General features: G+C 40.3%; 2 long non-coding RNA genes across 2 annotated transcripts; one reads left to right on the top strand and one right to left on the bottom strand.

Moving 5' to 3' along the window:
* Positions 1–20,081: 20,081 nt before the first annotated feature.
* LOC140603430 (uncharacterized) lies at positions 20,082–44,787 on the bottom strand. Its single transcript, XR_012006414.1, has 3 exons — positions 44,471–44,787; positions 23,786–24,021; positions 20,082–20,306 (listed from the first exon to the last, which is right to left on the bottom strand). It is a non-coding gene; the product is annotated as an uncharacterized lncRNA (long non-coding RNA).
* A 46-nt stretch (positions 44,788–44,833) lies between these two features.
* LOC140603429 (uncharacterized) lies at positions 44,834–58,405 on the top strand. The gene is made up of 2 exons (XR_012006413.1): positions 44,834–44,947; positions 58,059–58,405. It is a non-coding gene; the product is annotated as an uncharacterized lncRNA (long non-coding RNA).
* Positions 58,406–72,089: the final 13,684 nt, after the last annotated feature.

The raw sequence follows: 72,089 nt of genomic DNA, 5'->3' as shown, positions 1-72,089 counted from the left end.
AAAGATAAATCATCCTCCGGGTCCCCAGGAAAGAGTAAGCAATGAGAGACGAGGCAGATGGATGCAAGCTTATGACCCAGGGGGACAGTCTGAACAGGGGGCTGTGGCAGTGACAGAGGGAATCACGTGTTCCTGTGGAGGACCTGTCGGTGGGGGCCAGCCCTGCTTAGGACCCCAGAGACAAGAGGCCTGGGCAACTGAGGCTGAGGGTAAAGACACAGCAGCAGAGCTGTAACAGGTGTGAGGGGAAGAGTCCTGTGGAGCTGGGCTGGGAGAGGGAGAAATGTATCTAAGAACAGGAGAGACTCCAGAACGAGGCAGGAGAAGAGGCTTATGAGGGGTCAAAATTATTTGTGTTTGTTCCTTGTTGTTTGTGTTTTGGCTTATTTGTAAGCTGGAGATTGTTGAAGCATGTTAAAGCAAGAGGGGAGAGGAGGAAGTCGGAGGGAAGAGCTAAATATAATAGAGACAGAGGAGAAGGTCACAGTGTTTTGGGGACACTGCATAGAAAGGAAGGGGCTTCAAAGAGGAGTTAAGATGCTCTGTCTTCCTAGCCAAAGGGGCGGCCCCTCCACCATGATGGACTAAGACCTAAGAGTGCAAGAAGCAGGAGACAGAGAGGCGAGAGTTGCAAGTATTGCCCAGAAATAGAAAGGCTGGTTTCCTCCCTGTGAAATTAAACATCAGTCTAGGCAAGGACACAGCTTCTGAAATCTTTTCCGAGTTCAGCCCCAGCCTGGAGGAGGTGGCCCTGTCTACATCGTTGGCTGGGACACCTCAGTGTCCAGAAGCTCTGGCAGGGACCGTACTGGCATCACCCATTTTCCCAGGAAAATCCACAGCCCTCGTGTCCACCAGAATATTCCAATGAGTAGTATGAAAATACCCAGTGGATATTTAGGGGAAGAAAAAACGGTTCCAGTGAATGCGAGTTAAGTGGCTTGTAAATGAAATTATAATTGTGCCAAACGTTTATTTGATGGAGGCGTGCATCATTATCCTCCAGCTAAATTATTTAGTCATCTGTTGGCCAGATTGGGGCGTTTGGTTTATTACTTATGCAATAGTTTTGAGAAGAGTTGTCCCTGTTATGGGATGCAGAGGGTCCTCTCTGCATTAGCTTCCGGAGGCTACATCATGTTATAGGGACAGTTTGGCTTCAGATAGATCCAGCTTCATACCCAATGATACATATCACTCACTGTCTATGTGATCATGGGCAAATATTTGAACTTCTTTGAAATTTAGATTTCTTTTTTTTAAAAATAATGAATATAACTCATAGAGCGGGAGTGGAGACTAAATGAGACATCAGAGGTCAAGACTTACAACTTAGACTATGACACAGAGTAGGTGCTCATTACAGACAAGGCGGTCCCTGAAAGCATCTGTGCCAGAGACTGCTAAATTGCCTGAATGGCTTCTATTTGAACTTCTTCTTCAGGATCCATAATTTTATCCAAGGTTACAACACACCCAGCGAAGAAACACATATTCCTGCTTTGCAGTGTGGTGTGTCCAATGAGAGCTGGGTGCTCTATGATTTAGGGGAAGATGCAGAAGCCTTCTTAAAAGAAGCTGACCCTTGGGCAGCTGGGGTGGCTCAGTGGTTTAGCACGGCCTTCAGCCCAGGGCGTGATCCTGGGGTCCAGGGATCAAGTCCCACATTAGGTTCCCTGCATGGAGCCTGTTTCTCCCTCTGCCTGTGTCTCTGCCTCTTTCTCTGTGACTCTCATGAATAAATAAATAAAATATTAAAAAAAAAAGAAGCTGACCCAATAAGAGGTCAGCTCACACCCTTCTGCTGTCATTCCTCCTTCTTGAAATATGGATGTGATGATTGGATTTGCTGCAGTCATTTAGAAATACAAAGTCATATTTGAAATGAAGAAAGAAACTTAAAGTCCTCCTTAAGGACTGTAAAGCTGTCATATCAGCCTCAGGCTTCCTAGCTCCTACCTAATGTTTATATGGGACTTATGTCCCTGTAATGTTGGGTTTTCTGAGACAGAACTAAGAGTTTTGTTCCTTTTCCATCACTGCACAAACCATGCATGCTTAATCTCACTGAATTTCCTAGCATAAACCTAAAAAAAATATTTTTTTCTGCCTCTCTGGCATTGAATGTACTATTCTTGATGTAAGAATACACTTTCTTACTGTTCACACTCTCCATGAAGAGGAGAATTCTTATTTAACTTTGGAAATAAAGATCATTGATACCAACCTTTGTGAAGACTGACCTCACCACCCCCCACACTACTATTCACTCCCTTCTCAATGTCTCTCTACTTATAGTAGACATTTTTATAGCTCTATTTCATAGAAATCAATTAATCTGACTTTGAAATTTTCCAAAGCTCTAGGGGAAAAAACTCATGTGTATATGTGTATTGAGTGTTTGCTCCGTGGAGGGCCCCATGTGAAATCACTCACACACACATATGCATATGTGCATAAATACAAATAATTTTGTATGTATTTATGAGTATAGATGTATATGTATGCATAAATAAAATATGGATATGTATTTGAGTGTATGTGCATACACACACACACACACAATCCAATCAGTGCTTTGAACAGAGCAGGTGCTTGATTACAATTTGTTGAGTAAATAAATACACAACCCTCTCAAGGAAATAAAATTACGGATGAGGGTTACTATTTTTTTCTCTCCTCGGTTGAAATATCTAGTTCTGAGGTTGAGCTTTAGGTCTGATGGTGTAACATATAAACAGAAATGGTGAAGTGATTTACTTTGGTTGTTGCCCACGAAATATGAGCTAAAGAAGTTTATCATCCTGAGACGAAACTAGAAAGAGCTGTTGTTGTATGGAAATATCTTACTCATCTAACAGCAGAACATATTTTTGCAACTAATGAATAATTCAATTGTTGTAATCACCTGTGATTATGTTCCATGTTCCATGTTCAGTGATTGGAACACTTTGCAGACCCAGAATCAACATTAAGACTTATAAACCAAGTTCAGTTGACCTTCCTTGACCTCATGATACAAACCATGGTCGGGCAAGTGTTGGTTTAAAGAACATCAGGCAAAGAGTCATACCCACCACTCAGGAAGAAATGCCTAGATTCCATGAACCAGAAAAATCTGACATGCTCAACCTCATTAAATCCAACGACTGTGTTTCCTAGTTCTACAATCTCCTAATATCCCTCCAAGCATAAGACACGCCAAAACACGGTAACTGCAGAGTGAGTCTTGTGAAAGCCATTTGTAGCAGTGACCAAGTGGGAGGTAGCCAGAATCACACAGCAGGACAGCCCAGCGTTGTAACAGCCTGCTGGTGCTCAGAAAATAACAGGCTTCACATACCACCTGGGAGTGAGCAACACAAAGTATTTTAATACACATGAGCATCTAATCCACCTGCTGAGAAGTTTTCAGGTCTCATCTCCTGAATACTGTAGCGGCAGTAACCCCAGGGGTGGAGAACTGTTGGGAGGCTATGCTCTCTTGATTTGGTGGGTGTGCACATGAGGGGGCAGGGTGCACACTTAGCTCTAGGGGAGTTTTGAACAAATAGCCCAAGTTCATGCCATCCCCTGTTCCCATGGTGCAATTCTTCAGCATCCTTCCACTGACTTCCTCTCCCACCTCTGGATTTGCCGCCACTCCTTAAGCAGTTTACCTGGGATTTCACTCTGGTGCCCACCTGCAACTGTTCCTCTGCACCATTTAAAACCCGCCACAGTACATTTGGCTAATTTAGTCAGGAAAGTCTTTAACAATGCACACCCTTTGAGGCTTGATTTTCCTTTCTTCTGTATTTCTAATACACTGCTTTTATTGCTATTAGATAAGAGATCAGAGCATGGGGTTGAAGCATGAGTTCTGAAATTACTCTGATGGGTTTTTACAATATTTAGAGAGGCGTCAGTGAAATGAGTAGTCTGCACGTGTGCTGATTCCCACAGAGGATAAACAGTCTCTCGGGAGACCAGCTTGGATTCAGTTGTTGAATAAAGGTTAGGTGAGATGATGCTTAGGTCATAATCAAACCTGATTTTTTAAAACAATTTTCCCTGCATAAATCTCCAGGTACTATTTTACTTTGTACAATACGATATTAATGATACAAATAGATATTAAGTTTAACAATATTTGAAAATGCTTTTCCGTTTTTGTGCCATTCAACCAGGGAATTCAATGGCTTGGAAATTGTAGAGATTATGATTTTACAATCCCTTGCACATCCATCTGGTTTAGGTATTATCATTATTATCATTATTCTTCTTATTGTTATATCCATTTAAATATTGCTACCAGGTGTGGGGGGAGAATACTTTTTCTTTTTTTGTCTCCTAGCAACAAATGTGATCTAGGACATTTGCCTCAGTCCAGAAGGATGATTGGTGGAATCTCGTGCTTAACAGCATGAGGCTGCTCTCCCAGCTCTTGTGCTAACAGCTGTAAACTTGACCTACATCTGCCAATGAAGCTGTCATGTGATGCCTTCTCATAGGTCCATGGTGTCCTAAGAAAGATCCAGGAAGTATATCCTGTGCAGATACCTTTATCGCTATCACCAGTTACCAGGGGATGTGTGTGTATAGTTAGTCTAAAAAAAAAAAAATAGATGCAGGGCCCTAAGGCAGAGTTGGATGAACCAACTGATTGACTGGACAAGATCAATCTTTACTAAAACCTGAAAATCATGCTCTTATTTGACTCAGGACTACCTGGTTACCAATTTCCAAATAAGCAAAAGTGTTTGGTAACTGTATCTGGTGAAGGGATAACTAAAGCAGGTAACTTCCCATGGGGGAAAATTATTTAGTATTTACCAAATATTTTTAGTGTCTATCCTTCAGACCTAGGCTATTTAGTGGATATAGAGATGAATACAATAGAAACAAATCTCTTTTCTCGTGGACTTATTGTCTGGCAAAGAGGCAGATTGCATTCAAATAAATGGAAGAAACATATAATTATAAATAGGGATACCTACAATGCTGTTCTTTCTCTTTTACCATATTATACAGTACACATGGCCAGTGCTTGGATCTGATTTTACTGCAAACTGATTCTTTAAACAGTGCAGTGGGTGGAACAGAAGGTGCTGATTATATACATTTTTGAGTGAATGAATGCATGAATGAAAGGCTATTTCTGGATATTACCCTGGGAACAGACCTCTCTGGGCAGCCTAATAGCTACCTCTTTTCATGTGAGACAGAATCAGGCATACTTTTGTTTGCTTGCTTTTACTTGAATGAACCAGATATTTAGCAAGGCAATAATAGATGTTTTGCAAAATAACTACAACTCTAGTCATTCTAGATAAAGACAGGAGAACGCAAACAGTAGGTGGGGGGTGGGAAGGGCACTGTCTAGAGGGAGCTCACATGTTCATTCTGAGAGAGAGTTCCCTTGTCCCCCCTGCATGTACAGATTGGCTTCTTTGTTTTGGCAATATTTCTTAGGACTTCCATGACCCTTCATTCTTACATGTCCTTTGGATGTAAGACAATTCCAGAATTATGGTATTTCTCCATAAACATATTTGTTTGTTCTTTGGATTATCCATGTTCTTCATGGAGAAGTCATAGAAGTTTAATTTTTATTCAATTAAAAATGAAAATATAAACAAATACATATTGATATGTAAGATGTCCATAGCTTAATAAACATTGTTGTGGAATAAAGATATAAAATGGATAAAAAGGATAGATTATCAGCCCAGGATAGGATGATATGGAATATATGAATCAGAAATTCCACTCAGTATAGTCCCAGAGCTCTTCTAGCTCTATCACAGGCCAAATCACATTTAAAGCAGTTAAAAATAACAATAACAAATAGTGAATTAAAATTTTTTTCCTATCATTTGTTACAAATGACCAAGTGAATTATACTTGACTTTTTTTTTTTTTTAATCTTGAACCCATGCAAATCCCCAGGAAAGAGAGAATTTGGAAACAAATGTTAACCCTGAAGTATGTATAATATATAGTATCATTAGTAATTGAATTTATTTATAATATTCAAGAGCTTTTAATCTTAAAAGAATAGATAAGATATAGACAAATACAAGAAAATGAAAAGAGGGGATACTTAGAAAGCAGGGCAGCACCTCTGTGGATGAAAGGAGAGAAACGATGAGAAAGTCGCTGAAGGGACCATCGGAGGACTGTTTGACCTTTGTGGAGCTGAATGAACAGTATAGGTGAAGGTGTCTAGAGCTTCTTGTGTTTTTAAAAAATATTTTATTTATTTATTTTAGAGAGAGAGTGAGAGCACCAGTGTGTGTGTGGTGAGGGGGCATAAGGAAAGGGTGAGGGAGAAGCAGAGATGTGGGGCTTGATCCCAGGACCTTGAAATCATGACCTGAACTGAAGTTGGATGCTTAACCAACTGAGCCACCCAGGTGCCCCTATAACTTTTTTTCTACATAGTAGATTTATCAGGGATCCTTCTCAGGGGTAACAGCTAATTTTGTAGGTCACAGGGAGTTTGAAGTGCCTATAGGACACCCATTTGTTAATTAATTATTAATTAGAATGGATTTGCTAGAAATTAGTAAATTGGAATAAGAATTACAGATTTGAAGTCCTGGGCAACTGGGTGGAATTTAAGAGGCAATAAAATGTCTTGAACAAATCAGTGTAAACAGGATTAAAAGAGAAGCCATAAGAGTGAACATCTTCTTCTAAGACTCTGTGGTTAAAAATCTTTAAAAAAAAAAAAAAAAAAAAAGGGATCCCTGGGTGGCGCAGCGGTTTGGCGCCTGCCTTTGGCCCAGGGCGCGATCCTGGAGACCCGGGATCGAATCCCACGTCGGGCTCCCTGCATGGAGCCTGCTTCTCCCTCTGCCTGTGTCTCTGCATCTCTGTCTCTCTCTGTGTAACTATCATGAATAAATAAATAAAAATCTTTAAAAAAAAAAATAAGACTCTGTGGTTGTCAGTAAGAATCAATACAAGATATCAACTGAAATGCAATGCAAAGATCTCAAACTACTCAGAGATTAAGAGAAAGAACCAGGTTGAAGTCACGGAAAGGATGAAAACAATGAGTGTACTACACACCCCCAGAGGATCCATGGGCATATGTGTTCAAAAACTTAAATATTATAAATGTCAGTATGATATATGTAGATTTGCATAAGTTCCTGTCTTTATATTGTAAATATGCTTAGTTATGCAAGGTGGGAACTTGTTCACAGATGAACCTCTGTACTGGGCAGTCATCTCTGCTAACGTAGTCCTCAGTGCCACTGCCTTCCCCACTGTTACTGAGCATTGTGTTTACATCAAGTGGCTTCATATATTAATGCATCTAAGTGTCTCTATACTATCCCCCCCCATCATTATCCCCAGTTGAGAGATGACATAGCACACTAAAATTCATTCAGCATGTGTAGGGAAGTGCCACGATGAGTACCCACGTCTCTTTTATGTCCAAGTTCACATTCTTGACTACTTAACACTGATTTTCACAAGGCACAGATGGGAAGAATGGGTGAAGACATTGTAGAAAAGAGAGGGGAGGAATGGAGGGAAATTGTCACTTGCACCTTTGCTTTCTTTTCTCTTCATGAAGCAGAAGTCTAAATGATGTCTGTTGGCCATCCGTCTAAAATGAAACTATGGAAAGGCATAAGCCATGTCATTAAAAATGCATCATCATTATCAGATTGCCCCTCTGCATAGATATACAGTTTATTAAGAGCCCACAGTCCCAGTGATTATAGAAATGACACTGCTTTGTTAATGATTTCTACAGGTATTCTCTGAAGCAGGATGTGTGATGTAGACGCCGACATCTGGGCCTGTCAACACTAATTTTCAAACAGTGTGACATAGGGCTTTGAACTTTCTGCTTTTGTGAAATATCATTCCCCTAGAAGTCAATATTAGTTAATAGTAAGTTATTATCTTCGCATTTTTATTCTGACAGCATTACAGGCTACAAGGACTCAGGCTGAAGTCCATGCACAAACCTGTTTTGTTTTGTTTCCTGAAAGCAATTGCATGTGTAATCACTGTCTGATATTGCTCTCTGTCTGAGCATCGTATGGTTACTATGCTACTTTATCTGATGGCTTTATTTAACCATGTATCATATTAGCTGTAAAGGTAGTCAATAGGGCCAATCAATATTTATGATAGAATTTATGAGATAGATAGACACGGAAAACAGAAAATCTTTAAGCTCAGGATTGGGTACTAGGTGCCTAAGAAGGATAGATTTCTACCAACATCTTCCTTTGAGATTTGATCATGCTCTCCAGAAACAGTACTAAACATGTTTGAAACATTTCACCTGGACAGCTATGCAAGTCTACACTAATTTTCATCTAAACACATCCTAGAAGACTTGGTATAATGAGAGATTTGTGATATCAAAAGGTACAACTTTCTCTGTAAATCATGCCAGAATTTAATCTTAAATTTGTTTAACTCCAAAGCCTACGCTATTTTCTCTTCATGGTACCACAAGCAGTATGAGACTAGCCATTACTTACTATCCTGTTGAATTAAAAAGTTGGCTCATTTATAGAATGTTTTCTAGGGATAGCTTTTGGCAAAAGTTAATGAACAGCATGCCCAACATCTATGGGCACAGTTCTCTAAAGGTAATTACACAGGGGAAGAAAGAAAGGAAAAATAAAGCCGGGCTAAATAAAGGTCACATTAATTTTCACATTTGTGGTTTGTGGGCGGTGGTCACAGCCACAATATTTGGAGACCATGAATAGATTTTCTTTCTTTCTTTTTTTTTCTTTTTTGAATAGATTTTCTAGAACAAAATTGCCACAAGTAAAATGCTTCCCACATCTGATAAGAGGAGGTTTTCTCCATTGGCCAGCCAGCCTGAAAATGGAGCTGTCTTCTATGGACAAATTTAACAGGGCAAGACTAATTCAGAGATAAGGAAATGTCTATTTATCAACAACAACAAAATGTATTTTGGAGGGCAAAGGTGCTTCATAAAGTCTCAATGAGCCACATAGAAAATGTAAAATTGATAAGTGCTCAATGACCTTTCTGTTATCACCAGGTACTCACAATAAAGGGGTTAGAAGAGGCAGCAAAGTCCACTCTTTCTCTGCTACTATCTCTTTCCAATCAAAACAGCCACTCTTGCGCATTAGATGAAGACCATGCACCCCAAACTTTCCAATGTATTTAGAGATGTCTTATTACTTGACTTCATGTTCTTCTGAATAGCTCCAAACCTTCATGGCATTTTATAATTATGGCAAAAATCCCCCAACCTTTATTATTTCTGAAGGCCATACAGATGCCCTGAATTGGCCACTTACTCCTAAACCCATGGCTGATTAAGAAACCCAATACCTCCATTTCCACATCTTGTCTGAAATATCTGCCCAGAGCTCCTCCCTACATGGGGGTCTGCTATTGGAGGCTGAGGTTGGGGGGGAGAGGCAAAAATGAGGGTTTGTCAAGTGCCTGAGGTGTGTCAGTAATTGAGCATACTGAAACTCCGTACTTTGTTTCATAGAATGATGTAGCCAAATGCACATTAGTGTTGGAGATGTCCAGATCCATTTTCCAGTTCCAATTGTGTGAGTTTATGCAATCCCATTAATATCTTTTTCATTCAGTTGTCCATCTCTGAGGAAATTGTACATGATACCTGGGTCCTAAGGGAGGTGTGGCCATTGAGCAAGATGTTATACATAAGGGGCTTAGCTTGGTGCAAGACAGCAAGCACTTATTGGATGATGGTGATATCACACACTTAGCTCTCTAAAGCAGTCTCTTTATCTATAAAAGGACAATTAAAAAAGAAAAAAAAAACTCAAGGGTCCTTGTAAGAATTAAGAGAGTTATGAAATGCAAAGCCCTTCATACAGAGTCTGGCATAGAGTAAGGACTGTTTAAGTGTTAACCACCATTCGTATTATAAACCTTATGTCATGTAAGTATATGATATTTAGCTTCCAGAGAAGAGAAGCAAGGATCTCTGGAACAATAACCAGTGAATAAGTAGCCAGGCTCTAATCAGCCCTGACCTCTAAACTCCTGAGGAAGAAGAGATTCAGAGAATCGCAAAACCATGGACCTGAAGGGAAGCTGGGGAGGTCCCAAGTGGAGACCTGTCCTTGCAGATATTGAAAGTAGGTACAGAGAAAGGGGCCACTGGACCTAGTCACTCAGTACAGGCTTCCTGGCATCTTATCTACCCCATCCTATCTTCTCATGGGGCATCACTTGTTCCTTTGCCCCAGGTATCACTGCGCACAGACTTTTCCCCCTTGGAGCCCTTGGAGCTTTCTCCCCATTGCTGTCCCTGCCGCCATGTTCCTTCTCCTCTCCAGAATCTACTGGTGGCTGTCCAGCCTGGTATCTTTAGAACAGTTTCTTCCAAGAGCACTAATCCTGTGAATCTCCAGAGCCCCTTGAAATGCAGATATCAAGGCTCTTCCCCTAAAGAGTTTGCCTAGGTGTTGACCATAGCATTCTTAGAATTGTGAAATGAGCATTTTTACTGGGCATATTGGGAAATGCTACTGTAAAATAAACAGAACATCACTGTGGAGAGAGGCAATATCTCACCCCTCAGAATCAGCAAATATGTGACCATATCTAACTTATCTCTCTCTGTGTCCTCTCTACTGCCATTACATCTTCTCTTCATGCTATTTTTTTCATTTTTTATGTCTTTTGGAAACATCTTGATCTATCTTAGGATCAGAGGGCTTCCAGCTGGGCCAAGAGCAATCTTAAGTGTTTCAATCAATCCCTTGAAAACATATATACCATTTTACTCTTTCCAGGTTTTTAGAGGCAGTGTTTTCTTAGTTTTCAGAAGATTAGCAGAGACTATGATCTGAAGAACTCAAAGGAGCAATGAAGGATGCAGAGGTTTTTTTTTGTTTGTTTGTTTGTTTATTTACTAACTTGACCAAATAGGGGCAGTATCAGAAACTTACCCTTGGTATTTCCAATATAACAACTATTTATACCAGATGCCAAAATACTGATGTATGTCTGGTTTCTGCCAACCACCAAGCATGTCTGTTCCAGTTAGTTATATATTTCGGGTCACGGGGATGATCACTGGGTGAGTTCATGGATGTAGTGTGTTCCCTATGAGCCACAATATATCTAGCACTCTATTAATTTTGTGGCCCTTATATACCCCTAACCTCTAACAAGGGCTGTGATGACACTTTGGATTTCCAGATCTCAGTGTCAACTAGGATCCTGTATCCATCAGTCCTCAAATGACTGGAGATTAATTTCTCCTAAGTGCACAATTACATGAATGGCTAGAGATCCCTTTGGGATATAATTGAAGAATGTACCACCACATTTATTAGGATGGTGTTTTGAGTCTCTCCTCATAGGGACCTGGTTTACTTGTCAGTCTGTGGGTTCTGGCACATGTCTGGAAGCTGGGTGAAAGATTATTACATTTTATTAGAGTGCCTATCCTCAGGTTGCTAATGATGCATGCTTGACTTATTTTATTGATGTGGATTAAGCAATACTCTTTATGGACATACATCTCTTGCCTGTGGAAACCCCCTGTTCTTTAATTATCTCAAGGACTTTCAGGAGGTCAGGTCTTCCTCACTGCCGTGCCAATCTTGTAACTCATTACTATAATTGTGTCCACCTGGCTTCTGAATAGTTAAAAGTTGACACTTGGCCTCTATTATTTAGTGCCTTGTTTCCTTTGTTACCAAACAGCCAAGTCTATTACAGTGGCCGAGAGAATGGCCACCACTCTTGAGCCTCTCATTGATACTGGTGGCCTCCTCAGTGATGCATTTCTGTTCCATTGTTAAACAATTTCCTCTGAGCCTTTCTGCAGAACATGGTTTGCTGGTGGTTTTTCAGCATTATCTAGAATGCCCACTCTAGTGCATCTATGCTACTGGGTTTTTTATCCCTCCTTTTGTGGTCTGCCTTAGCTGCTCTGAAGTTTCTATAGCACTTAGTGTGGATCATCATTCTATATAATTTTCTATGACATCCTAGCCACATGTTAGCATCACCTTCAGGGATTTTGCCAGATTGCCAGTTCCTGTGTGTCCTGACACTGCTCTGTCCTGATGAACTCATTCCTATTGAACTTGATGTTCCAACATCATTAGATTTTGCACATTCAGAATCCCATGTTGTATCCATCGTCCATCTTGCCACAGATACATGTTCCCCAGTTTCTGAACCTCCTTCAGCATTGGGTCTCCTCTCTCCCTTGACAGGCACAATACTTTGTCATTATATTATAGAGTGTGTTGGGCCCTACTTATGGACCAAATGTTTGTGTTTCCCCACAAATTCATATGTTAGAGCCCTGATCCCCAGTGTGATGGCACTCAGAGATGGAGCCTTTAGGAGGTATTAGGATTAGATGAGACAGGGCCCTATGATGGGATTAGTGACCCTGCAAGAAGAGATGCCAGAAAGCTTGTTTCCTCTCTATTTCTCTATGAGTGCACAAAGGGGTCATATGAGCACATAGCTAGAAGGTGGCTGTCTGCAAGCCAGTAAGACCCTCACCTGACCATTCTGGCACTGTGATCTCAGAATTCCAGCCTCCAGAACTGTGGGAAAATAAATTTCTGTTGTTTAAGCCACGGAGTCTGTGATATGTTGTTATAGCAGCCTGAGGTAATATACCATCCTCCTTTAATAATTTTAATAATTGCACTATTGCAGGGGTGCCTGGGTGGCATCTGCCTTTTTGTCAGGTTCTGATCTTGGTTCCTGGGATCAGGCCCTGCCTCAGACTCTCTGCTTAGCAGGGAGTCTGCTTCTCCCTCTACCTTTGCCCCTCCCCCTGCTCATGCTCTCTCTCTAATAAACAAAATAAAAAATTTTTTTTTTTCTTTTTTTTTTTTTTTTTTTCTTTTTTTTTTTTATTGGTGTTCAATTTACTAACATACAGAATACCCAGTGCCCGTCACCCATTCACTTCCACCCCCCGCCCTCCTCCCCTTCTACCACCCCTAGTTCGTTTCCCAGAGTTAGCAGTCTTTACGTTCTGTCTCCCTTTCTGATATTTCCCACACATTTCTTCTCCCTTCCCTTATTTTCCCTTTCACTATTATTTATATTCCCCAAAAGAATGAGAACATATAATGTTTGTCCTTCTCTGACTGACTTACTTCACTCAGCATAATACCCTCCAGTTCCATCCACGTTGAAGCAAATGGTGGGTATTTGTCATTTCTAATAGCTGAGTAATATTCCATTGTATACATAAACCACATCTTCTTTATCCATTCATCTTTCGTTGGACACCGAGGCTCCTTCCACAGTTTGGCTATAGTGGCCATTGCTGCTAGAAACATCGGGGTGCAGGTGTCCCGGCGTTTCATTGCATTTGTATCTTTGGGGTAAATCCCCAACAGTGCAATTGCTGGGTCGTAGGGCAGGTATATTTTTAACTGTTTGAGGAACCTCCACACAGTTTTCCAGAGTGGCTGCACCAGTTCACATTCCCACCAACAGTGTAAGAGGGTTCCCTTTTCTCCGCATCCTCTCCAACATTTGTTGTTTCCTGCCTTGTTAATTTTCCCCATTCTCACTGGTGTGAGGTGGTATCTCATTGTAGTTTTGATTTGTATTTCCCTGATGGCAAGTGATGCAGAGCATTTTCTCATATGCATGTTGGCCATGTCTATGTCTTCCTCTGTGAGATTTCTGTTCATGTCTTTTGCCCATTTCATGATTGGATTGTTTGTTTCTTTGGTGTTGAGTTTAATAAGTTCTTTATAGATCTTGGAAACTAGCCCTTTATCTGATATGTCATTTGCAAATATCTTCTCCCATTCTGTAGGTTGTCTTTGAGTTTTGTTGACTGTATCCTTTGCTGTGCAAAAGCTTCTTATCTTGATGAAGTCCCAATAGTTCATTTTTGCTTTTGTTTCTTTTGCCTTCGTGGATGTACCTTGCAAGAAGTTACTATGGCCGAGTTCAAAAAGGGTGTTGCCTGTGTTCTTCTCTAGGATTTTGATGGAATCTTGTCTCACATTTAGATCTTTCATCCATTTTGAGTTTATCTTTGTGTATGGTGAAAGAGAGTGGTCTAGTTTCATTCTTCTGCATGTGGATGTCCAATTTTCCCAGCACCATTTATTGAAGAGACTGTCTTTCTTCCAATGGATAGTCTTTCCTCCTTTATCGAATATTAGTTGCCCATAAAGTTGAGGGTCCACTTCTGGATTCTCTATTCTGTTCCATTGATCTATGTGTCTGTTTTTGTGCCAGTACCACACTGTCTTGATGACCACAGCTTTGTAGTACAACCTGAAATCTGGCATTGTGATGCCCCCAGATATGGTTTTCTTTTTTAAAATTCCCCTGGCTATTCGGGGTCTTTTCTGATTCCACACAAATCTTAAAATAATTTGTTCTAACTCTCTGAAGAAAGTCCATGGTATTTTGATAGGGATTGCATTAAACGTGTATATTGCCCTGGGTAACATTGACATTTTCACAATATTAATTCTGCCAATCCATGAGCATGGAATATTTTTCCATCTCTTGGTGTCTTCCTCAATTTCTTTCAGAAGTGTTCTATAGTTTTGAGGGTATAGATCCTTTACATCTTTGGTGAGGTTTATTCCTAGGTATCTTATGCTTTTGGGTGCAATTGTAAATGGGATTGACTCCTTAATTTCTCTTTCTTCAGTCTCATTGTTAGTGTATAGAAATGCCACTGACTTCTGGGCATTGATTTTGTATCCTGCCACGCTACCGAATTGCTGTATGAGTTCTAGCAATCTTGGGGTGGAGACTTTTGGGTTTTCTATGTAGAGTATCATGTCATCAGCGAAGAGAGAGAGTTTGACTTCTTCTTTGCCAATTTGAATGCCTTTAATGTCTTTTTGTTGTCTGATTGCTGAGGCTAGGACTTCCAGTACTATGTTGAATAGCAGTGGTGAGAGTGGACATCCCTGTCTTGTTCCTGATCTTAGGGGAAAGGCTCCCAGTGCTTCCCCATTGAGAATGATATTTGCTGTGGGCTTTTCATAGATGGCTTTTAAGATGTCGAGGAATGTTCCCTCTATCCCTACACTCTGAAGAGTTTTGATCAGGAATGGATGCTGTATTTTGTCAAATGCTTTCTCTGCATCCAATGAGAGGATCATATGGTTCTTGGTTTTTCTCTTGCTGATATGATGAATCACATTGATTGTTTTACGGGTGTTGAACCAGCCTTGTGTCCCAGGGATAAATCCTACTTGGTCATGGTGAATAATTTTCTTAATGTACTGTTGGATCCTATTGGCCAGTATCTTGTTGAGAATTTTTGCATCCATGTTCATCAGGGATATTGGTCTGTAATTCTCCTTTTTGGCGGGGTCTTTGTCTGGCTTTGGAATTAAGGTGATGCTGGCTTCATAGAACGAATTTGGAAGTACTCCATCTCTTTCTATCTTTCCAAACAGCTTTAGGAGAATAGGTATGATTTCTTCTTTAAACGTTTGATAAAATTCTCCTGGGAAGCCATCTGGCCCTGGACTCTTGTGTCTTGGGAGGTTTTTGATGACTGCTTCAATTTCCTCCCTGGTTATTGGCCTGTTCAGGTTTTCTATTTCTTCCTGTTCCAGTTTTGGTAGTTTGTGGCTTTCCAGGAATGCGTCCATTTCTTCTAGATTGCCTAATTTATTGGCGTATAGCTGTTCATAATATGTTTTTAAAATCGTTTGTATTTCCTTGGTGTTGGTAGTGATCTCTCCTTTCTCATTCATGATTTTATTAATTTGAGTCTTCTCTCTCTTCTTTTTAATAAGGCTGGCTAATGGTTTATCTATCTTATTAATTCTTTCAAAGAACCAACTCCTGGTTCTGTTGATCTGTTCCACAGTTCTTCTGGTCTCGATTTCGTTGAGTTCTGCTCGAATCTTTATTAACTCCCTTCTTCTCTTGGGTGTAGGATCTATTTGCTGTTTTTTCTCTAGCTCCTTTATGTGTAAGGTTAGCTTTTGTATTTGAGTTCTTTCCAGTTTTTGAATGGATGCTTGTATTGCGATGTATTTCCCCCTTAGGACTGCTTTTGCTGCATCCCAAAGATTTTGAACGGTTGTATCTTCATTCTCATTAGTTTCCATGAATCTTTTTAATTCTTCCTTAATTTCCTGGTTGACCCTTTTATCTTTTAGCAGGATGGTCCTTAACCTCCATGTGTTTGAGGTCCTTCCAAACTTCTTGTTGTGATTTAGTTCTAATTTCAAGGCATTGTGGTCCGAGAATATGCAGGGGACAATCCCAATCTTTTGGTATCGGTTCAGACCCGATTTGTGACCCAATATGTGGTCTATTCTGGAGAAAGTTCCATGTGCGCTTGAGAAGAATGTGTATTCAGTTGAGTTTGGATGTAAAGTTCTGTAGATATCTGTGAAATCCATCTGGTCCAGTGTATCATTTAAAGCTCTCGTTTCTTTGGAGATGTTTTGCTTAGAAGACCTATCGAGTATAGAAAGAGCTAGATTGAAGTCACCAAGTATAAGTGTATTATTATCTAAGTATTTCTTCACTTTGGTTAATAATTGATTTATATATTTGGCAGCTCCCACATTCGGAGCATATATATTGAGGATTGTTAAGTCCTCTTGTTGAATAGATCCTTTAAGTATGATATAGTGTCCCTCTTCATCTCTCAGTACAGTCTTTGGGGTAAATTTTAGTTTATCTGATATAAGGATGGCTACCCCTGCTTTCTTTTGAGGACCATTCGAATGGTAAATGGTTCTCCAACCTTTTATTTTCAGGCTGTAGGTGTCCTTCTGTCTAAAATGAGTCTCTTGTAGACAGCAAATAGATGGGTCCTGCTTTTTTATCCAGTCTGAAACCCTGTGCCTTTTGATGGGGTCATTAAGCCCGTTCACATTCAGAGTTACTATTGACAGATATGAGTTTAGTGTCATCATGATATCTATTCAGTCTTTGTTTTTGTGGACTGTTCCACTGAACTTCTTCTTAAAGGGGAATTTTAAGAGGCCCCCTTAAAATTTCTTGCAGAGCTGGTTTGGAGGTCACATATTCTTTTAGTTGCTGCCTGTCTTGGAAGCTCTTTATCTCTCCTTCCATTTTGAATGAGAGCCTTGCTGGATAAAGTATTCTTGGTTGCATGTTCTTCTCATTTAGAACCCTGAATATATCCTGCCAGCCCTTTCTGGCCTGCCAGGTCTCTGTGGAGAGGTCTGCTGTTACCCTAATACTCCTCCCCATAAAAGTCAGGGATTTCTTGTCTCTTGCTGCTTTAAGGATCTTCTCCTTATCTTTGGAATTTGCAAGCTTCACAATTAAATGTCGAGGTGTTGAACGGTTTTTATTGATTTTAGGGGGGGATCTCTCTATTTCCTGGATCTGAATGCCTGTTTCCCTTCCCAGATTAGGAAAGTTTTCAGCTAGAATTTGTTCAAATACATATTCTGGCCCTCTGTCCCTTTCGGCGCCCTCGGGAACCCCAATTAAACGTAGGTTTTTCTTCCTCAGGCTGTCGTTTATTTCCCTTAATCTATCTTCATGGTCTTTTAATTGTTTGTCTCTTTTTTCCTCAGTTTCCCTCTTTGCTATCAACTTGTCTTCTAGGTCACTCACTCGTTCTTCCGCCTCGTTAACCCTCGTCGTTAGGACTTCTAGTTTGGATTGCATCTCATTCAATTGATTTTTAATTTCTGCCTGATTAGCTCTAAATTCTGCAGTCATGAAGTCTCTTGAGTCCTTTATACTTTTTTCTAGAGCCACCAGTAGCTGTATAATAGTGCTTCTGAATTGGCTTTCTGACATTGAATTGTAATCCAGATTTTGTAACTCTGTGGGAGAGAGGACTGTTTCTGATTCTTTCTTTTGAGGTGAGGTTTTCCTTCTAGTCATTTTGCTCAGTGCAGAGTGGCCAAAAGCAAGTTGTATTGGGAAAAAGAGAAAAAGAGAGGAGAGAAAGAAGGAAAGAAAAGAGAAAGAGAAAAAAAAAGGGGAAGAAAAAGAAAAAAAAAACGAAAAAAAAAAAAAAAGAAGAAAAAGAGAAAGAAAAAGAAAGGAGAAAAAAAAGGGGGTGGGGGAAGGAAACAAATCAAAAAGCAAAACAAAACAGAAACAAAAACAAAAACAAAAACAAACAAACAAAAAAAGAACCACCGGGGAGTATCTTCTGATTCTGTGTACTTTGAGTCCCTTGGCTTCTCCTGGAAGTTGTCCGTCTAGCTGGTGTTCTGGGGGAGGGGCCTGTTGTGCTGATTTTCAGGTGTTATCAGTTGGGGGAGCTGTTGTGCCCCTGCCTGGTGCAGGGCTCAGTGGGGGTTGTTTACCCCGTGAGGCCGCAGGAGGAACAGCCCCAGTGGTGGGGCAGCTCTGGAAACCGGATTCAGCTCCGGCAGGAACTCCGTCTGCAGGGCCTGGAGGCTCCGGGGCGGGGCCGCTGATGTGCTCAGCTGGGGCAGGAGCGTCCTTGCTGTCCTGGGCCCTCCCGGCCTCTGCCTGTCCCGGGGGAGGCGGGATCCTGGGCTGTGTCCCGGCGCCCTGTGCTCCGGAGCCTGCGCTGGTGGATTCGCGCTCCCGGGCCGCGCAACCCCCTCCGCGGAGCCGCCGCCCGAGCCCCTCCGAGCTGCTCCCGGGGCCGCGCAGCCCCCTCCGCGGAGCCGCCGCCCGAGCCCCTTCAGCTGCTCCGGGTCCCGCCGGGTCCCGCCGTGCGCGCTGCAGCCCTTAGGGAGCTCGGCGCACTCTCCTGGGCGCGCAGTTGCTGTTACTGTCCCCGGGAGCCCGAGGGCATCCCCGCCCTCCTGGGTCCTGCTCCAACTCCCCGCGAGCCCCTTTCCCCCGGGAAGGTCGGTGCAGCTCCTGCGTCTCCGGGACGGGGCTCTCCTGTCCTGGGGACACTCGCCCCGGCCTCAGCCCGGCTCCTCGTGGGCCCCTCCCCCTTGGAGGCCTTTGTTTCTTTACTTCTTTTTCCCCGTCTTCCTACCTTGATAGAAGCGCGAACTCTTCTCACTGCAGCATTCCAGCTGGTCTCTCTTTAAATCTCAGGCCGAATTCATAGATTTTCAGGATAATTTGAAGGTTTTCTAGGTAGTTTGGTGGAGACAGGTGATTTGGGGACCCTACTCTTCCGCCATCTTGCTCCTCCCCCCCCCAAAATAAAATATTTTAAAGAAAAATTGTACCATCACAGCCCTCAAGGGACTAATAGTGCTCCATCCACCAGTGGTGAGGGCCTTTCTGCCAGCCAGTCAGCAAGTAACCACCTTCAAAGTCCCGGTTCAGACTCCATCCCTTTGGACCATTCCTGATTTCAACTTTCCTGAATTAATTCTCCCAGGAACAGACTCTGTATTGGAGATTTATGTGCAAGAAATTTACTATAGAGTTCTTGTGGGAATAACACTTAGAAGGAGCGCAAGAAGCAGGGTTGGATTAAAAGAATCCATGTTAAAACGTGACATAGCTGCAAAAAAAAAAAAAAAAAAAAAAAGGCTCAGCTGATCCCACATGAGCTCTGGAGTGCTGAGAGGCCTTCAAGATGACCTACATGATGCATGGAGCCTGGGACACTGTGCCCTTATGTCAACTGACAAGTGGCTACAGTTGAGTCCTATGTAAGGAACATAAGTTTGGGTGAAGTAGCCAGAAGGCCAATGCCTGGGAAGAGACTCAGCTCTGAGACATCAGAGGCAATAGTCCTTGCAGCTGAGGGAATCAAGGCCTTTGTGTAGACAAGAGTTGGGGTTTCAAGGTTCATCATAACATCTACTGTACTACTTAGGCCACAGATCCTGGAAGACATGCAGGGAGTCACTGCTGTGGAAGTCTGTCCATCCAGGCGCCCTGCTCACATTCTGATAGGCAATTGACAACACAGTTTGTTTAGAGGAGTCACATCACAAGAACTGGCGACTGACTCAGATCATGACCTTTAGAATCGGAGGTAGGATCTCAATGCTGAGCCTACCACTAATGTTGAAATGGAGTCTGCTTTACTTGTAAATTGACAATCATCACACTTACCTCATCAAACAGATTTGAGGATTACAAATATGTTATATGACAAGCACAGCATTCAGCAAATGACAAGTACATGGCAAATGATGGATTATTATTATAATCTGTATTTTTACCTCTTGTAAAACTGATCCCTTGATGAATTCAATGCCAGCAGAGTCAGGTGTAGAGATGAACATATGGGCCAAGGCTCAGACTTAGAACACAGGCATCTAGTCCAGATTCTGGCAACTTGTCTTTTCACTTCCCTGGGATTATTTGCTTCTCCAATATTATTTTTCTAATATTAAAAATGAGCTATTTATTTCCAAAATCCCTTAAGGTTCTGGGTTTTGATTTTCCATCATCTGTAAAATGAGCATAATAAAGTGAATCTCTCTGGATTATGGGGAATCAAATAAGGTCACATATGGGAACATATTTTATAAACTGTAAAGGTTGTGAGACTTCATCATGAATAATAACCACAAACAGGACCGTGGTACAATCCTTTAAAGTTAAGCCCCAGGCTTAGTTCAGCAGTAAAGACAAGTTACACTTGCACTTAAAGACTCTCATTCTCCCCTGGTTTTTCATGCCAGGGTCTCACCACACTAACTATCTCTCTTATTATGAATACCCTAGTCTGATTTCTCCCATGTAGAATAGTTGACAAAGTATTAGAGGTGGAGATTACAATTATACCTCTTACATTAACTTGATAGATGATCACAAACAAGCACATTATCTTTGTAAGCCTCTGTTTCCTATTTGTAAAATAAGTGATTTTAAAGGCTCTCTCCAGCTTTTATTTTATGATAGTCTAGATTTGAGTTGTTCGGGGGGAAGGGTATAAATATATGCTTCTGTGATAAAAAAAGAACTATGTCATCAATTCTACATATCTTTAAAAAAAAATCTTGGACAACTCTGTTCAAACATTGGGTTGTTGGTGAAACCATCTGCTGAATGCTATTAATGTGCTTGACAATATGCTAAGGGATTTATATGATACAATTCTCTTAATGTCCATTGCAATCCTCTAGGGTAGGTATTATTTTTTTCTAGTTAATGGATAAATAATTCATCTTCAGAGGGATTAACCAGCTTGGATAATTTTATACAAGCTTTAAATTGCAGGGCTAGGATCTAAACCAAATATTCTAACCTAACATGTCACTGATTTTAAAAGTCACCACACTAAATATATATTCACATTAATTGACAAATTAAATTATACGAAGTGTTGTATTGGTCTACACACATCACAGGCTGAAATGTCTACCGAGTTCAGACACCTGAGCCATACAAGTCAAGACGTTCGGTTAGGGCCACACCTGGAGGTATCAATGGCACCCACCATCCTTCTGCAGGAAACGCCAAGTGGGAATTAGGGTCCATGTTTTGCAGATCTTCCAATTGTATAGTGAAGTCAGCATACTAGATCTCTTTTAAATGAAATTTCCAATTTTAAAATGTTGGCAGGAAACTTCAAAAAATAAACAAATATTGTATGTCCCCAGACAAAACGCAGCCAGTGACTGCACACTGTCAGTTTGCAAACTCAAGCAGAGAAAAATGTCTTTATTAATTCAAACAGGGTCTTGTTTTACTTTGTCTGTATGGAGCCTACATGGAACCCATATGACACTGTCAAATAACACAAACACAGACAATACAGCTATAGGTATAGGTACAGCTATAGGACAACTTTTTGTGTTCTGTTGTTTCTTAATTCTTCTGCTGGCCCTAGATTAAATTTTGACCAGCTCTATAGTTTCTCTAGTTACCTTAAAAAAAAAAAAAAGTCCTAGGTAACCTTAAGGTACAATAATCCCCAGTACCCAAATACAGTTTACAGTGGAGAGTCCTCCTACCTGACTCACCCTAACTCACAGTTCTGCCTTTGGGTAGAGGGGAAGACAATGGGTATGATTGTCATTGTCTCATTCCCCTAAACCAGAACTTTAACTTCTTGTCCCTCATTTTGGTAACTGCAGTGTTTGACTCTGTGATTGGTGGAATGATGGGCCCCAAAGAAGTCTATGTCCTAATCCCTAAAACCTATGAATAAATATGTCAGGTCACAGGGCACACAAGAATCAAAGCTGCTAATCATATGACCTTAAAGTAGGAAGATTATCCTGGATTATCCAAGGGAGCCCAATACTGTCACATGAGTCCTTAAAAGTAGAAGAGGCAGGTGGCAGAGGAAGAACCAGAGACACAGCAATCTCAAAAGATTGGATATGGTTGGGTTTTATGATGAAGACTCAGGGGAGGGCCAGGGGATGTAAGTGGCTTCTATTAGGACAAAAGACAAGGACATGGATTCTCCTCTGGAGTCTCCAAATCCCCCAACACCTGATTTCAGTGCAATGAAGCCCATTTCAGACTTGTGACCTTAGGGACTGTGAGATATAAATTTGTATGGCTTTAAGCCAGTATGTTTGTGGTAAATGCTATAGCAGGAGTAGGAGATTAGTACAGATCCCTCCAGAGTGAAAGCAGGGAAAGAGAGATGAGATCAGAGGACCTGATTATTGCACCCGGCACTGCAGGGTGTTTAGAGCTTGTTGACACTGAACGTGTAGAGTTTGACTGAAGCCCTGGTGTGCAGAGTACGTGGCTGTGCCACCCCATCCGTTTGCTGACATGAGCATGCATGCCTACTGGGGCTGGCTGTCTACACTCTCCCACAGCCCTAGGCATCAGGGCTATACTCAGCCTCCCTGCTTGTCTCACCTCCTTTCAGGGGGTCTCTTGAGAAGAGCTTCTCTGAATCAGGCTGTCTGCCCTAGAGAGTACTTGTGATGCCTTCTGGCTTCAGAATTTTGAGAATATACCTTCTTCCTAAACCCGGCCCTTTCCAGTGCCACTCCACTCAGCTACTCAGCTGCTGGTTTTCTCCAGTGTCCCTCAGATACCAGTGCTCCCAGGCCATGAGCATGGAGAATGTGCACAGTGGGCTCTTTAACATGGCTTGGGAGGAAGGTGGTACCTCTCTCCATGGTGAGTGGGCCACAGTCACACAGCAAAGCTTTCTGCCTAGAATGATTCTTCAAAACCCATGTCTAATACCTAATTCCCAGCACAATTCTCTCACTGTGAGGGGATCATTTAAGGACATCTAATGAGTGCTCAGGAACATCATTTGGAAAAGAAGGTGGCTCTTGTCTACTGCCTCATGTGGGGACCAGCCCCAGACAAAATTTTCATTTTCATCATCATGGGACAAACCAAAGTTGGAATTTCTGCCAATAAATCAGTTAATGGAGAAAAGAAAAAAAAGAAGAAAGAATGAAAGAATGAAAGAAAGAAGGAAAGAAAGAAAAAAAGAAAGAAGAAAAAAGGAAGAAGAAAGAAAGAAAGAAAGAAAGAAAGAAAGAAAGAAAGAAAGAAAGAGAAAGAAAGAAAGAAAGAAAGAAAGAAAGAAAGAAAGAAAGAAAGAAAGAAAGAGAAAGAAAGAAAGAAAGAAAGAAAGAAAGAAAGAAAGAAACCTTTCCCCTGAACAATCTAGATAATTAGCATGTTTTCCATTAGTTTTTCTGTAAAATTGCTTCATTGCTGTGGGTTTCCTTGATAACATGTTTGTGATAACTGAGGACATAAAATCTTTGGCAGCATTTCCCGGCTGGGTTGGGTTGCATTTTCCTCAGCCTTCCTATAGCATAACATTTAATGTTCATTTAAGGAAAGTCTAAACAAAAGGTTTTGAAATGACTAAATTATGAATATGCAGTTAACAAATCACTCCAAGTTAAAAAATTAGAATAACATAAAGTCTGGATTGTTATAGCAAGCTATACATCTTAAAATTCTGAATACATAAGGAACACCTGCAGACCTTGTTAAAATGTAGATTCTTGGGCTTTGCCATCCACAGAGCCTGGTTTTGTAAGTGAAGTATCAGGCATGGAATCTTCATGAACCTTGAAATGCTGCAAGATGCTCCTGAGCACGCTGTTTGGGAGATCCCGATCGCATTTGGGTGGCTGTTACTGTTAGAGTTGCTTTTTTGTATTGAATGTTTGATCATGTCCTTAGTGTCATATGTGTTGATAATTATTTTTCATATGTCATCTTTAAAAAATTCACAAAAGAAGCCTATGATTAATACTCTCACTACTTAGCAACTAAAAAAATCAAAGCCCAGAGAAGTTAAGGGAATGTGATCAGGTGAGCTAGGTTTAAGGGACTGACTTGGAATGAGACCCATGTTTGTAGACCAGTCACATGTGTTCTTTTGAGGAAAGAAATTTGCAAGAGATAAAGAAGGCTAGTATCACAATTTTTTCTCAAGATGCAGAGAGTTTAAAAATCATTGAACTATTATTATAAAGGATTTTGTTGGGGGGGAAGGTAAGACAAATGTATAGATAGATAATTAAAATTGTGTAGCATATTCTTCCTTTTCCCAAAATATCTGATTTTTTTTAAAAAATCAGAATACAATAAAAGATAATACAAAAAAGAGAATACAGAAAAAAGAATACAATAAAGAAGAGTCATAACTTATCATTTTATTGCATGTTTTAATTAATTTTACCTTCAATTTCTAGCTAGTCTTTAAGTAATTGTGGCACTCTGGCTATAGAAAATTGGTCTTCATCCTGAAGCCACATGCAACAGGCAACATAGGCCTTGCTGCTTATCAAGTCTTGACAAAGTTAAATATATTTGACCAGATACATGCACGTCTAAAGAAAACACTTTTCAATAATGATGCATTACACACTATTCTCCCAAGCAAATCCCCACCCTTAAAATATATTAACCACTCAACCAAAAACATGAAAAATTAAAGGAAATATTTCCAGGAAATATAAGAAAAGTCACCCATCCCTAGAGCTTATGCCTTATCCTCTCTTCTTGATGAGCATATGCCAATCTCTATCTCTCTGCCAACACAGTCAGAGCCTGAGTTTACCAGACATCTTAGTGCTTGGGTCCTTGCCAACTGATATCCATCAATTATCAGTGAAAAAATCATAGATTATGTACACCATCTAGAAAATAGATGAAGCATTCCAAAACAGAGAGGAAACACAACTGGCTGGATGGTTTTGTTTAATAAATGAGAAATATAGACAGAAGAGTCATACAAGACCAAGGGTGACTTTGGACCTGGAAAGAATACACTAGTGGGATTAGAGTTGTGGGGATGTTGTGGATTGGGATGCTATTAGATGTGAAAAATGCCAGGAAATCCAGAGTTTCTTAAATCCTGCTTCCTAACCTCATGACATGAACAGCTTATGCCAACGTATTCTCTCCATCACTACCTCCACCAACCAGTCCTTGAAGAGGCTGTAACTTCTGTGAGCCTTCCCTTCACTATAGAGATTTCAGTAGAAAAAAAAAAAAAGGGAAGGAAAATGGGAGGAATGAAAATAAATAAATAAATAAATATTATTTATTATTAACAATAAATAACATTATTTATTATCAGCCTGACACTTTTTTCAGAAGATTATTTTTTTGTTTGTTGTATGCATCAACTTTCTTTGTGACCTTAGTCAAGGCATTTCCTGTGCGATTGCTTGTTTCCTTCTATATTAATTAGAAGTAGAAGAAGGAGGAAATTGATAATGAAATCTCCTAATGTCCACAGGATAAAATTTCTCCTTTGTATTTTATTTCACTTACCATTTTACCTTTTAACAACAGTTAACAGTGCGTTCTTCTGAGTCTCATGGAGAAAATGCTGGTTGGAAATCCTCTGAACTTATAGGCATTTCCATTCTCATAACAACAAACGTGGTGCTGAGATCACACTGTTACATCCTGAGGCTGCCATGGGGTTTTCTAATTTGAGCGGCTCTGGTTTTGGAAAAAAACTAACCATCTTTGGATGTTTTTCTTAATGACTTCACCTGGGTGTGAGCAACAGGGATCATGGAGGTGGACCCGAACATTTTCCCTTTATCATTTCTCTGGAATCTTGATCTTCTGCGAATCTGTGTTAGAAGACTCCTGATCTTGCAGCCTGAGCCATTTGCAAATATATTCAAATATACCTACACATTTTTTTTTTGAGCACATAACACACACCAGGCATTATGCTCTGTGCTGAGGATTCATAGTGACACAGACAGGCTCAGACTCCATCCCCATGAAGCTCATTGTGCTATGAATAAGGCACTCTAATGTGAGGAAAGGAGGAACTGAAAGACTAGAAGATGGGAACTGCAGGCTTTCACCTGCCTCAGGTCCATAACCTAGGTGAGTCAAGTGTTCTTCTCTGGAGCCACTCCAGGGCTGGATACAGTGAAAGACTCCTTGTACACTGAGTGGCTCCAGAGATGAGCATCGACATACCTTTCAAAGTTCTCCTTGCTGACTTCATAGAGTTGACCCTGGGCAACAGGGATTTGAAGTGTGTGGGTCCATATTTATATGTGGATTTTTTTTTTTTGATAAATGCTGTGCAGGGGCACCTGAGTGGCTCAGTAGTTGAGTGTCTGCCTTTGGCTCAGGGTGTGATCCAGTGATCCTGGGATGGAGTTCTGCATCAGGCTCCCCACAGGGAGCCAGCCGCTCCCTCTGCCTGCGTCTCTGCCTCTCTCACTGTGTCTGTCATGAATAAATATATAAAAATCTTTTAAAAAATGCTGTGTAGTATTGCAAAGTTCTTATGACTTTCTTAATAACATTTTCTCCTCTCTAGTTTACTTTATTGTAAGAATTCAGTATAATACATATAACTGACAAAATATATCTTCATTGTGTTATTTGTAAGGCTTCCACTCAACAGTAGACTATGAGTGGTTAAGTTTTTGGGGAGTCAGTTATTCAGGTGACAACAAATGACAACAAAGACAAGTGCTGTAAGAGCAGCCAAGTTCTAGAGAAAACATTAAGGTGGAAATTTTTTAATTTGGAATTTTCTTGATAAATCTGCCATATGTGACAGCTCTGATTTGATTGGGATAAAAATACAAATTCTGAATCAGCACTAATCATATTTTTCTAAATCTTGTCCATTTGGTATTCAATGAGAATAACTAATTTTTCAAATGTAAAATACATTTACTTTTACTAGTTAAATTGATAACTGGTTTTTGTTACTTTTATTATAAGCTTTTGAGCCACAGCATTTTATTTATTTTTATATATTTTTAAAAGATTTTTTAAAATTATTCATAAGAAACACAAAGAGGGAGGCAGAGAACACAGGCAGAGGGAGAAGCAGGCTTCCTGCGGGAAGCCTGATGCAGGACTCGACCCTAGGACCCCGGGATCACACCCTGAGCCACCCAAGGCATCCCAAGCCATGGCATTTTAATTGCATGTGTTCCTGAGTGTGTGTATGTGAGAGAGAGACAGAGACAGAGAGGGAGAGAGAATGAGCATTTCTTCTTTGTTTATTTTATTATTGATATATTACTTTTCTAATTTACTAAAGCCCTTTAAAAATATCAACTATATATCTGTCTTATGTGTTGGAAATGTATTTTTTTTTAAGATTTTATTTATTTATTTCTGAGAGATACAGAGAGTGAGGGAGGCAGAGACACAGGCAGAGGGAGAAGCAGGCTCCATGTGGGGAGCTGGATGTGGGACTCAATCCGGGTCTCCAGCATCACACCTTGGGCTGAAGGCAGCGCCAAACCACTGAGCCACCAGGGCTGCCCGAAATATATTTTTCTTAATCTGCTGGTTTTAAATATTTTATTATGTCCTTTTATGTACAACAATTTTATAATATTATTTTATCAATCCAATGTACATTTTTCTTTATGATTTTCCCCATGGCATTATTCTTAGGCATTTCCCATCCTGTGGTTAAAATTATTTATTTTCCTTATAGTGGTTTTAAAATTTCACTGGTAATATTTTAAACTTGAAATTACATTAGTAGATACTTGAATGAAGTATCAGATTTTTCCAAATAATTAACCAGTTTCCTCAGCATTTTTTATTGATACGTCTGATTCATCCTTTAGATTTGACTTAATATCCTTTATCATAGAAAACAACAACAACAACAACAACAACAAAAAACCAAATACATACATATGCACACCCACTTTGAGGTGTTCCTGCACTTCTAATTTTATCTCTGTATCTCTACTTCAAATCCAGTCATACTCTCATAGACTCTAGTGCTGTTACTGTTTGTGGTGCCTTTAAAGTTATTTATTTCATTGCTTGTGTTTGTAAATAGCATGACTTTGAAAGATGACTTTACAAACATAGGGCAGCTGAGGGGACCATGTCTCCTTAGGCAGAGTTTGATCCCTGCTCACTAAGTGAGTGGACAGGAAATTGGAGAAGGGGATTATTTAAGAGATCTCTCTAAGTGAGAAATAATAGAAAGTGGTAAACGGTGGATGCAAGAAGGAGGGAAGATAAAGAGCAAAGTGAATCTGAGGTTCTACCTCTAGACTAGCTGTAGTATTGCTCAAGTCAAAGAACGGGATGCCAGGAATGGTCAGGGGCAGATGGATTGGGAAGACTTCCATTTTGACAGAACACCAAAGCATATAAATTAGCAATGGTCCATCTTCTCCTAATGTCACAAAGCTGTCAGTTTCCAGAATGATCATCAGTATTAAAGTCATAATGGCTTTAATGAAGGTGTCATCCAACTGACACTTTGAAAATAAAGCATGATGATGACTGAATTGGAGGCTTGGAATGACCTGAGAAAAATACTTCAGGAAACTTGAGAGTGTCCCAATTACTGCAGGAGTTCTGAGTCAGCCACATGACTCATCTGTTCATTTGCTTAGCATTAGAGAGATTTATTTAGATTGACATTCATCAGAGCTCCCTGCCTCCCAAACAGCCCCACCAAAGCATTGTCCTGTTCTCTGGAGAAGTACAGAGACCAAAACTTCCCTAAATCCAGCTACAACCACTTTTTGACCATTTAGACAAACAATAATATAGACACCAGCAAAGCATAAGTATAATTTATTTGATTAAAGACGAGTTCAACCAATTGTTCCCTACAACCCCTAGTAAGTGAACAAGTTAATGGTGTGTCTGGCAAAATTTCAGGCACTTTCTGATTTTCCTGTTTCTGCCAATGTTTATAGAGTGTAAAGTTTATCAGAACAGTTGCCTTCTTGGCTCAAATATACAAAAGTGCTACCAGATTCCTAACCCAGCCATATGAAAAATATACCTTTAAGTAGCCATGTGAGGGCCAGACTGCCTTGGAAGGCACAAAACAGGCCTCACATGCTCAGGTTCAAAATATCAAAACTCCACCTTCATTGTTTAAACCTGAGTGTTCAGGTCCTCTCATTTCTTAGGTTTTAGGAAATGAGAAGTCTACTGCACCAGGTGAGAGATGACAGGGATCTGAATTAGGGCAATGCCGATGGCAAAGTCAAGTGAATGAAGACAGAATCAATCACCAACAGAATGTGAATGGATTTGATGTGGAAGGTCGAAGACACCACGAGGAGACAGTATTGTACAGTAAGACAAGCGCAGGCATGCCTCCATGGATCCGTGGGGAGCCTGGCTCGACCCACTCCTAGTCCTGTGACTTGGAGGAAGCTGCTTAACCTCTCAGACTCCATTTCAGTGGGTTTGAAATCCCTCCCTAAAGGGCTCTTGTGCTTAGCTGAATGCTTCATACATAGTGTGTACTTAACTAATATTTGTTCTGCACCGTTATATTCATTTAATTTCCTTGATTCCCATGGCAACCCACACGTCTTATATCACCATCTCATCTCTTTGTTCTGAAGACTTCAAACCAATCTTCTTCCCTCTTGCCTCCTGTCTCAGATTATTTCTGCACGCCCTATTTAGAATTACTATCCCAAACGACTATTTCCACATACGATATCCTTATACAATAATTTGTGGTAGCTCATTATTTCTTGAGAACTAAATGTCTTTGCTGTTCACTGTCTGGGATGGTGAATGGTGGCTCTTTAGAGATATTAGCATGGGATTTTGGCAGATATTCTTGGGTACAATAGTTGAAGCTTGGAGCCAACACCATTCTACCCTTACCCACTGGGCCGTCCAGGGAGATCACATGCCCTGAGAATGAGGCAATACAGAGAGGAGTCATTTTAGCTGGTTCTCATGAAAAAAAATCCTTTAACTGAGATGCATCAACTTGAATAACCTAGTTGCTTATATTTCATCCTTTTAATTCAGAGAAAGGAAAAACCACACATTCATGTTCACACATGTTCTTACACAAGCAAATGCATTTGCATACAGATTTATATTTACCCTGATCCCTCACATTATTCACATCCACCTCCAATCAATGGACAATTCTGATCTTCTCTATGAGCAGAATATTTCCCACATCTGATGAGGCTCCATTTCCACTTCTTCCTCTGTGTCCCCACTCATGGTCCCCATCTGGCTGCTAAAATTTCCCCCTCCCTGGCCTGCCAGCTTTGGTTCTTGCCTCTCTAGAGTCTATTTCCCACACAGCAGCCAGAGTGGGATTTTAATAACCTGAGTCAAATTAATATTTGCCAATGCGAAACCCTCCAGCAGTTTCTACTAATAGGAAGTGTAAATCTATTTTACCCACCCTGACTTGAAAGAATCTACACAGCATGGTTCTTTGCATCTTGCCAAACCTACTTCCTAGCATTTGCTCCTCCATTCGTTATATGCTACTGTATGCTACTGTATAGTATGCTACTATATCCTTCCTCCCTTCCTTTTTTCTTTCCTTTTTCTTTTTGAGATATAACTGATATATAAGTAATTGCTCAGATTTAATATATACCCCTTGATGAGTTTCCACATCTGTATTATATACTCATGATGCCATCACTGCAACCAAAGTACTAAACATATCCATTATATCCACAACTTTTCTCACATTCTTGTGTGTGTGTGTGTGCGTGTGTGTGTGTGTATGCATGTGTGTTTTGGGAAGCACATATAACTTGAGAACAATCCTATTAACATATTTTAAAGTGCAAAATGCCGTATTGTTAACCCGGATACCATGTTGTACAGCAGAGCTGTACTGGAATTAATCTTGCATAACAGAAACTTTATATAAATTGAAAACCATTTGCCCATTTCCCCCTCTCCCCTGACTCCTGGCAACCATCATTCTGTTCTCTGCTTCCATGCGTTTGACTACTGTAGACACCTCATATAACTGTGATCAGGCTGTATTTGTCCTTCTGACTTTTTTCTTTGTTGAAAACTCTTCTTTTTGTCTAGGAGACTCTTTCACATGATGCTCTGTCTTTTTTACACTGTTCTTCCCCAATATAGCTGGATCCTAGTTAGCATGTAGCTATTTTTCAAATGTTACTCCTCCTTGAGATTCCTCTTATTGATCCACCCTCTTCCTATCATCTCTGTCGCATGACCATATTATATTTTTATTAGAAATATTAATGCCCATCTTAAATTATTTATTTATTTACTTACTTACTTATGATTGGTTATCTTCTTGCCACTAGCACCTAGACTGTGTATCAGTGCCCAGAACAATGTGTTCTGGAAGGAGGCACCTATTCAATGCTTGTTTATGACAAGTGAATCTGAACAGGATCATACAGATCATGCCACGAGACTGCCCCACTTTACAGATGCCTCAATGGCCTTAATCATCCTGAGGAGGGTTTGGGCTCCTACCTCTATGACATCGCCCCCTCCTATGTATTTGTCAGTTTTTATTATTCTCCATAATAACTTCCTCACTTAGGAAATAGATAACAGCAGTACAGCTTATTTATTATATGTCTGAGACTAGTTTTTAGGGCTTTAAAGTATTATATACAAACTTTATAGAGAAATGAGAGAGGAATAACCCAAACTTATAAGTCTGGGTGGAGGATGGCTTCCATGGTCCCCATATCTTGTGGTATCACAATTACAGGAGAAATCATCAACCTTCCCCTTTCTATTCCCACGACCAGTCCCCATGTCTCACTGCTCTTTTTTTTCCCCCCTGGGCTGTTTTTTTTTTTTTTTTCACCAAGAATTTCCTTTTATCCTTGAAGCCAAATGTGTACACACCACATGCTTTTCAGAATGGAGGCAGCTGTCTCTAGAATAGTTTGTCTTTGTGTTGTTACTGCATTGTTATTAAAAGTGCTCATTCATTTACTAATCCTTAAATCAGTGATTTCTTTGGGAAACTCTAAGCAAATGTAAATATTTAGAAACACTTTTACATTTTTGGCACGGTTTCCATCCACCTTCTTTAGTATTGCATGTAATTTCACTTCAGCTCCCTATAAACTGGGAATGAAGTTAGGGTTATTTAGGGACCTTTTCTGAAAAAATTGGAGTTTGTTTTGTTCTAGTTACATTCAGTCCAGTCCAGACCATGTGTGTTTTCTTTTGTTGTGCTTTCTATTCTTCTTTTTCATGATGTCTCATGGATATGCAGTTTTATGCTAAAAGTTGGTGAGATGCATTAAACTTCATTTCTTCTACATTTGATTGTTTTTGCAAAACATGTTGAACTTCATGTGCCCACACCTAAAATTAGATGTGAATTGCATGTGCCTGTTAAAATTGAAATAGAAGATGGGAGGGAGAGGCAGGAAAAATATGGTGATAAGCATATGGTTTCAAAAAAATCTGAACAAGTTGGAATTTGTTAAATCCAAACCTGAATGTTTAAGTTCTACACTTTCTTTCCTCTCAATGTAAAGAAGCAGTCACATTTTCCTATTAATTTTTCTTCTTCCTCTTGTCAGCATACTCCCTAACATTGCAAATTGACAAGAGAAGTAGAAAGGAAAATAAACATATGATGCTAATTATTCCTAAAATTATAGCTAATGAGGGATGCCTGGGTGGCTCAGCAATTAAGCGTCTTCCTTCAGCCCAGGGCATCCTGGAGTCTGGGCATCAAGTCCCACATCAGGCTCCCTTCATGGAGCCTGCTTCTCCCTCTGCCTGTGTCTCTGCCTCTCTGTGTGTCTCTCATGAATAAATAAATAAAATCTTAAAAAACATTATAGCTAATGATTTGAAAGCTGTTGATATTTTATTAACCTAGTCACTAAACAACCAGTGTTTTCAGGGGTTTTGTTTGTTTGTTGTGTGGGGGTGTGTGTTGGGTTTTGTTTTGTTGTTGTTTTGTTTTGTTTGTTCAACTCTGAATTTTGCAGGCTCTGTGCTTGGCTCTGGAGAACTCAATGGAAAACCACACAATTCCTCTTCTGAATTTCATGGCGAACACAGATGATGGACAGGCATGCCAACCAGGTTGGATAGGTGCTGCAATATGGAACATTGCAGGGCGCTAACAAATCCACAGTACAAGGGAGGTGTTGGTGGAAGTAGTCCTTTGGAGGAAAGCAACATGGAGCTGAAAATTGGAGAATGGGTAGGATTTAACTGGGGGAGGGGGAAGAGGACCTGGGAGCAGAGCTGGGTAAGAAGAGAGGTGTTACCGTGTGTAGGGTGTTACTGTGTGTAGGAGTTGAAGTAGCAGAACGGGCTGGAGCGTGACCACCAAGGAGGCTGATAAGGAATGAGCTGAATTTCCCAAAGTGAAACAGACTATCCAGTGTAAGAGCATCTTATGGGTCAGCTTAAGTGGTTGGGATTCCATCCACCTGAGAGCAGCAGGGAAAGCAGAGGTCACAAGGTGTTCTTCTGCCAATGGTCCCTTTGCTTCCACACTTCGAGGTCTTGACACTTAACTTAAAGTCCTGGATCCTGAAAACATGATGCAGAAGGCAGTGAATCAACTATTCCCAGAGTGGTCTTCTGTGTGCATTCTCTTTTGACAGAGTGGTGAAATGGTTCAACACAGACTTGTAGGTGGATGGCCTTGGAACAAATCTTACCAGGTGCCTGTGGGTGACTTGCTTTGTCTCTGTGCCCTCGTGTCTTCATTTATAAAATGGGGTGTTTAATTGTGCCCAAATTTATAATATTGTAGGACTCAAAAGCCTACAATACTGCGTACTACCATTTGCAAAATGGAAGGGACTTCATGCTCATCAGAGTCTAATTGTAAGGGTTAGATGGAGTCATACCTATAATGGGCTTAGAACAGAGCCTGGTCCACAGCAAGTTGATATGTAAGTGCCAACTGTTGTTATTGCCAGTGTTCTGGGCCTTATTCCATTTAACTTTTATAACCTCCTTTTTTCCCTCTCTAGTACAAGCTAGGTCACAGCCTCAGGCTCAGCTCTGACACTCACAGGGCATGGGGCAAGAGCTCCAAGGGAGGCTTCAGCCTAGTGCCTTCTCCTTGAATCATCCCCCCACCCTACACTAAGAGGTGCCCGCTGGGTACACCTGTTGACAAACTGCCTACCCATCCAACTTGAGCCCCACTCACAGCCGTCTAACCCTGAGAGCACATACTTTTTTCTACCCCTAAAACTGAAAAGCATATATACCTGTGGAAGAGTTCACCTTTGGAAGGAAGGCTGTTATGTTAGAAAGTGACTCATATAAGCCTGGCATTAGGCAGGAAGCTAATAGGGATTTCCGAAGCCTGAGTCCCCACACAGCGGTTTAAAAGAAAGAACTAAGTCTCAGTAGGTACAGCAGTGGCTCCATGGACTCTGTGCCCTGTAGGGTGGAGTAAAGGAGGGAATGGGACACTCCCATGTTTGGGGGCCCAGAGGGAGAACCCCAGTTGCCAGGTCTACAAGTACCTTGAATAACCATCGTAAGGAATATATCCCTCCTAATTCTCTATCGGCCCTGGTGTCCTGCGAGACTCAAATGGAAGACAAACAGAAGACAGGCAAATTTTATCACCATGATGAACAGTCAAAAGAAGGCACCTGAGGTAGGGGAACATCCCATCACCAGAAGTCTACCCCTCTTTCCCTCAGCTAAGGCCCCTCCGGGTGCTGTTGTAGCTCTATTTCACCACATAGATAGAGGCAGGAAGAGGTTTATGAAGAACACAGTACAAAAGTAAGATATCATGTTTATCATAAACCCCTTTCTGCATGGAAAGCCATTTCCCAAGCTAAGCTATACGGTCTCAATATCAGAGGCCATGTCCATTTCAGTAGAGGCTAACACATAATCTAGCTTATGGCACAAACCCACCATCCACCTCCATAACAGAACTCAACCCAGGCCAAGTTGGACATACAATAGGATATACATACAATAGGACAACCGTGCCATTTTAATCTAACTGAGCAGGAAAGAACACAGCCTCTCTTTTCCCAAGGAGCAAAATAAAAATCTAAATCAAATTAATGTGCTAAAGCTTTGGATGTGTCCCCTCTGAAAGCCAGGATCATCTTTAGATGTTTGGAGGTCCAGTGAAACACCAGTTGTTACAGTGATGATTGGTAAAGAGTAAGGTTTTAAAAAAAAATAAATAAATAGATGTTTAAAGAAACCATCCCATTTTCATTGTCCCTCCAAATTACTAAACATTTGAGATTTTTCAATTATTCAGTCCCTTTTCTAAGTTCAGGGTTACCTAGAATAAAAGACAGGGAATTGGAAATTCATCAAGCAGAAAATGTAATTAAAATGTGTTTGCCACAATGGAGGATGTACAAGTTAATAATAGCAGAGAGGGAAAAAAAAAACCTTGAAGTTGGAGCCTTTACACTATAAATAGATGGGATAAGAAAGAATGAATTTTTCTTTTTATACATTTGGTACTACTTATGGAAACGCTGCTTATTTGGATTGTAATATGGTCAAAACATGTAGCCAAAACAAGGCTCTCCCTGGTGTTAGTGTACCTCCAAAATACAAGCAACTCTAAAAGCTTCATGAGCTCCCTTCTTAGTTTTCAAAACCAGGAATCAGATGAAACCATCTAAGAGATAAACTATCTCCCTTCCAATGAAAAATCTTGTCATGGTACTCAAATTTAGGATGTAAAAAGCTTTGTGATTTCAATATAACACACCCACATAAATGACCCTTTTAGCAAAGATTTCAGTGTCCTCTTTGCTGTTTGTGTTCAGCTTCCTTTTTCTCCTTCTTATTTAAGGATGAGGTAATCCAGAGAATGGCCTTTGGTGTTTTGTGTTCCAGCTTCAGCAAGAAATTCAAGAGGTAATTTGCATACTGCATGCATAATCTACTTCTGGGAAACACACTATAGATGTTTCCTTTAAAACTCTGTCTCATTTGCCTTCTTGGATACTCGTCCTGATGCATCAGAAGTCTGAATCGGAATTATCAAAGCGACAGCGTAGAATATAGGTACTAGGGTTATACTTTGTTCTATACTTCCCACTTCATTTTTTTTCTCTTTCATTGGTAAAGCTCCAACGTGAGTGATTTGCAATTCTGGTTATTAATTCTGGGCGTGGTCCTGTCCGTTCTCTAAGGAGTGTTACAGGTGTCTCAAAATACACTTGAACCAAATTCTTAGTATCTTCAAAAACCCATCGAGGGAATGCAATATGGCACATTAGGGGAAATGGTGCCACAAAAAATAAAAAAATAAAAATTAAATTAAAAACAAGATAGTGTATTCCACATCTGGTGAGTTTGAGAATCAATTGGCCTTTTTTAATCTTGAAGATTTCAAAATAGGCAACATATTTTAGAATCAGAGAATAGGTACAATTGGTTTTTGATGTAATCAAAGTAATTTTCAGATTGCTATACTAACTTGTGTATCTGTGAACCTTACAAATTCACCCTATCTTCAGATTTCAGAAAGTAGGAATATAATGTAAAAACTCTTTCCATTCCCATATCACGTACTGAGTGCATTTTTTTTTATTTTATATTATTCTCCATGGCTATTAGTGAAAACCAGTGCCAAACAAATTATCCATGTGGTCTGTAAACATTTAATGAGCACCAATTGTTGCAGAGTCCCATGCGAGGTACTGACAAACTGCTGTTACATACAGCTGTCGTAAAGTTTGGTTGAGGCATATCTTATCCTCAGAATTTCTCTGGCAACAAAAAGCAGTCACCTAATCAAAAGTATTTAGTATTTTTATTTATATCTTTTTTTATTTAAATTCAATTAATATATACTGTATCATTAGCTTTGGAGGTAGAGTTCAGTAATTCATCAGTTACATATAACCCCCAGTGCTCATCCCATCACGTGCCCCGCTTCATGCCCATCCCCCAGTAACCCCATCCCCCTACCCACCTCCCCTCCAGCCACCCTCAGTTTGTTTCCTAGTGTTGAGTCTCTTGTGGTTTGTCTCCCTCTCTGCCTTCATCTTATTTTATTTTCCGCTCCCTTCCCCTATGATCTTCTGATTTGTTTCTTAAATTCTACATGTGATTTAGTATTTATACGGATGACTCCCACTAGTCGAAACCATCTGGCTTAGTCCCAGGAAGTTCTTCGTATTGTTTACCTTAGCAGAACTTAGTACTCAGTTACTTCTGATCTTCAGGTGGAAGCAGTAAGTTCCAAAAGTGTATGTACTTTGCGTCCAACATTTGATAACTTTGCACTTGGCCAATGAGGGGACATAGAATATTGATACTTTGATGGGTGTGTGTGTTCAACGTGGGAGGCAGAAGTGCGCTTAGAAGTTCACTTAGTTCATGACAGTTTTGTTCTCATTACAGCAAGTCCATGAAGAAGTATTGTTATTGTTGTTGTTGTTTTCTTTTGTTTCACAAAGGAGGAAAATAAGGTTAGTAAGGCTACGTGATCTGTCCCAGATTACAAGGGCACGGATGTAGGCAAGACGTGGATTAGGCTGGCTCCAAAACCCACAAATGAAGTAGAAATGACACTCTCCCTAATGCTACTCATGATGCTCTAGCCAAGGAGGGGAAGAAATCTATATCTCTGGTACTTTCTGTATTTCAGACACACATGTTACTACTAAACACATACTGTGCATCAGATATGGTGCTAATTATAAAGGTGGGTACATGTCTATCTATTCCTGCCATCAAGGAGCACCCAATGGGTGGGAGACATGCAAGCAGATAATTACATCTAGTGAGAAATCCACCTGATGTCCATGGGGTATTTAGACAAAGCATGGAAGCTGTCCTCAGACTTCCCCTGAACCACCTCCATCCTCTTCTCTCCCTCCAGCTGCTTCTCAAAAAACAGGATGGTGATCAGCCAGGAATGATCCTCCTGTGAATGATGCATTTAGTTTGAGCTTTATTTTGCAAACTCAGGCAAATTCCTTAACCTTTCCCAACCAGGGCTCCCGCATATAAAGCAGAAATAATCCCACTGACCCAGCTTCCAGGGCCGAGGTGCAAATCGGGTTAGCTAATATTTGCAGATTGTTTTGGAAATGTTAAAGACTAGGGGTTTTTAAGACGGCACTGGGGTGTAATAAAAAGACATAAAACCAGAAAGCAGAACAAACCATTCTTTGGAGCCCTTGAATAAATGGTTGGAGCCCAAGAGATAAAAGAAAACAAAAAACAAAAACACAATGATAATGAAGAGAGTGAAGTCTGAGTTTAGGCAAGCGATTACATCATCACTGGTGGAGTGAGTGAGAAGACACTTTGGTGGCATTAATCCAAAGGCTGAGAGGGACACAGAAAGGAGGAAGGCAGGCTCTTGTGGAGGAAGGAGCCTGCTGAGCCCAGCACTAATGACTGATTTAACACCTCATATATTCAGCAAACACGCTCCTGCTACAGCTCAGTCCAAATTCTCCTCTCCCCTCCTCTGAAAGGCTGCCCAAGATCTTTTCTGAATGCCAAGTTGCCTCGTTCAATGTCTCTGTCTCTGTCTCTCTCTCTGTCCCTGACAGTCCCATATAGGGAAGCAGGAAAGCGAGAGCTAACTGGAAAAATTGGATATATTGCTTATGCTCCTCTGGTTATTCGAAAACAAAATAATCCAAGTGTTCTAGGCATGGCATCCAAGGAACTCACGATGGGCCAGATTCACTCTCTACTCTGTCCTCCAGTCGTCTGTGCTTTCTGCTCCCAGCTTTGGCAAATGGCAGGCACAGTGTGTACTGTGTGTGTCCTGTACTGCCTGTGTCCCCTCCTGAATGTCCCTCTTCCTCATCATCCAGTTTCCACTCTGACCAGATGTGTGTCTGTCTCCCGTCCCTACACCTGATCCTCCAGAAGAGCTCCAGATCCTCACCCACAGCATTGCCTTTCATACTCTCTAGTGCCTTGTCGGCAGGGAGGAGGGCAGGGGGTAATGGTTAGTTCAGGAAGTTAGCTTCTCAGAGAAGCTGTGTTTTGTGTCCCTGCCATGTGCCACTTAGCTGAGGCTTCCAGTAAATATGTGAGAGTAGAGGAGAAGTGAGGGCATGAGGAGGACGGAAAGAGAGAGAGATCCAAATGGGATGGAAGAGAGGACATGGCTTCTGACCCAAGAATTTTATGATCTAGGGACACCTATGTGGCTCAGTGCTTGGATGTCATCTGCCTTTGGCTCGGGGCATGATCCCAGAGTTCTGGGATCCAGGATCAAATCCCATATCGATCCTCCCGCGGGTGACATGTTTCTCCCTCTGCCTATGTCTCTGCCTCTCTCTGTGTCTCTCATGAATAAATAAATAAAATATAGGGGAAAAAATAATTTTATGATCTACATGGGGGGGACTTAAAAAACAAACAAAGACCTCACAAAAATTGACCATGAATGTTATATTATTTAACATCCCCTCAAACGTCTGAGAGTAGTTTATTATTAAACCCTTTAGTAGTGAGTAAAATGAGGCTCACAGAGGTAAGTCATCCACACTCACACAGCTAATCAAAGGCAAAGCTCAATAATGACAAAGCCCATTGTTGACTGTAGGCAGTCTGAGTGGTGATAGAGGCAAGCACCGGCTATTTCAAGAAGGGCAATCTCTGTGAAGGCAGCAGAGGAGTTTTCCAAAGACGACACCCTTTTATTTGGATCTTATCAAAGAAATGTGATCTCATGCCAGATTTCAGGTTGTACTACAAAGCTGTGGTCATCAAGACAGTGTGGTACTGGCACAAAAACAGACACATAGATCAATGGAACAGAATAGAGAATCCAGAAGTGGACCCTCAACTTTATGGTCAACTAATATTCAACAAAGGAGGAAAGACAATCCACTGGAAGAAAGACAGTCTCTTCAATAAATGGTGCTGGGAAAATTGGACATCCACATGCAGAAGAATGAAACTAGACCACTCCCTTGCACCATACACAAAGATAAACTCAAAATGGATGAAAGATCTAAATGTGAGACAAGAGTCCATCAAAATCCTAGAGGAGAACACAGGCAACACCCTTTTTGAACTCGGCCACAGTAACTTTTTACAAGATACATCCACGAAGGCAAAAGAAACAAAAGCAAAAATGAACTATTGGGACTTCATCAAGATAAGAAGCTTTTGCACAGCAAAGGATACAGTCAACAAAACTCAAAGACAACCTACAGAATGGAAGAAGATATTTGCAAATGACATATCAGATAAAGGGCTAGTTTCCAAGATCTATAAAGACCTTATTAAACTCAACAGCAAAGAAACAAACAATCCAATCATGAAATGGGCAAAAGACATGAAGAGAAATCTCACAGAGGAAGACATAGACATGGCCAACACGCACATGAGAAAATGCTCCGCATCACTTGCCATCAGGGAAATACAAATCAAAACCACAATGAGATCCCACCTCACACCAGTGAGAATGGGGAAAATTAACAAGGCAGGAAACCACAAATGTTGGAGAGGATGTGGAGAAAGGGGAACCCTCTTACACTGTTGGTGGGAATGTGAACTGGTGCAGCCACTTCCAAAAACTGTGTGGAGGTTCTTCAAAGAAGTAAAAAGTAGACCTGCCCTACGACCCAGCAATTGCAGTGCTGGGGATTTACCCCAAAGATAAGATGCAATGAAACACCGGGACACCTGCACCCCGATGTTTCTAGCAGCAATGACCACAATAGCCAAACTGTGGAAGGAGCCTCGGTGTCCATCGAAAGATGAATGGATAAAGAAGATGTGGTCTATGTATACAATGGAATATTCCTCAGCCATTAGAAACGACAAATACCCCCCATTTGCTTCGACGTGGATGGAACTGGAGGGTATCATGCTGAGTGAAATAAGTCAATTGGAGAAGGACAAACATTATATGGTCTCATGCATTTGGGGAATATAAAAAATAGTAAAAGGGAATAAAGGGGAAAGGAGAAAAAATGAGTGGGAAATATGAGAAAGGGAGACAGAACATGAAAGACTCCTAACTCAGGGAAACGAACTAGGGGTGGTGGAAGGGGAGGTGGGTGGAGGGTGGGGGTGACTGGGTGGCGGGCACCGAGAGGGGCACTTGACGGGATGAGCACTGCGTGTTATTCTGTATATTGACAAATTGAACACCAATAAAAAATAAATTTATTTAAAAAAAAAGAAATGTGATCTTACTACACACACAGAGAAAGAGGACATTTGAGGCAGCCAGACGCATACAAAGATGTAGGGACAGTAGGGTGAGTGGTGTAATCAGAGGAGGACTAAGTAAACATTCCCAGGCAACTAACCTGAGAACATCCAGAGTGGTGGTGGTGAGAGGTGGGGTAGGAGAGAGGATGTAGGGAAATACTTTCATTAGAACCATTTACTCCATCCTCAGAAGTTTAGGTTTTTACAAAGGGGAAGCCATAAAATCAAAGATCTCCCTGGAAGACCAGAAAACAATTGCCATGTTTTTTAACCCTACAAGATAACCACACAGAGTGAGGTTTGGGGAATCAGGGTAGCTATCTGAACTTTTAAACCACAGAAGAACTACATTTACTTCAAAATGAGCAAGAGAACAGCACGGTGATCAATCTCCCTACAAAGTCATCATGAGAAAAAAAGCAGAACAAGATGCAGGACACCATGAAAACACACCAGGAGATCCAAACTATAACACACCACCCCAAAGCCGGCTAAAAGACATCAAGAAATTCATGCAAGACGTGACTGGAAAAAGTGGATCCGAATTTATAAAAACCACAGAAATGAGGTAACAGAACTCACAAAAGAATTACAAATAAACAGACTTAATTTGGGTAAAGAAGAGTTAATCAGATGGCTATGAAGGAATAGACATAGTTAATGCGACCCGAACAAGATGTTTTATTTTTTTTTTTTTTATTTTTTTTTTTGTTTTTTTTTTCGAACAAGATGTTTTAAAGTGGAAAATCAAAAAGCCTAAGTGGATTCCCAGGGGACACATGGGAGATCATCACATGACCGAGACATTTCTCTACTTGGGGTGTGGGGGGCCGAGGGGGCACAGGCATGCCATTCATGTTTGAAGGATCTTTATTCATATTTCATCTTACAACGGTGAGATGAGAAGAGCATCCCGTCAAAATGAACCTCAGGAAAACTTACACGTGGAGAAACTTCTTCCATCTTGGAGTAGTTATCAGATGCTTTGAGGAAGGGTGGCAGGAAGGGGCAGAAGGGAAGCGAGCAAAGCAGCAGAGGGAGGGAAATGTAGCAGAGCCACGCAGAACGGAGCTTTCCGCACAAGGCGGCCTGGTGGCTCTGTCCTCGTTCTACCTCCGAGTACCCGTAACTGTGTCTAGACCCACAACTCTTCTCACCTGCAAAATGGGAACACTGGACGAAGTGATTTGTTTCAGATCAGTCACTGTATATGTCAGAAAGACAGTAAGTGAAGCAGCACTGGATGTTTTAGGGAGATCCTCAAGCCTACAGTGAGAATTAGAGAAACTAACAGGTGTGTACACCTGTGTGTGTGTGTGTGTGTGTGTGTGTGTCTAGGATTTCCTCCAGTGAATCTCCATCCTCGCTGATGAACCCATGTGTCAGGACAGAGGAGCATTGTCATGATCTCTATGTGTTTGTAGGTGGCTGGGATTCAAGATCATGTGGCTATTTTTTTTAAGTTTTTTCTTTTTTTTTTTTAAATTTATTGTTTATTGGTGTTCAATTTGCCAACATATAGAATAACACTCAGTGCTCATCCCATCAAGTGCCCCCTGTCAGTGCCCGTCACCCAGTCACCCCCACCCCCTGCCCACCTCCCCTTCCACCACCCCTAGTTCGTTTCCCAGAGTTAGGAGTCTCTCATGTTCTGTCTCCCTCTCTGACATTTCCCACTCATTTTTCTCCTTTCCTCTTTATTCCCTTTCACTAATTTTTATATTCCCCAAATGCATGAGACCATATATTGTTTGTCCTTCTCCTATTGACTTATTTCACTCAGCATAATACCCTCCAGTCCCATCATGTGTCTAGTTAGAAACCATCCTGTCTCTTCTTCTCCTCTTTCGTGCCTTCCCGGCCAGCCTTCCAGTTACATTCCAAGTCTCTTCTTCACTGAGATTTCTGTTGCTTATGTCAGGGATCACTGAGGTTTACTGCTCATGTTCCAATTCTTCACGTTCCTGAAGACACTCACTCCAGTGATTTACAAAGCTGTTACTCCAGAGCGATGTTTGCAGCAATAAAGAATTGTCTTGTAGGCGTGTTCATTCTTCGGAGATTATTTACTGCTTCCCAGGACAGCGTTTCTCCCACAATCTCCACACTAAATCAGGTGCCAGGTCCTGCCGATTCTCCCTCCTAAACATCCCTCATAGCTGTCTCCCCACTCCGACCCCTCTCGGAAGGCGTGGCGTTGGCACCTGCCTTCATTCTTTCTGTCCTGGATGGCAACCACTAAAGACTCTAAACTCCTCTCTGTAATTCATCTTGCTACTCCACACTGCTGCTAGAGGGATCATGTTTATTACTAAAATGGAAATATCACCAACCAAACTTCCTTATTTAAAATATTCCGGTGTCTCTGAGTTGCCTTTAGGATACGCTCCCCATATCTGCCAATATATTTTAAGTTCTAGATTAATAATAACGTTATTAGCAAGCCAAGAGTAAGAGCTAACTATGTGCCAGTGTTCTGAGTGGTTTACATACGTTAACGTACATCAAAGCACTAGGAGAAATTTCCATTTCTCTGAAGAGGAAACTCAAGGTAACAGAAATTTCACATAATTCGGCACCGTCATGCAGGCAGCAAGTGGTGAGCTATCGCTCAAACCCAGGCATGATGATTGTAAAGTGGGTGTTCTTACCCACTCAACCACTTTAACCTCACTAACTTGGGGCACGTCCTTTCCTCCAGGAAGCCTTCCCTGACTTACACATAATCTGCACATTATCCTCACAGAAGCTCTCATAGAACCCTGAGGAGCTCAACTACAGTACATAACACCTTGGGTTTTATACCCAACTTGGCCGTGGTGTTTAGTCCTTTTTGTAAACTGTTGGACTGCATTTGCTAATATTTTGCAAGGGACATTTGCATCTATGTTCATAGAGATATTTGTCTATGGTTTTCCTTTCTTGCGATGTCTTTATCTGGTTTTGGTTTTAGAGTGCTGCTAGTGTCATTGAATAAATTAGGAAATATTCCCTTGCCTTCTATTATCTGGAAGAGTTTGTGAATAATTAATACAATTTCTTCTTAAGTGTGTGGTAAAACTCACGACTGAAATCATCTGGGCCTGGTGTTTTGTTTTTGTTTTTTTGAAAGGTTATTCATTATTGATTCAATGTATTTAATAGATATAGGACTATTAATATTATCTATTTCCCCTTGTGTAAGCTTTGGTTATTTGTATCTGTCAAAGAATTTACCCCATTTCATCTAAGGCATAAAATTTGTATGCATAGGATTGCTTATGGTATTCTTTACCTTTTTGATGTCCATAGGGTCAGTGGTGATGGATGCTTTTTAAAAGTTCTGATACTAGTGATTTGTATTTTTTTTTCTTTTTTTCCTGGTGAAACTGCCTAGAGGTTTATCATTTTTTTCTAGACCCAGGAATTTTTTTTTTTTTTTTTTTTTTTAGACCCAGGAATTTATCAAAATTGCCACCTAAGTGTTCCTATCAGTTTTAGCTGCAGTGGATTCTGCTCTGATTAAGCAAATCTGAGTTGTAACTCTCTGAACTCACTTCTCTTTCCAGATTTCACAGTGGCAATTTGTCAGCAAGTTCAGTCCCTGATGGGTCTAAGACAGGTAGTGATTTTCAGTATCTTTAAGATTCTGTTGTCATGGGGACAGGAGTGGTAACTGCCAAGTACTTCCCATACTAGATCTGGAACTGGATCTCACCTTTCATTTTAGGTGTTGTCTATCCCTCTTCTAGACTGTGAATCCTTATCATTAGTGAGTATCTTTATCTCTATATCATGTATACGTAGAGAGTGGTCTGGAACTGTGGTCAACACAGATCCCCTTGTATCCTTTAACTTATGCCATGTGTCCACTCCTAGCCTCTGCTTTGCTATTAAATCTCCCATATGAGATTTTATTTAGACAAGTAACCCAGGACTACCAAAGCTGCTTTGCCTGCGTGAAGAGCCAGAAATACCTTGGCATTTATGTTCCTATCCAAGCCACCAGCTGTGTGTGATTATAAAACACCCAGCTCTCTTGCCTCAAGTCAGGGCCGTCCTGTGGTAAAATGTACAATCCAGACATCCCTGAAGGATTGGTCTGAGTCGGGACCTTACAGGGAAAATGTGCCCCAATTGTCTGATTCTTCCCCATACTGCTTCAACACCTCTCACCACACTTCACTATAATACTTGCCCTTGAATATTCGGCTAGGCTAGGCTCTACTTTTGGGAGATTCAACACAAGGTTGTGTAATTGCATGTAAGTATCATCTACCTTTTTTAATAAATTGAGCTATGGGTCAAGATTTATTGTTTTGCATGTGGATGACCAATTCGGCCAGTACCGTTTGTTGAAAATACAATCCTTTCTCTACCGACTGGCCTTTGCATCTTGTTTAGAATCAATTGATCGTATGTGTGTGGATCTATTTCTGAGCTCTTTATTATGTTCCATTGATTTATGTGTCTGTGCTTTTTGCCAATAGAAGACTGTCCAGCTTACTGTAGCTTAAGACTACATTTTGAAAACAGGTACTTTAAGTCCTCCAGTTTTGTTCTTTTCCAAATTATTTCTCCTATCTTTGTTTTTTTGCTTTTCAAAATAAATTCAGAATTTGCTTGTTGATTTCTCCCAAAGTCTTGCCAATATTTTCTCTAGGATTATGTTTCCTCTATAGATGAATTTATTGAAATTGACATCTTAACCAGTATAGTCTTCAAATTCAATGCGGCAGTGTATATTTCTCTATTAATTTAGCCTCCTTTCAATTCTCTCATGACTGCTTTGTATACAAATCTTGCACATACGTTAAATTTACTTTCAAGGGTTTTATGTCTTTGTGTTTTTACCAGTTTTCAGTTTTCATTACTAGTATACAGAAATACAATGGATTTTTTTGGTATATTGATTTTGTGTCCTATAATCTTCATAAACTCTTTTTAGTTCTCATATTTTTGTACCCCAAATTGGTTACATTGTATTTACATTTAATTCATTCTGAATTCCATTTTCCAATATTTTGTAAAGATACTTTTTGTTCATATGAACAGGACATATCATCCCATAATTTTCATTCTTCTGATGTCTTTGTCTGGTTTGGGGATAATATTTGCCTCAAGAAATGATCTCCAAAATGTTTCCTTCTCTCCTATTGTTGTGGAACAGTTTGTATAAAATGGGTAATTTATATCCTTAAGAGTTTGGTAGAATTTTTTGGTGAAGATATTTGAGTCAGTCTTTTTCTTTTTTGGAAAGTATTCCATTTCTTCAAAGTTATAGGAATAGTTAGGTCACCAATTTTCACTTCATTGAATTTGTCAGTTTGTGTCTAATAAATGAGTGGTTTCATCTAAGATGGAATTTCATCGAAGGTGTAGGATTTTCTGGCATAGATCATTTTGTTGGTCCATATTACCTTGTAATATCTTTCTTGCGTTGGTGGTAATCTCTCTTGCATTTCTGATACTAGCAATATGACATCTCTCATTTTCTTCTTGAGTCAGTTGGTTATATATTTATCAGTTTTATTGATCTTTTTAGTAAATTTTGTTTTTTGTTTCATAAATTGACTTTTTCCATTAGTTTTGCTGTCCGTAATTTCATTTCAATCTGATCTTATCTTTATTAATTCATTTCTTCTGCTTGTTAGGGTTTAATTTCTTCTTCTTCTCTTTAGGTTTTTTTTTTTTTTTTTTTTTTTCTCTACGAAAGACACACACACACACACACACAGAGAGAGAGAGGCAGAGACACAGGCAGAGGGAGAAGTAGGCTCCATGCAGGGAGCCCGATGTGGGGCTCGATCTTGGGTCCCCAATATCACACCCCCAGCCACAGGCGGCGCTAAACCGCTGAGCCATTGGGGCTGCCCCCTTTTTTTTTTTTTTTTTTTTAAGGTGGAAATTGAGGATTTGATTTCTGATCATTATTTTTAAAATTATTTTTTTAGAATAATGAAACATTTAATGGTATAAACCTCCTTCTAAGCATTGCTTTAGCTAATTTCAACAAATTTTCATTTCTTAAATTTTCACTTTTCTCAATTAAAATTATTTTCTAATTTCCGATGTGAGTTCTTCTTTGACTCATGTGTTATTCTTAAATATACTGTTAATTTTACAAACTTAGATCTTTTTCAGCTCTCTTTCTATTATTGATTTTAGTTTCCTTTCATTAGAGGGCAGAGAACATGCCTTGTATGATTTTAAATGAGTTATAAGGATGCCCTCACATATCTTGGGTTTCTCTCATGGTCTTCTCTGTTTTGTCAGAGATGTGTAAGGAAGCTGTGCTTTTAGGGGTGCCTGGGTGGCTCATTCAGCTGATCATTGACTCTTGATTTTAACTCAGGTCATGAATCTCAGGGTTGTGAGTTTGAGTCCTATATCAGGCTCTGCACTCAGCATGGAGTCTGCTCTAGGTTCTCTCTCTCCCTCTCCCTCTGCCCTTCTCCCCCAATAAATAAATGAATAAAATCTTTAAGGATGCTCTACTTTTAGGTTCGTTACTACATTAAGGATTATTTTGTCTTATTTTTTTTCTTTACCCCTTTATCATCATGTTGTTATCTTTATGGATGTCCTTCTATATCCTGGCAATAATACTGCTTCAGAAGCCTCTTCTTATATTAATATGGGCATTTCAGTCTTATTTGTGTCTGCATGGTGTATCATTTACCATACTTATAATTTTAAGTTGTTTTATGTTAACAACAACAAAAATAAAAGAAAGAAAAAGAAAAGTATTCTCTTCACTAGAAAACTTACTAAAGAAGTGAACAGATAGGGCACATACTGGGTATATCATGTAATACTGTATATATATTAGATATTATATACATATATTCTCTCTTTCACTCTATAGAGGATGATATAGCTTTGGTTCTATTCATAATAACTCTCTGCTAGAGGAAGACAAATGCTAGCATGAAACCCAATGTACTTTGAAGGCCCATTTATGATGTCTTCAATCTTTCAAATCTGAATTTAATTAATATCATCATAATAAAGTAATGGTGATATAACAGTAATAATAATGGTGATGCTAGGGCAGCCCCAGTGGCCCAGTGGTTTAGAACCGCCTTCAGCCCAGGGCCTGATCCAAAGACCCAAAATCGAGTCCCACATCAGGCTCCTTGCATGGAGCCTGCTTCTCTCTCTGCCTGTATCTCTGGCTCTCTCTCTCTGTGTCTATCATGAATAAATAAATAAAATCTTAAAAAAAATAATAGTGATGCTAAATATTCTTAAGTGTACTATGTGCTAGCAATAAGTTCTTAACCTACATAATGTCATTTAATTTTCATAAGAGTCCAATGGATTAAATCTTTCTATTAACCCCATGTATAGCTTGGGGTAGGCTACCTTCTAAATATGCTGCCCACCCCCCCCCCAAGATTCTGTTGTTTCTGGCTATCCAATCAAACCATAAACTAGGTACTGTTGTGAAAAAACTTTATAAATGTAGTTAGGATGGTTCATCAGTTGACGGTAAGAAAGAGGGAATTTCCAGGCAGGATTAAGTTAACTACATGAGCCCCTAAAAGCAAGGAATTTTCTCTGGATGCAGGAAAGTGCAAAGAGAAATCAGATTTGAAGCATGAAAAGGGCCGGGTATGCATGGTTGGTTGGAAGATGGAGAGGACCATGTGAGAAGGAATGATCGTTAGAAGAGGGGGACTCTCAGTTAACCCAAGTACCCTCAGGAGACAGATCTCAGTGCTCCAAGCACAAGGAACTGGGTTTGTCACCTCCCTGAAGAAGACTGAAAGTGAATTATTTTTCAGATCCTCCAGATACACCTCTTTCAGGCTTTGCAAAGGCTCTAAATAGAGTCCAGGTGAACCGATCCCACTGTCTCACCTACAGAACTGGAATTTAATAAATGGGCATTGCTTTGAGTTGCTAAGTTTGTGATAATTTGCTACACATGAAGAGAAAACTAATACACAGTTAGCATGAATGGAATTTAGAAAGATTGTGTAACTTGCCCAGTTTAGTCTGAATCAAAAACCTTTGCATTTTACCACTATGCTAATATCAAAAAAAAAATTTACTTTTTACTATACATTTAAACTCTTTTCTCTTGCATAAATACCAAATTCTCTTTTTTTTCCATCATTACCAACCATTTATAATTCTTTACATTCTCTAACACCACACAAGCACCTAGCTGGAATTCAACAAAGGAAAAGTCTCATTAAATTGATTTGAATTCTTAAATCTGATGCATTTCCTATCCCCCTCAGATCTTAAGCTGAAAAAGATTTTAATGAAGCTTGCATAAATCAGAGTGGCATTATATGGTCTAATAGTTAACTAATCTTTAATTGTGCAGTACTTTGAAATTTAATGACCATTATAGAGAATTGTCAGGATTAAAATGAACCAGGGAGGCTCACAAGAGAAGAACAAAGTAGAAAAAAATGCACATTGCTGATGCCAAGAGTGGCATTTTTGTTGCTATCTTCCTTTGGGAGATTTTGCAGTAAAATTAAAATCAGGTCTATTGTTCAATTGTTTTTGATAGTTTCTTTTCTATTGTTTGCTGACTTGAGTTGTCATCTGTTGACAAATGGAACAATAGGAACAAATCAATCAAAATTTTTCTGTATATGGGGACAATAGGTCCAGAAAACAAAGGCTAGAGAAGGAGATGTAACCTGATTTGCTATCCTGACAAAAAGGTCTCTAAAACATTAAAACAGAAAGCACAAGGAACATATAAAACAACAGCAACAATCAATGCCAAAAAGAACTTAATCATTTTACTTCATAATATGTATCGCTTAAAACTTCATAGAGTTTTTTCAAAATCTTAACTGGATTCATCTACTATTTATTGAGCCCCTCCCATGGACCAAAGGAATTGTGTTTCATATATTATCTAATTTCTTTTTCAGTATTTCCATAAAGCAAGCAAACATGGTTTTTTTTCCCCCCGTTTACAGATGAGATATCAGGTAGTCAAAATACTGATGAAACTTTTTCAAATGCCCAAAACTTGTTTGTAACATAATGTGAAGCAGTAGCTTGAAGCCAGATGTCAACTAGTGTTTTAATGACGATCCTAAAAAGTCAGAATTGAGGAAATAAACTCACTTCTCAAAAGAAGTTATCTTTACATGTTGAGTAGCCATGTTTACCAAACTCAATATAGGCATAAGCAATAGAACAATGAGAATATTTGAAATTCAATGACCAGGAATACATAAGGCATGTGGGCCATTACATACATATGCATGGCCACAGGAGATGGTGAAAATGAACACTTTTATAATTCAGCTTGACAAATGAAAGCAACTCATATGAATGTTCTGATATATAGACAGCTTACTTAAAAATAGACAAAATAGCCTTCAGGTTGGGAGTATGGCAATCTCCATCCTAATGAGTTGTTTTATATATACAAAGGAATATTGTTTCAATCAGGGGCAGGGCGGTCAACATGAATCTAAATGACAAAACCCAGTTGGCATTGCGTTTTTTGGTGCTAGAACAGGAGATGTGCAACAGCCTGCCCATCCCGGGGATGGTGCCTCCCTGTATTAGGGATCCATAGGTGAATTCTAGAAGAGACACCATCCTGAGGTCTTCCCTGAATTCACACTCACCAAACCAGAAGATATTAACCTGACATCCAAATAGATTTGCTTTTAGGAAGAAAAGGTCCTGATCAATTAAAACAAATGTCTAGGTTACTTAGCAAAAATAGCCAACTCTGTATAAGTTAACTAACCGGCATCCTCATGTGCGCTCATTAGTATAGTTGAGAAGAGTTGCAGAATGTTTGATTCACTCAGTGACAAAACTAAGCTGCTGTGTGGGCAAACCTCAGGTTTGCTCTAGCTCTGCCTGTGGTTGTGTGAGCCAGCCACACAAACACAAATACCGTGTGTCCATCTTTTCTTAAGGACTACTCAGGAAAGCCACCGTTTACTCACTGGTGAGGGACTGCTCTTCAGCAAATACTTCCTCCTTTCCGTCACCAGCTGGGGTGGAGTGTACCTCCCTAACCCACTGACTTTGTATTTGGCCATGACTTGCCTTGGATAATGGAATGTGAAGGGATATGACATGGGTAGAGAGGCTAAACGTGTATGTGGTTTCATGTGTCCTCTTGCGTGGCTGTAATCCTCCAAAAGAAGCACAAACTCTAGGTGGCCACTGAGTCTGCGGACTAGACCTTGGAAGCAAATGGGCAGAGCAAGCCAGATCTCACCTGTAGCCTATAGACAAGTTCACCGGACCCAGATGAGATCAGCCTTGCCCCTGCCGAGCAACAAAAACACGTGTTAGTGTAAGCTACCGAGATTCTCAGTGTTCTGCTATACTACACAAAGATGATAGATAGATGATAGACAATAGATAAATAGATTGATTGATTGATAGATGATAGATAATAGATAATAGATAGATATAGATACACACATATACATTTGGCTAATACACTCTGTTATTACAATTTCTTTGGCATTTGTGTTTTCCTTGACTTGACCTATTTCCATTTAGATTACATTTCTGCCCAGATCTGACCTCCAGAATTAATGCCGTTTAGTAGACTGTTTCTGCTCCTTGAATTCAGTTGTTGGGCTCAAACATTTTAATATTTTGACTCTAGTTTCCACCAGTGAACTAGTCTGCCTTTAGGCTTCTTGGGTCTCCTGCATTGCCTCTGATTAGAATTCTTCCCTTTATTTTCTATTATCTGAAACAAAAACATTTTTTAAGATTATTTATTTATTTATTCATGAGAGAGACACACACAGAGAGAGAGAGAGGCAGAGACACAGGCAGAGGGAGAAGCAGGCTCCATGCAGGGAGCCCGATGCAGGACTCGATCCCGGGACTCCAGGATCACACCCTGGGCCAAAGGCAGGTGCTAAACCGCTGAGCCACCCAGGGATCCCTGAAACAAAAACTTAAACTTGCATCCCAGCTGGGCCTGTTCTGGCTCCCCTACAACAAGAAGGACAAAGGGGAGGCCTTGGGTTCTGAGGATCTACAGATGGGCATTTAGCAAATTTGGGGCACTCTGTGAGGCCAGAGGCAACAAACAGCTTCCTAATCTTCTCAGTACAGACTATGATACTGCTGGAAAAGGGAGAAATGAGAGAAACCAGGGGCCTCCGAAGCTCTGTCATGTTAACTGGGAAGCGTGAGGCAGGAAGCATAAGGTACAATCCCTTTTTTCCACTGCTGAGATTTATTATGTCTCCTTCAGCTTGAGAAATCACCTTCCATGTGGTGACCAGCCTTAACCTCTATAAAAGACTCAATTTAGGTAAAGTAGAACAAACAGCCCCCCAACTTCTCGCCTCTGTTCCCAAGCCCAAGATTGTTACTCAACATTTCTGCCAAACACCATTCTGGATTTCCTTAGCCAGCATCTCAGCTATCATGGGGTGCAGGTAGTGGGGCAACTCTGAGTCTGGTTGTCTGAGGCTGTGATTAGCATCTCATGGAGAGCCATGGTTGCTGTAATTGCCCATTTATGTGTGTCTTCAGTGATGACAGAAGGCTGCTACTCCAGAGGGCTTCCTGGTTCCAGGCACACTCTTTCCTCTCCGCTTAATTAAGCAACAATCCTAGAGAATTAAGGTCATTAGGGTCTGTGACCCTGTTAAAAAAGGGTCTGCTGGACTTTTTGCCTACCCTAAATGCTAGGATGGGATTGGCAGTTTTCAGTTTGGTGGTTCTCTTATACCAACCCTTGTCTTACAGGAACAGCCTCTTCTTGGGACTAAGACCTAAGTTCTATTCAGTAGGCCCAAGTTTCAAGGTTGGGAAGCACAAGTTCCACAAATGAGATACGTTCGTATTTCTTTGAGAGGAGCCAATCTACTCTGACCACATGGAATACAGATGCATGGATTCCAGCTTTTGAGGCACTGAATCAAATATATGCCACTGGTATGCATATACAACTTCATGGAGTACACCAGCCCAAAGTTGAATGTCCTCTATTTCATCTGGCCACTTTCCAGTGTCTTGGATCATATTATGATCATATTTATTGTTGTCTCTCCATAATAAAATGAGTCCCCGGATCTGATACAGTTTTGAATGGGATTCTATGCTGATAAATCAGATTTTCTTGAAACAGTAGTGTGAGGGAAGCACGGTGAGCAGGAAAGCAAACCTGGGTCAGTGTTTTAGGTGATGGTATCCATTTAGATATGCTACCATTCAGAGCTCCACCTGCCAGTACCCCACCCCCAAATGGTACATGAGTGCTTGAGAGAAGGTGTGAGTTACAGGATCTTGTGGTGGAGAGAGAGTTGGGGTCCTTCAGTACAGGAAGCAGCATGCATCCTCCTTGGTCTTTACTTCAAGGGAGCTTCTGTTTGTGGGCTGCTCAGTGGATGGAAGAACAGTGAAGTGCACCCTCTGTGGGTCATTCTGCTGCTGTTTGCTGACAAGGTCTACTGGTGAGATCACTTCTGGTGTGATCCTACAGCTTGGGAAAGGGGGAGGAGAAAATCCCCCATAACATGTGCTGAGTGGACTCCATCCCAACCCACAGTCCTGACTATGAGGACTGCATGGCTGTCAAGCAAGGAGCCTTGCTCCACAGTCTTTGGCAACATCTGCAGCGCTCTGGTCTCCTCAGCACTGTCTCCTTAATTCTACACCTTTCCACAGGACAGAGGAGAAAATAGGCTATTGGCCACACTCTGATAGTGAGAAACCAAGGCCCCTCCACTCTGCCTCACTAAACCTGGCTACTCAATTCCCTGGGATGTGCCTGCCTCTGGTTTGATGCAATGTTTGAGAAAATTGGTATAGGTGCGTGTGGAAGCATTCTGCTGGACTTCTCCTTCTAGAATTCCAGGAAGGGACCTCAGTCTTGGCCTTGCCATCATCCTTAGCAGCACCCCTGGTCTCCTCCTGCTCTGGGCCTTTGCACTGCTTGTCACCTCCTGTTTCTCATATGCACACTTCACAAAGCAGTATTTATTCTTCATGTAAATGATACCTTCAATCAATATTCTATTTTAATCGACTCTGTTGTGTCCTCATCAGTAAGTGGAAACAAACACACCCAAAACAAAACAAAACAAAAAACACCAAAAACCTACAAAAAAACAAGCACATAAAAACTTATTTTAATGTCATTTAATCAATTTTATGACTCATTCTGAGTGTTGAAAACAGAACTACAGGAAATTTGAAAGTCCTTTCCTCTCCCAACGTGACTAGTTTGTTTTTGTTTTTATTTGTTGTTGTTCTGTTTTTACAAAATAGCTAGCAAGTAAAAAAACTCAGCTTCCAACCTCAAAGCTCCTGCATGACCTCTATTCTAGGTCACAGAGATAGGAAGCTGAGAGCTCGGCCAGGGAGGTGAGAAACTGCATAGGAGCCTGGCTTAGGAGTCATTTACAATGGGTGGATTTCATATGTGCAAAACATCATCCTCATTATAGGACCTTCTATTATCTCAGTGTGAATGAGCAGTAAGGTAACATCTGCCGAATGCTAAATCTGGATTCTGGCTGTTTTCCTTCCTTTCTTTCTTTCCCTTCACAGCACAATGACTGCAAACTCTTCGGCTCACATCTCTGGATTCAGGCTCAATTATGGGTCGACAGTGAATAAGGATGTGACTGTTAATAGTGAAAGGTAGCTACACTCCTTATTCCCATCTAGAAACAAAATCTGGGCAGAATCAAACACACATATTTGAAACTAGTCAGAGAACAACATGTATCTCAACCTGGCTTGTTTGGTTTCCCCAAGGACAGAGCGAGGCCTCCCAGGTGAGAGGCTGCCTCAGTGAGCTGCCTCACCCTATACCCCCACAACCCTCTCTCTCCCATTACATGGATATGGATGGGCATGGCTAACAAGGCACATAAGGGAAAGGAGGTGACTAGTGGGAAGGTTTAGAAACTACTATAATTTAGGATCTTAACAGTCTTGTGAAAACATCTCTGGATCATTAAGGCTGGGACATGACTCCACTGGCACATGGTGAATCCAGTGACTAATAAAATTTGCTACAATTTATCAGCCACTGTGCTCTCTCATTTGACACTTCCATGGGTCCATAGCCACTGTGCTCTCTCATTTGACACTTCCATGGGTCCATAGGTCTCTAAATGAGATAATGTGGCCTGGAAGCTGTAGCAATTTATTTCAAGAGAAAAACTGTAGCATGGTCCATTCCATTTGTATGCCTGGTTGGTTACAGATAGCACTGTTCCCACAATGTAAAAAGGTGCTACAGAATGAGTGAAGGGATGGATGATACACAAGTGGACACATAAATGCATGGTCAACTGAGATGAGGATTGGTATTGGGAAATGGTAGAAAATCCATAGGTCAGTCTCTGTTCCCAGTTCCTGGCATGGGCTCCTAAAATTCTTAGATTTTTGTGGGTAATAGAAATGTCTTTTGTTATAAGGAGGCGATTCTTAGACTCCTGGATTAGTGCCAGGTTAGTGTCAGAATTGAATTGAAATGTAGGGTACCCAGGTGGTGTTGCAGAGAATTGCTTGGTGTGGGGAATAAACCCACTCATCTGGTGTCAGAAGTGTTGTGAGTGTGTTGTAGCAAAGGAAGTGTGTAGGGTAAAGGAAGAGGGGAGACGTTTTTTTTTCATCTTCTTTGCATTAAAATAAAAATTAAAATAAAATTCATCAGATATATTTACTGCAAAGGCCCCAGAGCCTTTTAGATGCATTCTAAGTATTCAAAGGAGGGCTAAAATACACGGATTCTTCAACACAATTGATCATTGGTTCCTTTGGTGTGACTGTTGCATGGAGAACACACTCTGGAAACCAGTGATGCAGACACAAGAATATACACTTTAGCCAGAATCAGATATTGAAACTGTGACATTGTTTCTTTAGCTTTGCTCAAAAAGATTGTCATGGCTTAAATGATCTAGTCACAATTTTTTCAAATATTAGTTTATTTCATTGTAGCAATAGTGGCAAGGTCATATAATGCGTTTTCTCTCATTCTTTATAAAAATTATTAAAGTTGTTCCTGCCCTTCTCTACCCCTCAAACCTGCTAATCACTCCCTTTTCTTTCAATTAATCTTTTCTCCCCCGGTCTACAAGCAAATCTCATTATGGGATGTTAACTCTCAAACCTGAAGATAAAATATTCTTTGATGAGTCTGTCCCTATAATTATTTGCAGGATAATCTTTCATTTAAATATTAGCAAATTGTTGGCAATCTCTTTGCATACCAATGCACTATTCATTGACAATTCTCTATGGTTGTATTCTTAGTGCAAGTTTTAAAGTAAATAATGCTGGCTTATGAGCTGACAAATTTGCTGTTGAAATACTTTCATTTTCTATCCACCAGCTGTCCTCTCTGAGAGGCAAGATGTAATGAATCCCAGGAAGAGGATTATATAGTACCACCTATTCCATTAGGATATTTTATTTCTAAGCTTGAAAGCAGCCAGTTGTGAGCTTAAATATTATATCACAGAGCTTTTGATTAGAATGTTGTTTTGTTATTCATTTTAAACTGCATTGGTTCAAAATGTATTTCTAATTTAATTTTTTTTCAACTGAATAGCAGGAGTCATAGCAGCTACTATGTTTCTTCAAAGAGTTTCTGGGGGAAAAAAAGTGGTTATTAACTTGGAGTTCAAAGTATGCTCTAGAGAGCAAGGAAGAAGAGAAAATTTCTAAGTGTTGGCAAACAATATAGCATCGTTTATTTAGTTGTTAATAAAACCTTTTTGAGTATCTGCTACGTGTAAGTCACTGTGTAATGTGTATAGATATACAATATCTGTGTGTATTCTTGCCCCACAGAAAGTCCGGCATGCAGCTGGTGCTTAATAATTGGATTGTTTCCCCCAACTCTATCCTGTGCTAAGAGTTTGGGTAAAACAGGTCTCAGGAGCTGTCTGACCCCAGTGATAGCTAAGGGGATGTCACGCCAACATGAAGTGATGAGAGGGGAGACTGTCCATCCATTAGCTCCACAGGATTCCGACAAGCAGGGGAACCAAATGGATTAAGATGTTGTCAGCCCTTTTAGAGAATACCAAGGTTCTAGCACAGCTTTGCTACTAATGGGAACTCAGTACTTTTCTTTTCCATCAAACACAATAGTATTTTGATTGTTATAACTGCTCAAATGAACCACATTTTCAAAAACAGACCTGTACTGAAAATATGCCCCCAATAATTATCTTTCGCTTCATGCTCAAGGACTGTTGCTCTCACAGTACTTTGACCCACCACGAGTCACTAAGAATTCTTGACTTCGACCCTTGCTTTCTTGCTTGTTCCACTCAAATCTCAGGGCTCACCATTCAATCCCCTTGCCCCTTCCTTCCTTTTCCCAGACTTTCAATCCCAGATAAAATAAACCTCTGGGTGGTTGTACCACTGGAGAAAATCACACAGCCTAGAAGATTGGTTTTGCTTTAATTTTGTGATTTTGCACCTGTAACAGACTCTGTGAGCAGCTGGGGATACACATCACCTTGGTGCCGTAGTCTTGCTCTCCTGCTGTCTGCGATGCGTTATTTCACAACTTCTCTTTCCCGCCTAAATTCATATAGCACTTTTCCTCACTCCCAATAGCTGACCTAACTCTATGCTTGGACACCAAAAGACATTGTACAAGACCATTTCACTTTGGTGCAGCTGGAGAATTTCTTTAAGACTGGGCTGCAGGGCTGGTGACCTTCTAAATTGTTTCATGCTATTTGTCAATTTATTTTCCTCCTGTTTTATCTTGCCTCTGTCACTAGGGAACACCTAGAGTTCTACTAAGGACACTTTGTCTGTGTCGAGACCTGATCCATAATCCCTATTAATTATAGGTGCTAGCTGGGCCCATGATCCCATTTTAACCCTATTACCTTTTAACTTCGTATATTTTTGTCTGTTAGTCCAAGACTCCAGGAGAAGACCATGAGTGCTGGGATAGAAGAGGGACTGAGGGAATAACACATCCATGGGGACTGAAACTTTTAAAGCAGAATTTGCAGGAGCTTCAGTTACACCAGGATGATTGAGAAGAGCCAAAGAGACGGTGCCATCATGGTGACAAAGATTTTACCTCCTAAATTTTGCTTCTTGAGCTAGAAGTGATAAGTTTCAATAAATCACAGAGATCGTGAGTTACAAACCATATTGACACAGTTGCCATATGTACCCTGGATGCTTTTGCAGATTATTTTAGGAAATTATCTTATTTAAACTTAAGACATTTCATTAAATATAGCCTTGACTGACATTTGAGTTTTGTGATTTTTGCAAGACTAAGTTGTTAAATTGTGTAGAAGTTCTTGAAGCACCGATGTCCCTCTTCCTCCTAAATTCTGATTCAATAGGAGTACAAACAATTCATTCCTCTGTTTATTCATTTCATAATAAGAAATTATGAGAAGGGGTACCTGGGTGGCTCAGTTGGTTAAGCATCTTCCTTCGACTTTGGCATGATCCCAGGGTTCTGGGATGGAGACCCTTCAGCGGGGAACCTGTTTTTCCTTCTCCTTCTGCCTGCTGCTCCCCCTGCTTGTGCTCTCTCTCTCCATTAAATACATACATACATAAAAAAGAAATTACAAGAAGAAATTATTACAAGAAGAAATATTTCTGAAACCCCTACACTATTTCAGTTTTTTTTCTCATTCTAGGCTTTGATATTTAAGATATCAAAATAAATAAAATTATTGTTTTCAAAGAGCTTGCCTTCTGTGGAATGGGATATACAATAAACTTACATCTATGTATATTGCATCAGTGTCTACATAGCGTGATAAATACTATGAGAAAAAGTAAAACAGGCTCAGGAAAAGGTACTGAAAAGTGCCAGGGGGAGGTAACTATTTTATATGGACTTGTCAGCAAAGGCTTCATCAGGCAGGCCACGTTTGATCAGATACTCAAGAAAGGAGGGAACAAGTCCAGAAGATGCAGATCCAAGGCCATTGCAGCATGAAGAGACTGAGGAGGAAGTGTACTGAGTGTGCCTGAGACACAATAGGAGGCAAGCAAGACCTGAGGAAGTGACTGGAAGCGAGAGCCAAAGGGGTAGATCAAAAACAAGTATAGGTGCAGATCTTCTGGGATTCCACAGACAACTGCCAATAGAGAATTTCCAATAGAGATGGAAAGGTATAGGAGAATTTTCAGAGGACATGTAACATGGTCTGATTTAAGATTCAATGGGATTCCTGTTCTGGCTGCTGATGTTGGTGTGTGGGGCTATGTGGGGGGTGTGAGGGTTAGAGAGGAATCTGGGAGGTGAATGAGCCAATGCATTAAAAGTGAGAAAGGCTGGAACACAGGGTGGTGACAGGGAGGCAAGTAAGAAAGGATCAAGTACTGAATATATTCAGATTTATTTAAAAAGTAGAACCAACAGAATTTGCAGATAGATTCATTGTGGCTGGTAAGAGAAGACCAAAAAATTGGGTGATTGGTTGTGTAAGTCACTGAAGAAAGAAAGACTGGAAGGGGTGGTTGGAAGTAGGGAAAGGAAGAGTTTATGTTTTGATGTTATTTAGAGATGTGTTATGCATGATTGGTTGATGGGTAAGGCACGTAGTAGTGTTAATGAGTCTAGATGTGTTTGGAGCATATAAGATGCTGAGCTGGTGATTGAATCATGACTCTAAAATTGGGAGAGAAAGTTGGACTATAAATATAAATTTGGGAGTTTGTAGTATTCATAAGATATTTAAAATCACAAAAGTGGACGATTCTAATAATAGTTTTAAAAATGAATGAATGGAATCCCCTCCCAAGGAATGAGTCCACAGAAAGGATTGGTGAGGTCTGAGCCTGGATCACTCTAGCACTGGAGCAGGAAGGGAGGTAGGTAAATGAATGTGATGCTGGGAGCATGTTTGTTTTCCTCGATATGATACATAGAAGCTTATTATGTAAGAGTGAAGATTGGAGGTGGCATTGGAGGGTTTAGGAGAGAAGATGAACTACAAGACATCTATCTAGGAAAGTGGAAGATTGTAGAGACTGATGAAGTAATATAAAATCAACACTAACAGCCACTTGAGTTTAGAGAGTATAGAATTGACATGAAACCACAAGGTTGATTCCACTTTCCCTCAGTCACCTTCAGACCATAGGCGTGATGGCACAGAGTAATGTAAAGGCTTTCATTTCACTCAGGTAAGGTGTTCATTTGGCAAATTCAGGGGAAAGAGTAGCATATAGAAATTTGATTTAAAAGAATGAGGCTAAAAAAAAAAAAAGAATGCGGCTAATGATGAACTTCGGACTGTAAGTGGAACCAAATATTAACATAAAGTCATGGATGGTGGAAGACACAATAATGATGGGGTAGCATCAATGCAATACGGGTTTCTGAGGGAAGAAAGAATTGCTGGAATTAGATACCAGAAGAAATAAGTTGGAAAAGTAGGAGCTATCAGTTAGAAGATAGAAAGTATGGAAATCCGATTATCAAGAGTATGCAACTGTTGGTAATGACAAGGTCTAGAATATGGATTTGAATGATCTTCACTGAAGGAGGCATTATACATTTAATGGGATCTCAAAACTATTAAAAGAAATATGAAATAAATAAGCAGGTGGACAACACCCAAGCATGTTAAATTCACAACATCAAATCCAATAAAAAAAAATTACCGGATCCGCCGAGAAGCAGGGAAAATGGAGCCAGACCCAGAAATGACACAGCTAATGTGATTAGTGGGCATTGAAAACAGTTGATATGAATAAATTCTGTATGTTCAAGAATCTAGAGAAAAGTATGAGGAATGTCATGGAAGATATAAAACGCATTAATATCATAATTTTAGAGACAAAAATGAAGTACATAGCATAAAAAAACAGTGAATTTTAAAATAGGGTAATAGAAAATATTCAAAATGAAATACACAGAGAAAAAAGATTAAAAAATAATAAACATCAGTGAGCTGTGTGGATGATTCTAAGTAGCCTAATAAATGGTCATTGGAGCCCATGAAGAAAAGAAAGTGGATGGAAAATTTTTGAACAAAGTATGGGTTGAAAGTTTTCCAGAACAGAACAGAAAACAAATAATCCTACTCATACATGAACAGTTGACTTCAACAAAAATACTAAGGCAAATCAATGGAGAACATATAGTTTTTAAAACAAATTGTATTGAAACTATTGATCATCTGTTCATATGCAAAAAAACAAAAAATGAAAGAATTTTAACCATATCATGCACATTTGCAGTATATATATATATATATATATATATTATGCTTATTATGTAAGAGTGAAGATTGGAGGTGGTGACATTGGAGGGTTTAGGAGAGAAGAACTACAAGACGTCTATCTAGGAAAGTGGAAGATTGTAGAGATTGATGTAGTAATATAAAATCAACACTAACAGCCACTTGAGTTTAGAGAGTATAAAATTGACATGAAACCAGAAGGTTGATTCTACTTTCCCTCAGCCACCTTCAGACTTAGGTGTGATGGCACAAAGTAGTGTAAAGGCTTTCATTTCACATTTCATATATATATGTATATGGATCCATATATGTATTTCATATATATATGTATATGTATAATATATATATATATATACATGGATCCTAAATGTAGGTGTAAAAACAAAAACAGATTTTTGAAAGAATATATCATTGTGACCTTTGGTGAGGGCAAGATTTCTTAGGAAGCACATCGAATACACAAATCTCCAATAAAAGAGAATTTGGATTTCATCATAATTAAAAACTTCTATTTCTCAAAAGTCATTGATAATTAAAGAAAATTGTAAGTCTAAGGCTGATAGAAAATATTTGTAAGACACATACCTTAAAAACCACTTGTATCTAGAATATATGAAGAACTCTCAAAACTCAATAAGAAAATAAAACCTCGATTTTAAAAAATTAGCCAAAGATCTGAGCACTTAACCCAAGAAAACAGGATAGCAGATAAGCACATGAAAAAAAACAAACAATGCTCAGCATCATTAATCAAGAATAAAATTACAGTAAAGTACAATGACATATCTATTAGAAAAACTGAAAGAAAAAAAAACAGCCCTGCTTATGCATATCCATTGCTGGAAAAGGTGCAGAAAGACGGGAACTCACGTACATTGCTAGTAGGAATGCATGGAAAGTAGGTTTTCCTTTCTTACAAAATTCAACATTTCTCATATGGTCTAGTGCTCCTACTTACATGTATTTACCCCAGAGAAATGAAAATGTAAGTTCCCACAAAAATCTATGTACAAATACTTAGAGCATCTTTCATTATAATCACCCACGCTGGAAAAATCTGATCGATTTGGGTTTTTCAAAATAGTGAGTGGATAAATGGACAGTGTTATGTCCATACAGTGGAATCCTACTAAGCCATAAAAGGTAACAGACTATTTTTACACAAAACAGCATAGGAGAACCTCAAGTGCCTAATATTAAATGAAGGAAGCCAACATTTCCATATTATACCATTCCTTTGCATGACATTGTGGGAGAGGAAAAAAATCACAGTGGTAGCAATGATGGGTGGTGGCAGGGCTTGCAGGTAAGTGGAGGGACTGACAACATAGGGGGAGGATGACACTCTGGGTGATAGAAGTGCTCTCTGTGTTGAACGTGGTGGTGGTTATAGAACCTATTGCATTTATTAAAGTTTATGAGCTGTACACGCACTGTGCGTAAATTTTACCTTAATAGATCTAATTAAAATATTAGGAGTCTGGTTTATGTGGATATTACACTAAGTGAGGATTATGTATATCATTAGCGAAAATTATAACGAGGCAAGTGATGAAATACTTAAGGAATAAGGATTTGGGGGTTTGTAGGTGACTTAAGCCAATGGCCTTGGTGTAGTATTATCTGAATCTGTGAGTTCCAAGCCTGGGGACTCTTTAGGGAGGAAGCTAAATGAAAGGAGTTGACATCAAAGCTTTGGAAACAGCAGTAAAAGGGAAGCTCCTTGAGCTGCATGAAGAATGTGGATGGGTAAACAGTTGTGGTTTCGAGAAGATTTCAGAGAAAGCAGAGTTTTCTGTGGTGGACCAGATTCCAGGAAGAGCAGGGGACACCTGGGTGGCTCAGTGGTGGAGCATCTGCCTTTGGCTCAGGTTGTGATCCCGGGGTTCAGGGACTGAATCCTGCATCAGGCTCCCTACAGGACAGCAGCAATGTTTAAGAAATGAGATTAAATAAAATAAGAAGAGAGTACTGGTGACTAACATTTCTGGAAGGTAGAATGAAAGTACTGAGGACACTGCTGATGAATGGAGGAGAGGTCAGTTTATCAACACACGGAGCCTCAGTGGAGGGAGAATCCAAGGGGTACAGGAGGACCTAGGCTAATGGACCTGATGGAGGCAACGACTGCCATGTCAAAGAACGACAGTAGGACCATGGTGGGTGCGCTTCTGAGCATTGGAAGGAGGTGAGGGGAGAGGTCCCCCTGTGAGCATGCAGGGCTCTGGGGGCCCCTCTCCCCTGGTGCTGATGTTGCTGGCTAAATGGAAACGGGGAGGTCTTCCCAGGGTCCCATGGCGGTTTTGGCCGAGTATCTCCAGTGCCTAATTCTAGAGTCTCTAACATCTGAAATGCACTTAATATTTTTAAATGAATGAGTTTGAAGGAAATGATAGGCATTCAAGAATCCTTTGTCTAATCACACGACTTGATAGTCAGTCTCGATTTTTAGAATCCGTCCAGTATGTGTGACAACAATGTTTTTAATAAAGTAAAATTGTAAATCTTCCTCTTTGTGTGTGTTTTGTTCATATTCATTCACCTCCATTTGAAGGCCTACTAAGTGGCAGCTGATTGACTGGGCTTGGACCAATGCACGGAAACAAAGATCACTTCTCCCGGGTATAGAAAAGGTAGTTTCTTACTCTTTTGGATTAGTCTACTCTACGAGAATGAAATGTGCAGGGTATAATTAAGCCAGCATAATCCCTCGATCTGGCTACCTTGGGGGCTGTTTACCCCTCCCAAATTTCTCTCACTGATAGAGTGCTTTCAGAAAGAGAGGCAGTTCCAATGAGGGGAGCCAAGGGCAGATATCCCAGTGTCCATTATCAAGGGAGCTGGACCAAAGAATTGGTTCCAGTCCCTACCATGACAGCCCCAGGCCACCTGGATGCCAGTGTCGTCCATAACCACAGCTCCATGCATTTCTCAATTTAGGCTGCAGAAGCTCCTTTGCTGTCCACACATGGCTATTCTTTGCCATTTATTTGTTTTGCTTCTCCTCCGGTTCTTTCTCTCACCATGATTATAGCCACCACCTTTCGTGACTATGCGGCTCTTCAAAAATTACCCATTGATAAATGTTTTAAGGACAAAAGAGAAAGCTGTTTAGAGCTGACATGAAATTTTCTCTTGTTTCCTTAAAGCTTGTTTGCCAGCGAATGAAAGGCTACAATTACGTTAATGTGACCATGGGTTTTCACACCAATGCTGAATGCACAATTACTCCTGGCTCTGGGAATTAGTTTGAAAAGGGACACAGAAAGGTAATCAACTGGGAGTCTTGGGGAGACAAAAGGAGCCTGATTCAGGAAGGGTCAGAGGGCAGAAGACATGGCTGCAGAAACCCCCCTCCGCAGAGTGTTCGCACCTCGGTTTAATCATTTCCAGAGCTCCTTTCTGGTCCTTACTATCAAATGGTTACTCTTCAAATGATCAATCAGATCTGTTTGTCCTAACATGAGGATTCCAAAGTCTCAATCAAGAATGCGACAGAGGCACCTGAGTGGCTCAGTCAGTGAAGCATCTGACTTCAGCTCAGGTCACCACCTCAGGATCCTGGGATGGAGCCCCCATCAGGCTCCCTGCTCAGTGAGGAGTCTGCTTCTCCCTCTTCCTCTTCCCCTGCATGTACTCTCTCCCATTCTCTCTCTCTCTCTCTCTCTCTCTCTCTCTCTCTCTCCATCCCTCCCCCCCTCAAATAAATAAAATATTTTTTTTAAAAAAGGAATGCAGCAGAATCTGATTGGGTTTTAAGCATGGTATTAGTGGCCTTGCATGAAATCTGAAAGGTATGAACTGTAGGGGCTTCCCTGGGGGGTGAGAGGTGACTTTCACATGTGAAGTCAGGCACCATGTTCAGGTTGGAGAAGCCTCAGGCGTGTGATTTTTCTTGGAAATCTCAGAGACGCTCATCTCTAAAAATCACTGTATGATTATTTCCAAAGAAATGAAATAACATTTAAAAAATGGCATAACATAACGCAAATATGTTTTGTAGGTACCAGGGTGGTGTCAGTGGAGAGTTCTTGTTTTAAATCAGCGCAGAGCGAGGTTTGAGCCTACTCTACCACTGTACTAGCCATGTGGCTTTATACGAGCCACTTTCCTGAAGAAGAGAGTTGCTTCTTCAGTACATTGAGTCAATAACTCTGATGTTACAAAGTTTTTTATCAGCATTTGGAAAAACGGTGCTGACCTTAGTAAAACAGCCAGTATTTTACCTGCAAAATGAGTTTATTCGGGAATAACAGAAGAACTGCAATTCTGGACAAGCAAGCCATGACAAAGGTCAGCCCAGAGACCAAAGGAGGGGAAGGTTACTTTATGAAGAAAACAGGGCCTTGGGACAGGCTGCTCTGAAGGAAAGTCCACTGGAAAAAAGAGACATTCAGGTGGTTGATGGTTTCTCATTGGCTCAGTTGTGGTATTTTCTTATTGGCTGAGCTTGTTGCAAGGAGAAAGTTTTCCTTCCTTCTGTGGTAGCAGAATATGGGCTTCTTCCTGTTGAGAATTCAAGGGATGATGGCGAGACACACCTCTTCCAGGTTGGTCAAGACTGAAGACAAGTGATGGGGCATGAGAGCTCCTCCTTCCGGCAACAAAGGTAAAATGCTTGGTTCATAGATTTCTACTCCAGTAGATGTTTTGACTTCAGAACTGCTTTCCTGAGGTTCCTGATACTAAAAATCACTGGAAGCTTTTGTTAAAAACAATAGATGCCAATCCCCTCCTTTCGAGAGCCTGATGCAACAATTGAAGGTGAGCTCTGGAGTGTGGAAACACGAGATAAGAAAGATTTGGGAAAGACTTCCAGGGAAGGTGGCATTTCTGCAGGTGCTTGAAAGCTGGCAGGACTCCTAGGATGTGGTTACAGAAAGACACCTTTCAGTAGAAGAAACTGGCAGGGCGTGTGCTCAGAGCTGCAGGTCTGCAGGGCACACACTGAGAGGCCGGGAGGCTGGGAGGTTAGCATGGAAGCTGCAACTAAGACGAGATGGGCCTAGAGAGTGGAGTGTAATATGCCGGGCATAAAAATCTCACATGTGTGAAAACCAGAAAAAAGACAGCCTTCACTGGGACCATTGCACATGCTACGCTGCTCTGCAATTTCTTAGGCAGGGTAGTCAGGTGAGGGATAAACTCACTTTATTGCAGATAAAGTTACATTTTGTCACTTATATAGAGTCACATTTCTGCACGCTTCTTTAGAAAACCTATAGAAGAACCCAATACCTCTATTAGTGGGTCGTGAACAGGAAAGTCTACTTTGAACTCACCAATACAATTCTCCTGAAAGTCCGACCCAGCACACATCATCATTCTAAATGGTTTATGTTTTTTTTCTCTGAATATACCACACTTTTCTTCTCCCTGGAGTCTCAATGTCAGCTTTCAGTAAATGGTACAAGAATCTATTGTGTTGGTGATTTAACGATAGGGGTTCATCCCTGCCTTCTTATTTAACATCCACATTGAATTTAAATGTTTTATATTTATTCTTTCACCAGTAATCGTAAGCCTGAGGCCAGTGAATGAATCTCGAGTAAAAGAATAAATGAGCTGGACTTTTTCCAAAACCTAATTCATTTCCTGTGAGCAAGTTGGGGCTCTAGGGAATTAACTGTTTCCCACCACTAGGTTCTTTTATATGGCATAGTTCTGCTCTCTATTAAAACTAATTTGGGAACAAGAGCAATTATCAATACATTTTTTGTTGTTGTTGTGGGTCCCACTCCACAGAAAAATATTTCAGAAAGTGTACAGTGATAAGAGTGTTGGATTATACCAGAAGACACCATCAGTTGATGGGTTTTAATCTCCTGACTATCTTTCTTGCTTTTAAATTGCTCTCCTCCCCACTCTCTCTTGAAAGAGACTTTATTTATTTATTTATTTTTTTAGAGCAGTTGTAGGTTCACAGGAAAATTGAGCAGGAGGTACAGAGTCCCCATATATCCCCTCTGCACCACCGCATAGCCTTCCTCAGTATCCATATCCCCCACCAGAATAGTACATTTATTACAATTGGTCAACCTGTACTGACACATCATAATTATCCAAAGCCCCTGGTTTACCTTCTATCTTACTCTTGGTATCGTGCTTTCTGTGAGTTTGGAGAAATTTATGATGACATGTGTCCATAATTATAGTTTCATACAGAGTATTTTCACTCTCCTACAAATCCTCTGTGCTCCGCCTTATTCATTCTTCCCTCCTGCTAACCCCAGGCAAACATTGATCTTTTTTTTGCCTCCCAAAGCCCTACTTTTTCCAGATTGTGATGTAGTTGGAATCATATGTATCATTTTCAGATTGGCTTCTTTCACTTAGTGATATGCATTTAAGCATCCTCTGTGTCTTCCCATGGCTTGATAGCTTCTTTCTTTTTAGAGCTGAATAATATTCCATTAAATTGGTGTTTCTTAAACAATGAATTTAGATAGGCATATGGACGTGGCATTAAATAAATACTGAATTATGCATGAGTAAGTTCTTTCTATTTTTAAGTTGCATTTGAGTCTTTTCTGATTACACCAAAGTAGAATCTTCAGCAAATAAGACTACAACTAGCTTACATTTTTCCATAATGAAGTAGAGTTTCATTTTAACATAATACATGTGTAAGCAGAAACAATGAGTCCATGCAAATTAACAGTATAAATATATTTAAGAGTAGCAGCTCACATCAGTTTAATAACACTCGAGGTTCATGTGATGGCAGCAAAATTATAAAGGTCATAGTATAATAACAGTGGTTTAGGAAACTCTGCGGCAAGAACGGCTTTTTAAAATCCAATTTTGATTATGCCACACTTGTCTTAACGCCTTTCATTTCATCCTGGAACATCGACCAGGGACTTCTCTTTCTCTAATCTCCCTCATTAAATCTATCAGCAAGTTTTACTTCTAAAACATGTCTTAAACCTGTCTGATTCTCTCCATTTCTGCTACTTCTAATCCAAGTCACCATCATCTACGAGCTAAATGTCAGCAAGAGCCTTCTACATCCCCATCCGCCACTTCAATCCAAGCAGCCAGACTGGTCTTTCTAAATTGTAAGTCAGGTCAGCTCACCTAAATTATGAGATGATGGTAGCGTGTGGGCACGTGGTGATTTTCAGCTCTACTGATAAATCTTCCAACTACTTAGAAGAATGTGCTTGAACTAAGAATTGGAATGAGTGGAAGTACATTTATTTTCCAGGTCTCAGAAGTCCTAAATACTCAGGCTCCTGATTACATCTCTGCCATCATTTCCTTCCAGCCTTCCCATGTCCAGCCACGCTGGCTTTCTTGGAGACCCAGGATATGCCAACCTCCTTTCCAGCATGGTGCCTTAGCACTGGTTGACCTCTCTGCCTGGAACGTGCTCCCACCTGCCCACCTACCCTCGTCCCCTGAGCATCACCAATCCACACACTTACTCTCCCTGAGCATTTGGATCTGAGTTTCAGTGGCCACCGAAAGATAACTTATCCTACGCATTCTATTTGAATTCTTTCCTCAGGTCTCATTGTGAAAAGATTTGTCATGTCTGATATTTATTTATTTATTTATTTATTTATTTATTTATTTATTTATTTATTTATTTATTTCTGGCTTTCCCCACTGGAGCAGAAAGTCTAGGAGAGCAAGTATTTACGACACATTGCGTATTACGTTATCGCTCTACCTGGATGGAGCTGGATCCACAGCAGGTGCTCAGTAAGAGGGAAACAATTGAGATGAATGAGCTGCCCACCTCTACACTTTCCTTCAACCTTAGGTACACTTTGTACTGTCCTCTTTGGATTTTCCCTTTCTCATTTTCTCTCTGTCTGGAATGCTGTTTTTTTGCTGTAGCCAGATGATCACATGCTGACCTTTGAAAAGGCTGGGGTGTTTGCTGGTCTGGGTTCCTGGGACACTAGGTCTCTTGCTCTGCTATAAACTTAAAAGTGCTCCCCTTTTCACTTGCAATTTAAGACCTGATAGAATTGTGAACTTTCTCCTCTCTTAGGATCTCATGGCATTTTGTACACAGTTGTGATCACGGAATTTACTATCTTATATATTACATTTTATGTATATGTGTATGCCTATATGTATATGTGTACATATATATATAATTTTTATTTTTTTAAAGATTTATTTATTTACTTACTTATTTATTTATTAATGAGAGAGAGAGCGAGAGAGAGAGCGGCACACACAGGCAGAGTAAGAAGTAGGCTCCATGCAGGGAGCCTGATGTGGGACTTGATTCCAGGTCTTCCGGATCAGGCCCTAGGCTGAAGGTAGCGCTAAACCGCTGAGCCACCCGGGCTGCCTTATATATAATTTTTAACTTTGCCTTGTGAAATAATTTCAGACTTATGCTATGAGCCTTTTACCTGGCTTCCTCGAATGTTAAATCTTATGTTACAATCATAATGAACAAGCCAGAAAATTATCAATAAAATTAATTAATCTACTAATCTATAATTCCAAGTTCCTAGATGGTCTCACCAATGCCATTTTTCAGATCCAGGATCCCGATGCATTGTGTTCAGTTGTCATGAACCCTTCGTCTCCTTCACTCTGGGACAGTTCTTCAGATTTTCTTTGTCTTTCATAACCTGATTCTTCAAAAGCACTGTCTGCTTATTTTTTTATAAGTTTATTTTTTAGTGGTGTTCAATTTGCCAACATCTAGAATAACACCCAGTGCTCATCCCGTCAAGTGCCCCCCTCAGTGCCCGTCACCCAGTCACCCCCACCCCCTGCCCACCTCCCCTTCCACCACCCCTAGTTCGTTTCCCAGAGTTAGGAGTCTTTCATGTTCTGTCTCCCTTTCTGATATTTCCTACTCATTTTTTCTCCTTTCCCCTTTATTCCCTTTCACTATGTTTTATATTTCCCAAATGAATGAGACCATATAATGTTTGTCCTTCTCCAATTGACTTATTTCACTTGCTTATTTTGTAGTAACTTCTCAATTCATGCTCCCCTAATGTTTTCCACAGGACCTGGGGTACTGACAGAAGGGGAGGGCTCCTACTCAGCGAGGAGTCTGCTTCTCCCTCCCCCTCTGCCCTTTCCCCTGCTCCTGTTCTCTCTTGCTCATGCTCTCTCAGATAAATAAATAAATAAATAATAAATAAATAAAATCTTTAAAAAAATAAGAATCAAGACAGTCTGAAATCATACAGTGGTGCTTTTTCCTTAATGACACTCAAAATCTCACCATTGACTCAGAGGTAAGGCATGTACTGGCCATGTGACCCTTGGAAGAATCTCTTGAACATCCTGATCCTTTCTTTCTTTCTTTCTTTCTTTCTTTCTTTCTTTCTTTCTTTCTTTCTTTCTTTCTTTTTTCTTTCTTTCTTTCTTTCTTTCTTTCTTTCTTTCTTTCTTCTTTCTTTCTTTCTTTCTTTCTTTCTTTCTTTCTTTCTTTCTTTCTTTCTTTCTTTCTTTCTTTCTTTCTTTCTTTCTTTCTTTCTTTCTTTCTTTCTTTCTTTCTTTCTTTCTTTCTCTCTTCTCTTCTCTTCTATTCTTTTCTTCTTTTCTTTTCTTTCTTTTCTTTCTTTCCTTCATGTTTTTCTTTCTTTCTTTCTTTCTTCATGTCATAGATAAATATACTTGGCTGAATCTCCCTATTAGTTAAACATGACCAAGAATGGAAGGGTGCATGGTCAGGTCAAGGCATGTGATAAATGGTGTTTAATCTGATCTTGCCCCTTACTGCCCTGAAGATTTTCCAGACTTTGAGACACCTTGTGAGTATGGCAAGACAGCCATCTAGAAGAGAAGAGTGAAACATTGGTATTTTAGTGTTATCTTGGTGTTGTTGGAGGGGATAGCACACAGATTTTATTCTCCACTGAAATGGCTCACATTCGGGTCATCAATCATATCACTGCTTGTGAAAACAGTAATCAATTCTCCCTTTTCCCGCGTCTTGACCTCTCTGCAGTATTTGGTGAGCTGCTCACTTTATCCTTCTTGAACCTGTGTTTTGCTGCTGCCTTTTGCTCCATACCTACTTGGTTGTATCATAACCTCTTGGCAATTACTTGCTATGTTTTCCTGGATCTTCCTCTTCGGCCCCCCATGGTGTCAGCACGGGGCATCTCCATGCTGTGCTATCCACCTGTTTTTACTTCTTTGTAACATTGCCTGTCTAGGCGATTCTACACATTTCCTCGGCTCAAAATATTATCAATAGGTTGCAGACTTTCAGATTCATATCTTCGCCTCAGAATTCTCTGCAAGTTCCAGAGGCATACACGCAAATGCCTTCTCCAAATCTCTGCTTGGATTAATGACAAGAACGGCAAACTGAATATGTTAAAATATTGATTCTATTTTTTGCACATAATGTACCCCCTACAGCTTTTCCTATTTCAGTACGTGTCCCCATCGTGCATGCAGCTTCCCTCGTATTCAGTTAGGCATTCCGCCTCCAAGATACACCCGAATTCTCCTTACTCCCCACCCTCTCTGCTACTAAAAACCAAGTCCAGGGCATATTCTTGTGTTATCTATGGTAATCCAGCAGCCACCAAGCCTCTCTCCCTACTTCTGTTCTCATCCCCACACTTGTCTTCTGCACAGTGGCCTAAGGGACTTGTGATGATGTATTGCAAGATGCCACTTCTCTAAAGTGGCCTAAAGACTCCTCCGTTCCCTAGTGGCTGCCTGCCCGCCCCCCCGCCCCACTCTTGCCACATCTTCCACAAGCACCGCAGCCTACAC

Source organism: Canis lupus, chromosome 14 (genome assembly GCF_048164855.1).
Source record: "Canis lupus baileyi chromosome 14, mCanLup2.hap1, whole genome shotgun sequence".
NCBI classification, from domain to species: Eukaryota; Metazoa; Chordata; class Mammalia; order Carnivora; family Canidae; genus Canis; species Canis lupus.
This window is presented reverse-complemented; position numbering and strand designations above follow the sequence as displayed.